At 40.5% G+C, this 72,089-nt stretch overlaps 1 protein-coding gene and 1 long non-coding RNA gene across 5 annotated transcripts; both read left to right on the top strand.

Moving 5' to 3' along the window:
* Positions 1-32,928: 32,928 nt before the first annotated feature.
* LOC133109339 (uncharacterized) lies at positions 32,929-37,817 on the top strand. The gene is made up of 2 exons (XR_009704722.1): positions 32,929-33,120; positions 36,888-37,817. It is a non-coding gene; the product is annotated as an uncharacterized LOC133109339 (long non-coding RNA).
* A 392-nt stretch (positions 37,818-38,209) lies between these two features.
* Positions 38,210-69,224, top strand: LOC133109534 (immunoglobulin-like and fibronectin type III domain-containing protein 1). Of its 4 annotated transcripts, none has more exons than XM_061218880.1 (26): positions 38,210-38,347; positions 45,153-45,253; positions 46,828-46,857; positions 47,387-47,506; positions 48,444-48,583; positions 49,123-49,222; positions 49,459-49,500; positions 51,618-51,663; positions 51,998-52,175; positions 53,191-53,304; positions 53,536-53,704; positions 53,811-54,083; positions 54,364-55,374; positions 55,423-56,523; positions 57,416-57,540; positions 60,776-60,917; positions 61,225-61,518; positions 62,322-62,615; positions 62,765-62,944; positions 63,138-63,266; positions 63,784-64,092; positions 64,260-64,345; positions 65,066-65,258; positions 66,865-67,161; positions 67,769-68,095; positions 68,184-69,224. In XM_061218880.1, the coding sequence occupies exons 2-26, from the start codon at positions 45,208-45,210 to the stop codon at positions 68,186-68,188; spliced, it is 5,751 nt and encodes a 1,916-aa protein (XP_061074864.1). In that variant the 5' UTR covers positions 38,210-38,347; positions 45,153-45,207; the 3' UTR covers positions 68,189-69,224. The 4 variants fall into 4 exon arrangements, with proteins under 4 accessions (XP_061074864.1, XP_061074865.1, XP_061074863.1 ...); XM_061218881.1 differs by having other exon boundaries at positions 54,364-55,680; positions 55,783-56,523; XM_061218879.1 differs by having other exon boundaries at positions 54,364-56,523.
* Positions 69,225-72,089: the final 2,865 nt, after the last annotated feature.

Here is a 72,089-nt window from a genome sequence, read left to right as displayed (position 1 = left end):
CCACCAGGGGTTACCCATGACATTTAAAATGATGACATTTCCTTCAGGAACATAATGTGGACTGCCTGCTTATTGTGCAGCCCAGTGAATTCGGAGAAGTTCCGAGTGCGGTAGGCGGAATGATGCGGAAGATGCGGAAAACTGCCGGAGAAGCCCTCCTTTACCATCTGGAGAGACGATATTTATCACAGGCTCAGACATCAGGATGTTTATTTAGACGAAGTGGAAGATTTATTTCTCAGCCTAAAGTGTAGCGATCGACCCCAATTTTAGTGGAGAAATTACAATGTTGTCTGTCTTCTCATAAGGTACATATCTGAGGAAGAGAACTTCAGAAATTCAGTACTTTTTTCAGTGGGGAAAAAAAAATTCTTGTTTGAAAGCTTTGATGATTGTCTTTTTATGCACCCATAGACACCTGGTTATTCATTATTCTACTACAATGTGCAATCACTGAATTACCACAATGCTCATCTAATGATTGTTCTACATACATCTGCACAGCTGAATGCCAGCTTTGGATTTCTACAACAATATCAGAACATCAGAGGAAAGAAGAAAAACCCCGCCAATTTACATCAGTTTTTTTGGGTATTTGGCAGAGGCTATTGTCCACAGCAACATGGATTCCTTTGTATTTTTTCCACAGCATGTATTTATCAGACCTGGATGAAATATGTAATTGTTTTGGATTCAAATACAGTATTCTCAAAAATAAGAAATACTCAAGCCCCACCTTCTGGTCCTCGTGATTTGCTTATTCGCAAAATTAATCAAGCACAGAAAAGTATTTGAATCCAAAACAATGACATATTTGACCCTGGTATCTCTGTGGCTGGATATTTTCACTCAAGTCAGGTTAAGAACCTGGCTCAACTACAGTGCCCCAGCGGGGGGAAAAAAAGCCAACAGGCCCAGAGATGCAAACCGTTATTTTGATTAAGCTCTTAATCTGACTATGGGCTATACCATTTGACCAAAGGTTTATCCATCAGATTGCTCAACCTATCAAAAAATGAATTGATTAATTTACGGTAGTAACATATTAGCTTAGGGCTGCCCAACCCTGTTCCTGGAGATCTAACGCCCTACATACGTAGGTTTTCACTCCAACTCTAATTTGGCACACCTGATTCTACTGACTAGCAGCTCAACAAGATCTCAAGCAGTAGAATGAGGTGTGCTTTGTTAGGGTTGGAGTGAAAACCTACAGGATGGTAGATCTCCAGGAACAGGGTTGGGCAGCCCTGTTCTAGCTGTAGAAAGATGTGTGCATTGTTAGGTTTGGAGTGAAGAGCTGCAGCAGTGCTACTCAATCCACGTCCTGTGGGCTGCAGTGTTTGCAGGTATTTGCTCATACCATGCACTACACCATCTGATTTCACTAAATATTGTACCTGCTTGGTTTAGATAATGAGCTAATTAGTGAAATCAAATGGTGTAACAGCCGGGTTTCTCCCAAGATTTATTTCCATTGGGGAGTCTTTTCATGGTTTTTCTCCCCGTAAGGGAGTTGTTTACCTCATGTGCTATCTGGGGGCTTAGGGCTGATATTTTGTATTCCCTTCTGTTACCCTGTAAAGTGTCTTTGTGGCAGCCTCCTGTGAAAAGCAAATAAAATAGAATTTAATTGAATCTCCAGGAACAGGTTTGGGCAGCCCTTTATTGGATAATAATTAATATCAAATTAAATATATTTCAGTTTTATAATGTTGTCACTTGCATCCTATATTCAGAGTGCTCTCTAGTAAACATGGGTGTTAATTGTTAAAACAGCTGGATTCAGAAATGGCATTTTCTTACCGTCATGTTTTATGACTTATTCAGTAAATTATTTTAAAATGCACTTTTCTCCTTTCCCTGCCTTTCTTCAGTAATGAATCTCTCAGCCCCAGGTGGGCTGCAATAATTTTAAGAAAAGATACTTCACCTGAAAGGCTTTATTCAATATCCATTTCCATAAATAAATGTAAAATAATGTGCTCTCTAGGTTGCTCTGGCTCACATCAATTAATTTATAATTCACATGTAAACCCATTAAAGTCAAGCAAACATATCTGTACAAAAAAAAGACATTTAGGTAAAGCTAGGGAAGAGGAGGTACTCATTCTTCATCAATCCAGGCTGGGCTGACAGCGAACCCGCTCTGGATATCTTCCCCAAACAACAGCGATGACTGCCGAGTCAGGTCACGACCAGAAAGACTTTCAATTAAAATGGCTCTTAGGGTCGGCTCTACTTCTCCTCCCAGAAGTACTGCGGTCAGCAGTTCTCCTCAGTTTTCTCGAATGCTTGCACAGTGCCACACGCCTGCTAAACTCCCTCACAGAAAATACCTACGTTCGCCTGAGAGCGGCTGTGTTTAAGTGAACTCATTCCCCGCGCATGCTAAATGCTCTAAACGTGACCAGTGGTAACATTTTACAATAATGTCACATGAATTGGCATTAACTAATGTAGTTATTAACGAACAAACTACGGAGAAGTCAATATGTACAGTTTTGTTAATGTATTTGTGCATCATTAATTCATGTTATCTACATTGGTTCATCGCAATTCTTATTGTCAGGTAAGTCAGTTAATGTATTTGTTTGTGGTTAACTAATTATAAGTCCATCCTAGGGTTTGCTAATGTATAAATATCATGTAAAAAATACGTTAGTTAACAAATGCATAATGCATTTCATGCTCAATTAATGCATTTGTCCATCATTAATTCATGTTAACAACTACATTAGTTAATGGCAATGTATATTGGAATGAAAAATGTGTATGGATTTGTTAATGGTTAACTAATTATCCTATAGTTTGCTAATGTATAGATATTCATGCAACTAATATATTAGAAGGTAAATACTACAGTAAAGTATCTTGTGCACGCAAGTTACTTTTCTCACGAGCACAAGCTACTTTATTTTATTTTATTTTTTTTTTTTACTAAATGGAGAAAAAGTGTGAGCACGAGAAACCTTTTGCACAGGGTAATTTAAGTGCTCGTGTCTATTAAATCATTTAAAATGACCCGACGTGAAAGGTTTCTAATTTCTCAAAGTCTATTACGTGTTTAAAGACTGTAAATGAGGCCCAATAGCCTATAAATACTTAATGTGGGCATAGTATTTAAACATATAATTACTTTTAAAAGTCACATGGCAGGTTATTTTATAGAATTACATGCCCTGTTGCAATACCTGAACAAGGTCATTTGCAATTTAAGAGTTGAAAAATTTAAACACAGTTACTTTTGTCATGTGCACAATTACGATTCTTTTTTGTAATGTCCCTCTACGATCTCCGTAAAATACTGTACAAAAACAAATTAACAGTTCATTTAATGCTTAATTAATGTATTTGTACTGTAATGTATCATCGATTTAAATGAACAACTTCATCAGTTGTTGCCAATTTATGTAGCCCTGTTGTAAATTCTGACCAATATTTTTATCTTTGTACTCCCTGAAATGACTGCAAGCAAGTATCAAATTCTCAATAGCGATCCTGAACATTTGTTTCATTTCAAACATGTGGAACTCAACCATGAATCTTTACGGCAGAGTTTGAGTCGGTTCTACTTCAGCACAATTCATGTAAAGAAATGAACTGAAATCCAACTAATTAATTGAAAAGCCCAGCAATATTTTATGGGGTTTTTTTCAATCCTTGAATTGAATTTCAATTAATTTTACAAATTGGCTGAATTGAAATTGAATTAACTTCAGCACTGGCTCCCGAACTCTTATCTAATGAAGTCACAATAACACATTCCTCAGCCATTCTGTGTTCTATAATCTCTATTCTATCACTGTGGAGGCCATTTCCCCTTCTTTGTCCAGTGTTTCCGTTGTCCAATGGGCTTCGCTACCAAAGGGGGCTGTGCTGTGCACTGAAAACCTCGGACTGCTGATCAAGTTTCCAACTGCCTTCGATTTACCCTCTTACTCCCCCTGGTTTTCAATGAGTGAGGGAGAGCAGAAGAATCTTTGAGCCTCTTTCCTGATGGCCAATGGGAGATCACCTCCTCCAAACTGCCCCCAACCCCCACTTCTTCTTCCACCACCACCACCCCCCAACCCCCTCCCCAGAGCCCGTCAACCCTCGCTGTCACCTCTTTGAAAGCCGGATCTGCACTTCATTGTGTTATCCGAAATGATGACGGTCAATCGTGCTGCCAGCACAGGAGGAGCAGCAAAATAAAAGTGATAAAAACACAGTTTAGGGAAAAAGAGACAGGGATTTACGGCCATGACCAAGGTCATACATCACCTGCAGAGGGAGCTGGCTGGACTGAAGTGGGGAGAGACGTGTTTTATGAATGGGAGAGCTGTGTTTGATTTGTGTCTGAGATCAGGCAAGAGTGGCAGTCATAGCAGTGTGAAAGATATCACAGCCAAGATTTCCCCAAACTCACCATCTGTTATATCTATAAACCATGGCTTGGATAAAAACTCCAATATTGGATAAAATATTGGTTTACAGCCATACATTATATTTCTGTATAGCCATGGTATAGCCTGGTATTTCTGTATATTGGTACGGTAATCTGGGTACTTTGCCTTATTACAGTTTTAAATCACTAGGCGAAAACCTTTTCAAATTGAAGCCCATATCTCACCCCTTATCACCGATCAAAACATAAGGAAACCTAACCATAGAAAAATGCTGTAACAGTTGATTCACAAAACCAATCACAAAGGTTAAATATGTGGCTAAAAAGCATTTTTTTCCAGCGAATACCTTAGTTGCAACACACAATGGTACCAGCCTCCAAAGACAATCAAAAGCCTAGATAGACTAGATACTGAAAGCTCTAAATAACTTATTGAACACACCAGACTAATTAGAAGCATGCATGAAGCTATTTGTCCCGAATATTGCTCTGAAAGCAATGTATAAAGATTTCTAAATTGGGAAACCATAGTGTATAAATACTCTGAAATAAATGCTGAAAATATGCACCTTAACCAGGTGAAAATCATTTGATTACAAATCCAAAATTGCATACTGCAGAACAAAATCAAGAAATAAAATAAAACATTATGCAACTACTTGAAATCCTTCGGAATCCAAACTTAAAAACGACCCATTATATTAATTACATCAAAGTAATACATATTTTTAATCTGTCAGTTAAGCAAGACAGATGTGGAGAGGTACTGTATATTCTGAACATGCCTTCTCACTTCTTTAATAATGCAGGGATTCCATGTTTCAGAGTGTAATGTGATTAAAAACGTTTGCTAAAATGCATTGTAGAAATACCTTTTGAATTGAGTAGTACTGTGTTAAAGCCAACCCCAGGGTGGGTTAGACTTGTGTTGCTTACACTGTAGCTCTGGTTTCGGACCGTAAGAGTAAAGGTGACTCATTAAAGACTGAGCAGAGGGGGGTGGGGGGTGGAGGTATTAAATTGTGATAACCTTTTCCTGGCTTGGGGGCAGGGGGTTTGGAGCATATGCGATAGTTAAGGGATAATTACCTCCTTCGTCTACCCCTTGTCCCTCCGAGGGGGCCTGCCGCAGAGTCGATTCCACAAAGCTAATGGAAAGAATACGCTTTAATAAAAAGAGATTTTTTTTAAAGGTATTTTTACGAGCTGGACATTTCCATCATTACTTTTGTGGCAGGATCCATTATTACACTTACTTGTTTTAATCAGAGGGCCAGGAGCCACAGGGCACAGGACAGAGCAGTGAAGAAGAGCTATGATCTCACCAGCGAGGTACACGCACACTGTTTCAGGCCGTTGCACGACAGATCAGCGCTTGACCCATGATTGTTAATGGCTATTAAGAACTTTTTATTTACATGCGGCAGGTAGAGGGTTTTCCTGCAGTAAAATGTGAGTGTCTCCATCCATTAAACTCTCTGAGATGCACAGGGTGGAGGTGGAACAAAGGTTGTAGAAATGAGGGATAGGTATAGAGGTATAGAATATCTGGACTTGGGGTGCTCTTATTTCAGTGATTAATTTATTAATAGATTCAGAATAGACTAGGAATGTAAATGAAACGTAGACATGACAATGAACAAAAACCCCATATAAGGTAGGCTGCAATAAAGAACATATGCATTTATTCTCTGTCGCAAGCAGTAGGGTGAAATTTCACAGAGATATAACACCATCACAAGGTCCTGGTGACAGTGTTAGCTTTCGCTCTATCGAAGCCCCTCCATCAGCAAAAGCAGACTCGCAGAGGCTTGAATTTTTAGCGTGCCAATATATTCACTGTGGAGTGTCGAGTCTGGCAGCACAGTCTGTTTGAATGAACAGCCATAAAAATGTGCCTCAAATCAACGGTTCTACAAGCATGGTGACACAGACAGTGAAACAAACACAAAATAGAACCCATGAAGTTAGTTCAGCACATGCCTCCAGGAAATAAAAAGAAGATGGTGAAATGGTGAAGGCTCTCTGATGGATGACCGAGACGTAGCACAGACGGTAGTTTTGAAGACAAAAAAAGTTGTAAAATACAATAAAAATTGACAGTGATGCCAGAACATTGTGAAAGTAGTAACCTGGGGAGCTAGATGTTAGAACTGCTGTAACCTGGGGAGCTAGATGTTAGAACTGCTGTAACCTGGGGAGCTAGATGTTAGAACTGCTGTTCTTCCATATTCCTATAAATGACAATCACATTCACGTAAATGATAATACAAATTTGCAGCAAATATATTTTGTAATGATACAAAATCTTAGTGTGTAGCAAAGCATTTGGAAGTTATTGAATCAATTCACGTTTTAAACAGAGTGCAATCGACCACTCGGCCGATGACAGGCTAATTATTTTTTAAATCAAAATGATTAACCATGTGAGCAGAAACAATTTCAGGCAGTTTTTTCTTCAATAAATAATGAATAAGCCTCGGTAATGATTGCTGAATTGAGACAGATTCTGGGGAATTTTTGAAATGCATCTACCCTTTGAACATGTCAAGGTAAAGTGCAAGTGATCGCCTGCTGTTGAGTAGAATTTTTACCTGATTTCACTGTGCTGGCCACGCCAAATCGCCGATGCCTTTACTGATATTCTGCCTCAGCTGGAAAAAATCCGAAAAAAAAAAGGAAATATTATTCACAGAATTATTGAATCATTTAGTGCCCAAGGTGTGGCTGTATATATCCAATTCCCAAATTTAAATTCAGTTTTCTATGGAGTATCTCCATTCAAAAGTGAATTTAGTCCAGGACTAGGCTTAATCTGCATCTGCATTTTATTGGGCATTGGATTTCTACATGGGCCCCATACACCATCTAGCAGCAAACTGGTTTGCTTGTGATGCCCCTTCTAATTGCAAATCAATCATTTTCAGGCTGATGTGGATCAATAGGATAAATGTATACGATAAGATCTGCACAGCTGTTGGGCCCTTAACCCCGCATTGCTCCAGGGGGGATTGTGCCCTGCTTAATCTAATCAACTATAAGTCTTGGATTTAAAAAAAGCAGCTAAATAACATTTATAAACAAATTGTAAATATACAGCTTACTATCTACTGAATATATTCAAGTATCATGCTTAAGGATAGAACAGGAGTGCCCGCGCTAGGACTCAAACCAGCAACCATTTACCAGCCCAGCACCCTACAGTCTACATACCCTGTCACCTACAGCAAGGATCATCAAATCACGGTTTTAACGTGTGGGAGTCAGGTGTGAAGACAGTCTACCCAATCAGTAGCACTAATTGTTCAGTTAATAACCCAGGAGAAAAGAAAACCAGGGTTAGATTTGGATTCACGTGCCAGATTTCATTATCCCTGCCACAGAGTGAGTTGGTTGGTATAATGGTGGATTTACTGTGTGCTCTGTTGCTTTGGTTTCGTTGCCCTTTAGTTATGTAAATCACTGGTCCTCAACCTCAGGCCTTCAGACACTAGGTTTTGTTACAGCCATTCTTACATAATTAAGGTTGTTAAACATGCTTTTAACTTCTTTCATAAATTTTCACTTAAACCTATTAGCACAATGGGGGTTTGGCTCATTTGCTTGGTCTTTCTACCAAATTGTTAATTTTGTTGGGCAAACTTTAACCAATTAGAAGTCTATCGATTCACCTCAGCCTTTAATTTTATCAGTTAAAAAAACACCAAAGTAATTGTATACAATATAGCAGTGTGAATAATGTATATATTTCTATGCGTAGCTACCTCTGACATAATGTGGCTTTAAGAACATAAATAATCCCTTAAAAGTAATTAAGTCAGGGAACTGCAATTGTGGCTGGAACAAAAGTCAGCAGAAACAGGAATCCTGAAGAATGGAGGTTGGAAAAAAGACATGCCCTTTGAGCTTTTTTTTTGGATAGTGCGTTTCCTTTTTCAACTGAGCTTTGCTTTATTATTTTAGCCCATTAGCCTCAATTGGGCTGCACTTTCCTATTATTCTTGCCTACATTATATCTCTCACCCTTTTCCAATCCCCCTGGCATCACCACTTATTCCCGATGATGGACATCCTGACCTTTTCAATGGGCAATTTTGGGCTTATTTGGGAATCTTTTCTTTGAAGTTTGCAAAAAAGTATCAGTATCATTGTAAGTGAGCTCGGTGAATTATTTGGTATTTTCTATTTGACATGGGAACCTTCTAAAAGTCCTGGAGCTGCATGTAGTTGCCCTTCAGTTTGGTCCAACTGGAACACGATACAACATTAGCAGCAGGAAAGGTCAACCTGGCACACCATGTACAAGTTGCTTGCCACCTTTCCAAGTGAAAAATATAGCATGGCATGTCTGGTTCCTTGACATGCTCTTAGATTAAACCAAAGGCTGAACCAAGGGCCCAGAGAAGAAAATAAAACTGATTGAAATCTGTTTTTAACCTGTGAGGTAAATGAGATTGGATTTCAATCCAAAATTATAAAGTTTAGACCTGTTCAATTTTGATAGGTGATTCAACTGAGAGCATTTATTTTTTCTTTTTATCTTAGCTGCTGCACATTTTTGACCATCCACATTTTAATTACAGTCAAGCACAGATTCACATATTTTTTTGACATGATGCAGTATATTAGTATTAACATAGAAATGTATTTCAAAATGATACATCCTGATTAAATTACCAGTATCACACCCAACTGAACAACTGGACCTAATATGGATCCGTGAGGAACACCATTTCATTTAACAAATGTGTTTAATCTATGGAGGGAAATAATGTAGAAAGCAGGTCGGAGATTGATTGGTTGTGACCTCGGCTGTACACTTTAATATCATCTCACAATCATAAAGTTTTCAACTTGGTTAAAATATATTGACATCTAAAAAGAATAACACTTTTCTCATACATTCATTTATTTCCAATCCCAGTTTTCCCACTCTAGTGTTTTCTGAATACTAAAACATTCATCATATTATGCTATGAAGTACATAATACATTTAATGTTATATTCCTTGGATAGGCTTCATCAATAGGATTTTTTTGGTGACCTAGTTTAAGTTATGATTCATTTCAAGTAAATCAGCAAAAGGTACAAGTGAGTAAGAGAAAAAAGAAATCAGAGAAAGAAGCATTGTTGTTGAGGGATAGACCTGACTTCCAATGACTATAACTAAGCACTTTTCACATTTACACAACGTATTTATATGGGAAACGCATCCTGCCAAATAGCCAGTCAAGGGAATGTGCCAATTCACTGAGCCCCAGGTCTCATCTGATCTGCGGAGAAGAAATGAAGCCTGCACGTAATGCCAGGGGCTGGATAAGAGGATGCTGAGTGTTTGTAGAAGAAGTTCAGGGCCCTTATCTTCGGTCCACACAGCGGGGGGGCAATCGAGGCCCAGAATGGTGCTTGATCAGAAAGGCAGGCCTGTGAGATTGTGGATAAACCATGCTCGTGTGGGGAGATTGGCGCCTTGGTGTCTGTGTGGGCCTCATTTTACTTCGATATCACTGCCATGTAGGTCAGGAGGCACAGACAAATTGCTTGATAATAGTCTCATCTAAAAAAAAAAAAGAAAACGGTCATCTAAAAAAATGTCATAAAACTGACATGACTACATATCACAAGGAATACAGTGCAGCATGTACAAATTCAACAGTTCAAGGGAGGAGTGTGGAGGAATCATGAATGCTTCATTTCAGTTAGTCTGTCGATTTCATAATTTCTAAATTTAGGCAGAACGTGTGACTTAAGCCTTTTTATCAATGTAACTTCATATTTACACAATGAAAAAATATTATCTTCTTCATCCCTCGTGGGTGAAGTCTTGGCCAACTTCTCCAAATGAGTTTCTGCAAATAATTATGAAGAAAAAAAAGGCTTAAGATAGAAACGTCCTTGGTAGATGCAAACAAAAAAAAGGTACAGACACCATTGTCATCACACAATTATCTTGACTAACTGAAATATAAGTATAGATCAACTAATGTAGGATTATAGGATACCTCTAGCAGAGAGGTAATCATACTAACCAGAAAATCAAGAGGTAGTCATTATAGCTGGTGTCATGTTAAACGCTGGCAGTGTTTCATTGCAGAGTCACAAACTAAAACCACTAGTGCGAATGTAATCTTTATTTTGCACTCATCATTGGTTGTGTTAATAGTTTTGTGTGTGCTAAACCAGGCACTAGGTGGGTTGATACTGGCCTGCTCCCAGCATACAGTACATCCCCAAAATGTCACTGGCACTCCCTGCTGCTTCTGATGATGCAATCATGACATTGACTTCATATTAGTCATATTATTCATTTACAGTGAAACATCACTGGCCTTCCCCGAAAGACATGGCCACATATGTGAAAAGAAATAAACTGAAATATACATGAAATTACATAGCTAGGGGGTTATTTCCTTACATATTTCCAAGTAATAACAGCTTTTATGTATCACACATGCAAGCACGCGCATAGACACACACACATTTTCCACTCAGAAATGGATTCCGACCAGTTCATGGACACACACAATGCAAACTTGATATGCACACCTACTGTATGAAGATGGTAACAAGTCAAGGAACAACAAAAGCTCTGGCCCCAATCTCATTTCAGAGAGAAAGCGAGTGCGAGGGTCCTTCAGATATCAAACAATAAGATGACGAGGCCACTTTCATATGAAGCTCATATTGCACATTCAGAGATAACAGATGGTGCATGGCAAATTTCTCAGAATAAGGGCGACAGTATTTCTATTCCAAAGAATATCATAACTTCATACTCAATAACAGAGTTCTGAATGGGAAGAGTATCAGCACGGCTCCGGTTGAAATCCTATTTCATAATCTTTGGTAAGATCAATATTGTCTGGAGATACAAAGCCACCTGTTTAATGATAAGCTATCTGCGCTGGATATTGGGGAAAAGAGAGGTATCAGGCAGCTGAAACCAGATCACAGCTTCGTTAAAGCCTGCAAGCACATCTCAATCAATTACGTCTGTTCGAACCAGCGCGGGCACACGAGTCAAATCACCCCTATGAAGGCAAAGACAGACTAAGAAGAGATTCCGAGCATAAATTTATTTTAATTGCAAACGATTCCATAAAATATTCATGCAGTGCACCTGGTGTAGTTTAGTTTTGATTGATTTTGTAGGTACAACAAATCAATTCAAACTAAACTGCATTGGGTGCAATTGTCTGAGGAAACACTATTAAAAACAGAGCTTTGAGCAGAGCACCTTTGTTCCACAGCTGATATAACCAAAAAAGAAAAAAAAGAATTACAAGGATTTGAGATTTAGAAGAAGAAGAAGATACTGTCCTTAAGAGAGAACTTGAGATTCAACAAGAGAACGGAGTGTTATTGCAGGAATTACAGTAGAATCTTATGTTATGACACATGGGAAAACCTACCCAGTTTGTAATTCAGTTGTACTTAAACATACTGGGAGACCCCAATTAAATTATGAATAGGAAACATTCAGAGCAGATGGGAAGATGCAAAGACACAAAGGCAAGCACTGGCCAACCAGCGACGGACCACTGGAAGAGTGACAGCTACAGAGCTGTGAGGTGACTGGTGGATGCAGAGGGTGACATTAGCTCAGGTCGTAAGACTATTCGTCTGGCACTCAAAGAGCAGCTGGTTCCATTCCCCGCCCTGGCTGTGTCTGTGAGCAGGACACCTAACCTCTTGATGAGCTGACTGGTGCTTATTATTATTGCCACCTTTGGCCATTGGTGTGTGTGTATGAATGAACTAATTGTAAACCGTGTTGAATAAAAGTGCAATGTCAATGCAGTCCATTTACCAGGGAGACACAGGAGACAGAGGCATGAAAAGAGCAACGCTCGTCGTATTTCATTTGTTTGTTTTTCAGCCATTGTGGAAAAAAGATAAATAAAATGAAATAAAATAAAACTAAATAAAAATCCGGCTGTAGCCTTTGGATGATGTCCCTCGACGATTACAGCACGTTCTGAATCCTGTTCTTCCTGTGAAGCACTCCAATGGCCTCAGGGCTCCCTGAGCTGTTGTTACAATGTATTATTTACAGTTTAATTATTTTAATATTTATGCTGAACCACACTCGTAACGAGAGAGTGCTGGCTCCTTCAATCCCTTAACAGTTTGAGTTCCTATGTGCTGTCAATCACAAGCTTATATGGACCAATCAGAAGGCCAGGCACACTCCACAATAATTTGATCTGGTAACAAGACCAGAGCATATTCAGCTCAGTACAAGGTACTCTTAGTGGCATAAATGTGCAGCCAGCATGCTTAGATTTGTGTGCAGGTCAGAATGTAATTATCTAGGTGCTGCCAGTTTAGCACAGAGTGAGCACATTGTAGGAACATCAAACATCAGTTTTGATACCAAAAAAAATGTTTTATAAAAAAGGGGGGAAAAATAAAAAAAAGGTTTTACCATATACTTATATCTTAATAAAATATTAGCATGTTAATATTGGGATATACATATGTATGTCATTATTAGGTGTGCATGTGCCTGTGTGCCTACGTGTCTGTCTGTGTGACTGAGTGTGTGTGTGTGTGTGTGTGTGTGTGTGTGGGTAATTCACAGTCTTTTTCTTCTGCAGTACTTTCCTGCTGCAAACACAGGTATGTCTGAAAAGACAGCCACCCCAAATGCCTAAGCACTATTAGTGCCAATACACCAGTTTCTGTGAGCATAACAGAAAACAGAAGTACTGAAAAGAAGCTGTCGTTGTTTACTGACGTCTCGGGGAGTTTGGATATTTTATCACAAAGCAACATGTTCAGCTGTGAACATGAATGTGGAAGTTCTTTCTGTTTGCAATACTGAGGCACTGATTTTAAATTTTATTTCATTCAGCCGCTTTGTTGTATTTTTAATCCTCGCACACTCGTACGCTGGACGCCTAGTTGCAGAAGCCCAAAATCAGAGCTCATCTTATTCTGAACCATTTGCTACGTCAACTGGAGAAACAACAAGCAATCCACCCCAAACAACGGAGGGGCACTGCGGGACAAAGTCTCAGGATGACACAGTGTATTGACCGCTTGCTGTTTGGGGGTTCAGGTCTGGTGTTTGCCTTTATGCTGCTCTGTAGAACAGCCATCATCAAATCACGGTCCTTGAGTGCCGAGAACTGCTGGTTTTCCAGCCTCCCTTTACCTGGAAGTGAGGTTTGAAGACAGTCTGGCCAATCAGTAGCACTAATTTCTCAGTTAATTACCTATGATGGTCTTCTGTAAAAAGCACTATACAAATAACATTTAAATTGAATTGTATTCAAAATAAATTTGCCTGAAAAAGATGACATTTCATTCTGATGTAGAACAGATGCTCTACAGCATGCCAGGTAACTGACAGATCTTCACATACAATCCATTTATACAGTTGTATAAGTGTTACTAATGAATCACCATAGGTTCAGTGCCTTGACTCAAGGGAACAATACCATAACTGGCTAATCAAACATATAATCTCTGGGTCATGTACACAGTTCCCTAACCACCCAAAATAGCGTATGACTGCATTTCCCTCGTGGGTGAAGTCTTGCCCACTGCTGATCAGTGGACAGAAATGTATGCATTGCTTATGGAGGCAATTTGGCTTTGGCAAACCTCCTCAATCTTATCCAGATAGGACCAGTGTGGGTGCAAAATTTTGTTTCAACCAAGCAGTAAGCACACCTGATTCTACCAATTAAGGAGCTCAATCTATCAATCAATTGGTTATTTTTTCTTGCTCATAACCTGGAAATCGATTGAAGTCCACCATCTTTCAGGACATTCCAACCCATTAAATGTTCCTTTCAGGAGTTAGACATAGAAGTTAAGAACTCCAGAACTTTCCTTTCTCAGGAGCAAACCCTAGCACATCCTTTGAGGAAGTATTTTTTCCTAAAGTGCGACGTATAAATGATCGACCTGTAGATCCACCTCTCCCCATCTGCCACGCATCTGCCATGTCTGGAAATGACGTGGCTTCAAACTGAAATTTGAAGGAGCAAGGACATTCCATTTGCTTAATTCACATTTTCTTGATTTCACTGTCTTTATTTTTACCTAGCCTCTCCTGATGGGTGGAGCTAGAGGCAAGAAAAGGAGAAATAAAAAGAAAAAAGAGAAGAACATTAAGGGATTGGAATGTATTTGGCAAAGACTCTAGTGGTTGATTAGTATATCAGGTGTGCTCATCTGGAACAAAATCCTGCACACAAAACTGGCCAGATTTGAATGTGGACCCCTCATTTTGGCTCATCATTATATATTACATGCACATTTGGTTAGAAGTGGTGGGTAATTTAATGAATTTGAGTTTACTTAAACCAGATTATTTCCATCCAGGCCGACATGACAAAATAGTGTTGCATTGTTGCATTGTTTCTGCAAATTACATTTGACACAATAATAATACAACAGAAAATGGATTTTGTCAACTCATACAGTTTACTGCAAAGTGTTTTACAATTTGAGACACTGTGGTGGCATAACAAAGCGATGAAGTTCAAACCTAGTATTTTTCCCAGCTGGGTTTCTCATCCCCATAAACATGTTTTTCTGGGCTTCTTTTCCAAAGCTGCTCAGTTAGTTGCCATGGAAATTGTCAGTAGAGAATATCCCCTTGTCAGTTGATGTAAAATAAGAGAAAAGATGAATCAGAATATCTTTAAAAATGAATGGATTTAAATGATGCAGGGACTCTAGATTAAGCCATAACTCAGGAGAGGGAGTGCTGTTGTACTGTATATCAGCATGGTTGGTGTTCGCTCATACACGTGTGGATCATAACAGCCATGCTGATATACAGTATGACAGCATGGCCTTGAGTGTGACATTACTTTTAAACAGCAGTTCTGCTAGCCTATAACCCTTACATCAAGTAATGATTGAGATGACCGATTATGATCGGTGTCTATTTGGCTCCGACAACATAAATAACTCCTTTAGGATTTTATTTTTATTTGTATACAGTGTATTAATGAGGATACAAACCAAGCACAGTAAAACATGACAGTAAAAAGCTCCAGTGCTGTTGTACTGCATATCAGCACTCATTGAATGTCTCATCCAATCAAATTATTAGACCAGAACTGTTGTACGGTAATGCAATATGCAGCATACTAAGAAAAGATAACACAAGAGACTGAACACCAAAGATATCTGCACACAAAAGGTGTGGAGAGCAGCTGTCTAATTATACAATCCCTTCAGGAATTCAGTGAGTATACAGAATACAATAACAGGGATTAAACATAGGTGCTTCTTTTTGGAATTTGGTTTAAATATAAATATACAGTATGAATCAGACTAAAGTTCTGACAACTGACTGCACGTTTGTAATTATACGTATATGGCCTGGGAATACAGAAAGGAATATGCGTGTCTAGAGTTCTGGACCAGGGCAATGTTAATGGGCAGCAGGACAAAGTTGTAAGTGAAGTACTTTTCCTTTCCGATCAACAGGAGCACTGGCGTCCCAGTCCTTGAGTAAGCCAGCTACTTTAATGAAATCAATTTAATTTCCTCTTGCTTTATGAAATGTACTAAAGTACAGGATTGAATAACGGTCATAAAGAGTCAGCGCAAAGAGTGGTACGTCCTCAGAAGGAAAAAAACGGAAAAAAAAGAAACTCACTTTCTGGTGTAGAGCCAGACCTGGGTCAAATACGCAGTCGTTTAGGATCCAAATACTTTTCTAGGCTTTACCGACATTGTTTTGGAACCAAATACTCTCAATAAGTGCAAACCCCACCTTCTGATTCTTTTGGTTGGCTCAATTGCACCAGGCAAGATCAATCGAGCCCAGAAAAGCAGTTGAATCCAAATAAATTATGTATTTGACCCAGGTCTGTTCTGAAGACCCTCACATGAAGTAATTCACACTCTCAGACAACTCTCAGACAACCATGGAAAATACCCATTGCCCTCCACACAGACTGTACTGTATACCTGAAGATAGGTACTGTAGGTACAACATGCAGACAGCCAGAAAGTGATTTTGCTTTATCACTGTTTTTAAATACCTGAGTTTGAGGTTAATATTGCTAGAGGTTATCCACTGCCACATACCAAAGCATTTAAAAATTAACTTGCTAAAATGTATCTGTACCACAGAACAAGTTTTCTAAACAGATGTTTTTAAGTGCAGATGATTGACTGTAATTGAATGCTTTCATAGTCCAGCATCACATCATAAAACAAACACATAACCTTGACCAAAAGAAGCTGTGTTTTTTTTTCCATTAAGGATAGAAATACAGAGGTCTTGACTGGCAGGATGTTCAGCATACTCAAATACAGTTCGGTTGGATTCTCTACATATCTGTTACATAATGGCCGTGTATTTCTGACTGCTGAAAGCCTTTAAAATAAGCAATGAATGCATTTATTAAGAACGTTTTCTGAAGTGTTAAAGACAAAGGGAAAACAAGTCTCAACAGTGCCAGCAAATATTTTAGCTTTTTACCAGACCAAATACCATTACTGGAACATACTACTGTGATGAGGAGGTGCGGAGAGCCAAGCGCGACTATGGGTGATCCTGAGTAAGCGAACACACGGAAGTGTCCGCCACCAAGACCCCGGGGGAATAGCAGAGACCGTGGTACAATAAGAGGCAGCTCAGAACAAATAAGAGCCCCAAATAATGGCTCAAAAAATAAAGCTACCCATCAAAACCAGGGCGAAGAAATAACAACAAAAAACAGAGTGCATAAACATGAGCACTCAACCCCGAACCCGGCGGAAACCCAAAATAAACGTACAACCTAGTGTAAACTACTAGGCACCGAAAATAAAACACCAGGAGTCGCAGCTCCGGAAAACTTAGAAATGAAAGTACATAACCGGGACACAGTCCCTTACCCACGGACTCACACGAGCCGAAAAATAAAAGAACACAAGCACAATACCTGACTCAACTATCAGAGTCTACCGTGTGCTATACCAGCTTGGGTGACAGAGCGTAAGTGTACACCGAAGCAAAGAACAATGGAAAATGAGGGCTTTAAACACTAATGACTGCCAGGTGAAGGTAATAAAGCACCCCCCTGGTGGCCACAGCCGGTACTCCCTCCCAACCCTGACAACTACAGGGTAATATGTTCCAGGCTGATACCTTCATGGTATCAACATGACATCAATATTGGGCCTAAGAACATAATTATATTACTTGTACTGACTACATAACTACCCAACTTCATCAAATTACTGCCAGACACTATGCATTAACAACCAAACTGTAATAATAGTTCAGCTTAATCAATGCATTTGGCCATCTATTGGAGGTACTTGACTCATGTCACATTCAGCCTGGAATATAAAACTAAAATTCAGGCTCTGGCCTTTAATAACAAAGCACATTTTACATTTCAGATTGAACTCAAGCCAGAAGCACTTTGCTAATACCGGCTCAGGAGTGCCTACATCTGTTGTGTACAATTAAAATCATATCCAACCGGTATACACAGTACTATACAGGCGTTATGAAATCCAAATAATTAAAACCCGTAATAAACAAATACGCAATCCACACAAGTTGACATAATTATCCATGTGTAGCTTTAATAATATCAGGATAATAAACAAAACTGAAATTAATACCCCACAGTCATGAAGCCAAATATGAACGCAGAAAAGAAAAGGTAAAGTTTGGAATGCAATACAAGGTGTTGTGCAATCAACAGACGTGAACAAACATTAGGAAGTGTTTTTTCCACACAGAGTGGTCACTGTGTAGAATAGCTTGCCAGGTCATTTAGTGGAGGCAGAAACTCTGGGGGTTTTCATGACCAGGCTTGATAAGGCGCTACATACTAGTTATTTAGTAACATAATTTACACTTTAGTGGTAGAAAATGGTGAGCATTGCTGGGCTGAATGATCTCTTCTCGTCATTATGTTCCTAATCCCACATTTATTCAGAGTCTGAATTCCCCATCCTGCTAGGTGGCAGTATGTAGGCATATCACAACACAGTTCATTCCCTTGATGGGCTTTAACCTGTTTGTATTTCAATTCAATTATTATTCGTCCCATGCACAGTATTTCTTTCTCAAAATCGAAACACTTTTCTCCACTTCTCCGATTGTCAGGGGTAAATCATCCGTGTGCATCTTCCTCCCCTCACACACCTACTGTGGCCTGTGTTGTGTGTGTGTGTGTGTGTGCGTGTATGTGTGTGTGCGCACATGTGTGTGTGGGTATGTGTGTGTGTGTGCATGTCTGAGTGTGAGTGCATGCGTAACTGTGTGTGTGTGTGAGTGTTTATGTATGTGTGCGTGTGTGAGCGTGTGTACCTCTGTGTGTGCACATGTGTGTGAGGGCAGTGTGGCCCAGTCTTCTCAGAGTTGTGTACAGAGACACCCTCACATAGGGAAAACATGGTGCGACTCACAGAGACACCCTCACTCACAGGGAGAACACAGTGTGACTCACAGAAACACCCTCACTCACAGGGATAACACAGTGTGACTCACAGAGACACCCTCACTCACAGGGAGAACACGGTCTGATTCACAGAGATACCCTCACAGAGGGAGAACGTGGTGTTACTCACAGAGACACCCTCACAGAGGAAGAACACAGTGTGACTCACAGAGACACCCTCACAGAAGGAGAACACAGTGTGACTCACAGTGTGACTCACAGAGACACCCTCACTCACAGGGAGAACAAAGTGTGACTCACAGAGACACCCTCACAGAAGAATAACACAGTGTGACACACAGAGACACCCTCACTCACAGAGGGAGAACACAGTGTGACTCACAGAGACACCCTCACAGAAGGAGAACACAGTGTGACTCACAGAGACACCCTCACAGAAGGAGAACAGTGTGACTCACAGACACCCTCACTCACAGAGGGAGAACACAGTGTGACTCACAGTGTGACTCACAGAGACACCCTCACTCACAGGGAGAACACCGTGTGACTCACAGAGACACCTTCACAGAGGGAGAACACTGTATGACTCAGTCATTCAGGACACGGTGTGACTCATCCTGTCAGTCAGGGTCAGCCTGCCTTTCATGCTTCCCTCCCATTGATGTTGCTCAGCGACAACCAACCAATTTCATAAGAAAACCAGCCAGACACAAGCCTCTTTCTCTCTCAAAGACACAACCTTGGCTTAACCCACAGCTGCTCTCACACACACACCAAATGAAAAACCGACGTGGCTGAGAAATTCTGGTAAAAATGTAGAACACAAACTTCAAATGATTCAAAGAGTTGTCATGCCTCTCTGGATAGTTAATTTAATCGTTAAAAACATAAACAAATTAAAATAATTAAGTGGAGTGGAACTGAAATGTGGGTCATCTGTAACTCTCTGATGTGAAAATCCCCCCAAAAATTAAGAATTCAAATCGTACATAAAAAAACAAAAAACTACTCTCAATTTGTGGCTATAGTTCAAACCAAAAACAAATATACATGGCTCTTTATGTCATTTCAATTTAGAAGGTTTCTAATCAACTGATACAGACTCATTTGAATGTAATGCTCAAATGATTCGCATGAATGACAAAATGGAGCTATGTGAGGCATAAAGGGAGCCGTATCAGCAGAAAAACCCAGAACCCTCCCAAATCTGAAACATGGCCTGAAGTACAAAGATCTATTCTGGGTTTCACTCCACATGGTTACCCTTCTAACTGCTTCAGGATACAGGCCCCGCATTTCAAACCCAGTTGTTTTCCTGGTTAGAGTCATTGTTTCGAGCCCACAGTCAGCACATAGGGATGCTGAATTGCATCTGAAGTCGGGTCCCTAAATGAAAAAGAACTCTGCCGCTGGACTTTAAAGCAAGGCCATTAACCCAAAAACTGCTGCAGAGGCTACCTCTGTTCTCTTTCTTTCTTTCTTTCTTTCTTTCTTTCTCAATCGCTCCTTCTCTCTCCCTCTCATTCTCTCTCTCTTCCTCCCTCCCTCTATCTCCCTCTCCTTCTCTCTCTCCCTTTCTCTCTCCGTCCCTCTACCTCTCCTTCTCTCTTTTTCAATCTCTCTCATTTCTCCCTGGGTGTCCTTGTAAAAGAGGAACATGTCCTCGATGAGTTAACTTCCCTTGTTAAATAAAGGATTAAAAATGAATAATTCTGTGGCCCTATATTTTCCTGCAGACATGCTTTCCAGTTAGCAAAATGTCCTCATAGGCTTGTAGGACTGAGCCTGTATCACTGGGCGAATGACAACCAAATTCAATTAAACGTCAAAGATGTTTTATTGGAAGGCTTGACTTCTTCCAAGAAATCAATTCTGAGAGGCTTGGCAGAGAGGAACTGCCATTAGCTTAAAATCAGTCCAAGGTAAGGCAAAGGCAGGAGGCCCGCTGTTCGATGCAGTCATAAGTGGCACATCTCCCAGGATGATCTTTATTATGGACGGCACATGAACTCTGGATGAATACAAGGACCTTGAGACATGAATCAGGCACTCTGAAAGCAGTGTCATTCAGACATCCTACCAAGTTCTGGCAGTTCCTTTCTGTCCCCTGTATGGGACATGAGACCGGGAGCTTAATCACAAGAGCCATATTCTAATTCTACTCTAATCAGAATATGAAACCTACACTAAAGGACATTTAAAAAAAAAGCTGATTTAATATCTGCGACATGTTTTTGTCATCCAAGACACTTGTTTTGCCAAAAAAAGTATTAATTCATTCATTATCCTAACCCGCTTATCCTGAACAGGGTCGCAGAGGGGCTGGAGCCTATCCCAGCATACATTTGCTGAAAGGTAGGAATACACCCTGGACAGGTCGCCAGTCCATCGAAGGGCACACACACCATTCACTCACACACTCATACCTACGGGCAATTTAGACTCTCCAATCAGCCTAACCTGCATGTCTTTGGACTGTGGGAGGAAACTGGAATACCCGGAGGAAACCCACGCAAACACGAGGAGAACATGCAAACTCCACACAGAGAGGCCCCAGCTGACGGGGATTCAAACCCAGGACCTCCTTGCTGTGAGGCAGCAGTGCTACCCACTGCACCATCCGTGCCGCCTTCATATAAATATATATATTCAAACATATTTTTCTGCCTGTTCTCAGGAGGATATTGCGCATGCAAACATTTTAGCTATAAAAACAAAAGCCCTCGGGATAAAAATACCTTTCTATGATTCATGCAGTACCGGTGGCTTGACCTAGCCAACGGTCAAGGCCAAATGCATTTGTGTAACTAGTCCCTGGTCTATAACATCTGAGGGGAATGGGCTACACACTCTGGAGCCTCTAAACAAAGCCGTTTTATTCCTCAGATTGATTATTTGCTTCCAGAACATGCTGTGCTGATTAGAAGTGGCCAGGTTAATATGTCTAATGACAGGCAAATTAATCAATGCAGAAGGCAACGGATCGATTGAGAGAGCAATTCCATGCGCTAGTAAACACACACAATCCACAGACTAGCTGTCGTGGTGGTGGTGGCGTGGCTTAATGGCTATGGACCTGGCCTTTCAGCTCCAAGGTTTTAAGCTTCATTTCCAGGCAGCTGTGAAACACCCTGCTATGTAAACATGTTGTGTGCAGAGAGAATATTCTGGAGAAGCTCTGGAAGTTGTTCTGGATGAGAGCATCTGCCAAAAGCTTATAACGTGTCAAATGAGTAAAATTATAATCCTCCCAAAACTATGGGGAAAAGAAGTTTCATAGAATTTTATCAAAATGAATAAAAAATTACATTTGTCTCATTTTTTTACTTTATGGATGTACGTTTGTTGTCTCATATATCCTTATCCATCTAAATATTTTGTTTCTTTTCTTTTTTCTTTTCTTTTTTTTTTACTTTTGTACATAAGGTTATGGTCTAATGTATTTCTATCCATCTAAAAACATTTTTTTTAAGTTTTTCTTTTTTCACTTTTTTCACATTTTTTCTTATCCAAATGAAGGAAAAAAAAACTTTGTGGTCACACTGTATTCTCCCCATTCTTTAACTTTGTGGACACAATATTATTTTCTCATATTCCTATCCATAAAAAAAAAAGATGCATTGTTTCATTTATTTTCTTAATTTATTTTTACTTTTCTACATAATATTATAGTCTCATATATTCCTATCCAAAATTTTAAAAATGTCTTTTAACCTTTTGCATATCATATTATAGTCTTACGTATTCCAATCCATCGCAAAAAATATGTTTCAGTTTGCTTTTATTTTTTCACTATTTGGACATAAGATCATAGTTTTATGCATTCCATTCCATCTTAATCAGAAAATGACATTACTGATTTTTTTTAAACTTTTTGTACATAGGATGATTGTATTATGTATTCGTATCCATACAATTTTTTCATTCAGGGTGAACTGCTGTTTAATCCAGTCAATAACCCTATGTAATAGTACTGTAAAACAATATATACAAGAGATCCCACTCTTTAAATTGACATAATGTGTACATAAGAAAAAGAGCACAATTTAAAAAAGTAGTTTTGAGATTTGATTATCTTTATTTCTCAATTAATGCAAATAATATTACATCAACGTATTCAAACATGAACTATAACTGAAAAGCAAGTTGTTGTGGTTACAATGACCAAACTGTACTATGGGCCTCCAAACTCGTGGGCAGATTGAATATGAGCAATTAAAGATGAGATTCAGAGCACCGTTTGAGTGCTCATAAACGGCTCACTAATAAATTATTGGCAAATATTATGTGTTCATAATATAGCAGAGAGCAAATAATACTGTTGTTGCAAAAGTGTGACCGGCCTTTTCACTGACGTGAGGAAAAACCGACGTAACACACACCAAACACCCGCATGTGGCATTTACATGCTTACTCTTGCACCGTTATTGTATGTTCATTTAATTCCTAACCTTTTATGAAGTTAACAATTTGGTTACGATTGATACAAATCTATGTTTTCGTACAACATTTTACATTTTGTAATCTGCAATCCACGCAAACATACTCACAGTTGCAGTACGAGACACGTCCGCATTCTGGTTGGGGGCGCGCAGAAGCGTGCGTCAGTTTGTCCCCTATATAGAAATGGGAACGATGCAGGAAGGAGGACAGGGTCTGTTTTCGTATTATGTTGATGTTATACACATAGACATATTTGCTTTGTTTTTATTCTGTATAATGAGCATAGATGTATGGGAATGATGCACAGATTTGCCATTGATACACATCTAACATTTGCAATCAATCAGTCAATCCAATCCAATCAATTCCATCAAATTTTCCAACATGTCACAGTGGTTTATTTCATGTTTGAGAAGAGCTGCAGGTGTATAATGTGGGCAGCTGGTTTTACTACAGAATTATTCAGCTACTTTGTTACTTGCTGTGAGGCTGGCCCACTGTGAGGCTCTGTGCAGTATTTAGTGCACCTGCGATGTGTTTGTTCTTTTCTTTTGTTTCTAGCAAATAAAATCCACCATCGCTTCTGGACTGCTGCCATGCTGCACATTTTCTCCAAATCTGCCACAATAGCGCATCCCTACCCAGTGGTGGTGCTACCAGCCCCAGAACACTGCCCCTGCATTCTGTATGCTTGTAAAACAAGCACAGGTACTGTATTTTTAACATGGATTATATTGTATGGGGGCGGCACGGATGGTGCAGTGGGTAGCACTGCCGCCTCACAGCAAGGAGGTCCTGGGTTCGAATCCCCGTCGGCCGGGGTCTCTCTGTGCGGAGTTTGCATGTTCTCCCCGTGTCTGCGTGGGTTTCCTCCGGGTACTCCGGTTTCCTCCCACAGTCCAAAGACATGCAGGTTAGGCCGATTGGAGAGTCTAAATTGCCCGTAGGCATGAGTGTGTGAGTGAATGGTGCGTGTGCCCTGAGATGGACTGGCGACCTGTCCAGGGTGTATTCCTGCCTTTCGCCCAATGTATGCTGGGATAGGCTCCAGCCCCCCTGCGACCCTGATCGGGATAAGCGGGTTCAGATAATGGATGGATGGATGGATTATATTGTATGGAAACCCCCCTGTGGGTCCCCCCCCCCCACCCCAACCCAAAAAGTACTATTCCAATAACTACAGTATGTCTCGTTTACCTACTGTAGAACCACACATCTTGGAAGTATGCTTCACTTTGCCCTTTTGGTTAGCTTTCATAATAACAGGAAAGAAATGAAATAAAAAATGTTTTTAAATTCAGAGAAACAGCAGGAAGCCAGAACGGACAGAACGCTGCTGGGCCTTCACCACACTGTCAGTGAAACTATGGGGCGGAGAGAAAGGGAGGGCAGGGGGGAAATCTGGTTGTTGGCCCAGTCTAAGATTATTTGAAACAAATGATGTGAACACCTGAGAGGCAGACATGGTCAGAAGCGCTTGGTAAATGAAAATCCACCGATATATCGGAGAAGAGAACCAATCGCCAAACCAATTCCTGTCTCTCCTAACACGTTTAGGGATTTATGTCTGCATGTTCACTCAGGCCTGACTTCTGACCTAATGATGCCTGACAGTTCTACATCACGTTCAGGTGAGATTCAGCTCATTTATCATAATCACCTTGGAGCCACAATTATTCAATATCCAACCCACCCCTGAAAAAGAATGGAAATTCTGTTACTTACCATTACAAGGATTACAATACAATAATATCTCTTGCTTGAAGAGGACAGCATTAAAAAAATAATAATAATACTACTTTGGTGCTTCAGGCATCAAGGTCATAGCCTGTGCATGGGTATGCTTCATTGTGCGTCATCTTGCACAAGAGTTCAGAGGGCTTCTTTTATCTTAACAAAAGCACTGTTCCCCTGCTCGGAATCCCGATAAAACTCAATTATGTGTGCCTGTGACTGTACACTGTAGCCCTCGTAAGAAAACACAACAGTGCCACCTGGTGGCTGATGGAGAAAGGGGGTTCAGACAGATGGCACTGGACATCACAGCATTAGATGAAAGAGATGTTTTCGCAAAAGAATGAACAACATGCCACATAAAGTATCAACATTACAGTTAATAATTTAATTCACGGTTCAGCTCTTACAGTTTGTTGGTGTTTTCATCTTACATTTTTTACTTGATATTGAACGTGTACAATATATAGGAACCATCCTGCAGGGCAGCCCTGCTCTAGCTGTTGAATGAGGTGTGCTTTGTTAGGGTTGGAGTGAAAACCTACAGGACACTAGATGTCCAGGAATAGGGTTGGGCAGCCCTGCTTTGGCTGTTGAATGAGGTGTGTTTTGTTAGGGTTGGAGTGAAAACCTACAGGACAATAGAGCTCCAGGAACAGGGGTTGGGACTGAGTTACGTGGTGACCATGGCATCTAGCAGTTATTGGTCGATGGCTCCTTTCTTGCTTTCCAGTTTGGCTCAATCACTTTCACAAGGGAATCCCTCAAGGAGAGTTAATGTTTCACGACAGTGATTTCAGACTGCCAATATAGATTCTCTGTTAAGTGAGCTCAGTGAGGACCTGGTGGTTGCTATGGTGAAAAAATGAAAATAGCTTGTTTTTTTGTGTTGGAAATAAGTGAGCAAGGATGAAACATGGCAAATAGAATATGGATTTTCACAGTTTTCTGACACAGAACGAACCTATAACAAAGCGAAGCACATTCGTCAGGGAAAGTCTTTCTCTAACAACCAAAGCACTTCTACCTGAGTCGCTACAGGCCTCGTCAAATCAGTAAGGCTACATCCTCCTGAGACCTGACAGAAAACAAGTTTAAGCATTTTATTTTTTCTGACAAAATACAATGTCTTGGATGACAAAACATATTGCAGTAGAAAATATTTTCTAAAATATTATTTCTTTTATTTTGATTTCAATGTCCCTTGTAGTGTAGGTTTCAGCATAGTAGAGTGTATGGTTCCTGAGATGACTTAAAGGGGGCAAGAATGAATAGGCAGGTCTATATTCAATGCAGTAAATACATATACTGAAGCATAGTGCTACCCGACACACAGTGATCACCAAAACATCACTTGCTAAACATTGGGGGGGGGAAATACTCCTGTATTCGTTCATTTACGCCCATCATTTAAAAGGAAATGGCAAATGACAAAACATCAAGTTCAGGCTGTACACAAGAGTTAGCTTGCTTCTCTATAAAGACTAGAGCCACAGATCACAGTCACGGGGTATCATATTTTTTCAGGGTCAGGGTATTTGAGCTGGAATGCTATCCATCTTAACAGCAGCATCGGAAAGAGATCTTGTTGATAAGAGTTTGCCCTCTAAGTGAAATATAGTTTCACATTTATGCATAGAGAGTGAGTTTGATGTGCCAAACTCTGGGGGGAATATGAGTGTCGGATCACACTTACTAATTATAAACAAGCCTTCTGTGCCTCCTGGTGATGTCAGGCTTTTGTATTCCTGAGACTAACAGTGACGCTCTCCACTTTTGCAGATCACATTGGGTAGGAGTGACTGCTGTGTGGTGCTAATGTAATTCAATGCAGATCATGCTGCGTTATACGCTGTATCAGTTGTTCTGGTTACTTCCCACAGCTACTGGAGGACTTCAGAACCCTGGACAGCAGCACTCTCAAACACAGCCAAGGCTCACCTAAGGCAGAATAGTAATCAGACGCAGCTAAACTCACCTAAGGCTGAATAGTACTCAGACACAGCTAAACTCACCTCACCTAGGTGTTGCTCCTAGCTCCTTTTTTTACTCCTAGCTCCACCCATCGGGAGAGGTTAGAAAAGGCGGCAAGGAAAAGAAGTAAAGGGAAGTGGAGAAAACATGAATTAGGCAAATGGAATTCAATAGATGTGGCAGATAGGGAGATGTGGATCCACAGGTCGATCATTTATATGTCAAAGTTAACAAAAAATACTTCCGCTAACTTCTATTCCTAGATCCTAGAAGGAACATTTAACAGGTTGAGATGTCCTTAAAGATGGCAGACTTCAATCTATTTCTGGGTCAGGAGCAAGGGAAAAAAAAAGACAAGAAAAATAAACGATTATTATCGTCATTCTGTCATTTCTGAATTGGCCAATGAAGGGCTTACACCACCCTGTAATATAGGGTGGAACATGTGCACAGATCGCCCCTTGGTGGTGACACTGAACAGGACACTACTTTTTTTGGAAGGTTTTTTGCTGCCTGCAATATTATTTTAGTTTGTATTCATTCTTGTTAAGCTGTTTACAATTAACTTAAGAAAAAAAATTTCAACCAAAAAAAAAAAACTAAGTTCACTGAGCCAGAGTGACGATCTTATACTGTATGTGCCACAATAAATATTCTTGTCAACTATTGTTTTTCACTATTCAATGATGGCAAAGTGGCTAATGCTAAAGATGCTTCTGCCCAGCCCCAGAGCTGGCACACAGAGGCACAGCAGCTGCTGCAGAGTGTGCCAGCGGGATTAGAAACCGAACGCTCGCCCGTCAGTGATGGTGTTGACCCATGCTGAGGGGAGTGTCTTCTGAGGATTGGATTTTGCTGTCATATTACATTATTTATTTAAATACATTTTCATTTATGTCTTGGTTACATCTCATTTTAATTACTACAATAGCTGCAAATGGATTTGATTTCTCAATGGTCTGCGGATTGCACAAAACTCAATACAAATCTTATCTGATTTGATTAGCATATATTATGTAGTTTAGATTGAATTACGTTATTGAATTCACTGAAAGTTCACCATGCAATGTTTAATCAGCAATCATCGATGGAAGTTATTTTATTTTAGTATTCCCAATCGCTCCTCAAACTATGGGTTGAATGGAGCTCTTGCAGAATGTTCTTCTTATACCAGATCTCTGAGAATTTCACACCTACCTCATAGCATTCCTCCTCGTCAGCATTCCCCCAGTCCATCCATAGAACTTGTACTCTGTAGCTTTCCACAAAATATACAAAATGCATGCAAGATTAACCCAGTAGATCCAGATGAACAATTATCTCAACACATCACAATAAACCTCTATTGTATTTTTTTTCTTGGTGCGTCAAATGGCACAGATGTGCTCCAGTTAAGATTAATGTGGTAAAATTCCTCTGCCGAGGAGGAGAAATGCTTCCCAAGTTTCTAACTGCCTGCTGGAGTTGATGGAGGAGGCCAGGGACTGTCCGCTGACACAGGCTGGGGTTGGGTGAATGTGAGAGCATATGTGTTGATCCCGCTCCGACAAGCATCCATGTCACGTCCGGCTGCCTTTCACCTTTTAAAATGTAGTTATTCCGGTATTATAACAGGATTGAGTGGCACTAATTGGACAGGTGCTACTAATGAATGTACTGTACGTAAGAGAGGACAAACCAACAGAGGAGTGGTGTGTTTGCAGTATGTTGGTTTAAGAAGCCAGGAATTCCCAAGCAAAGGGCGACCATTTTGGGTTCTGTGAGCTATGATACACTTTGAGTACTCTCAGCTTTATTACTGTCATTGGAAAGAGAGATAATGAGAGGGAGAGTGGGAGAGAGAGTGAGAGAGAAAGGAAGAATGAAAGGAAGAGAGAAGAGAATGAGTGGGAAAGAGAGAAAGAGGGATTGGAGGGTGAGAGAGATGGGAAATGGAGGGAAAGTGTGAAATGAGAAAAATAGGGATGGAAAAAGAGAGAGAGATGGGAGAAGGAGAGATGGAGAGATGGAAGAGGAAGAGGGAGAGGGATGGGAGAGGGAGAGGGAGAGGGAGAAGGGAAAGGGAAACGTTAGAAAGTGACCGGTCAGGGTGCAGAGGGAAAATGAGACTGGTTGAGCAAGGCTGGAAATAGCGACATCTAAGCCAGTGAATCACATGACGTGAGGGAAATACCAGCCAGGGCACCAGAGCCCTCGGCCCATCTAAGCCCATCTCCAGCTGGACCTGGACCCTGAGGAATCTGGAGTGAATCACGACTCTCTGGGTAACTGTATCAGGGACACAGCCCTCTTCAGCCTGCAGATGATCCCACAGCAAACTGGGTCACCCCAGCTGACGTGACCGTCTGCTGTCTGCTTCACGCCCTGTGTGCTAAAACTGCACCAAGGCTGCGCTGTTTACGATTATAAAAACACTTTGTCTATTAAAGGTTACTACTGCTTTGATATAACGTTACTACATAACATTACTACAGAATATACTGGCAATCTTGCAAATCATCTATTTGTGTCTGTCGAATTGGGAGGTGCTCAGTCTTCGCACTACAGCTAAATGAATCAACACAGGAAGACTTAGAGGCTTAATTAAAATTTTGCTTCATTTGTTTAGCAGATTCTGAATCTATACTTTGTCAGGTGGTTTATCAAGAACTTTAATAAGTACTGAGACATTTTGGCCAAAGACCGGGCTCCCTCTATCAGGAAATTGTCTAATTATATTGAACCCTTTTGATATGTCCACCAATCTCTACCAAACTCTACCAGCACACCAAAAATACCTCATTTATGCAATTTTTGTGAATGCAAGTTCAGAAAATATTTTTCTTTCAGCAATTGTATTACTATAATATAAATATATTTTCCCCATTTTAAGCATATATTGCAGCTCATTATCCATATTTATTTAATGTATTCATTGCTCATCTTTATCAATGTTATTAATAATTCTGGGGCCAAAATGTAACAACAAAAGCAAATATATATGAATGTGAATGGATCATTTTTACATAATTATTTTAAAGCTCACATCTTAGGTTAAATTAGATTAGGTTAAATTAAGCATCTTGATAAAAAAAAAACACTTTTTATTGTTTTTCATATTTCCACAACAGCTATAAATGCATACCATTCCAAGCAGGGCCAGGAAATTAACTTTTTTCAGGCACTGGAGGCTTGTGGATTAAAAAAAAAATCACCATCCATTTTTAACATTTTACCAGCCACATTATATATAATATAACACAACCCAGCTGTTACCTGCCAAAAGGGCTGCAAGAGGGGAAAATCACACCAGCCACAATTAAAATTGTAGCAGTATTTTGCTGGGGGGGGGGGGGGGGGATTGGTGGATTGGGGTTTCTGGATTGGTGGTTTTTTATCACTCCCAGACTGACGCTGCTGTCACAGTTCAGCCAGCAGGTGGCAGTAGCGTGCCAGACTCCTGCTGTTATTTACAGTTCAAAGGAATGCATGCTGAGCTCTGGCTTGAAGACAACAAGACGTGCTTAAAACCAACAGAGCAAGAGTGCATATCCCACTGTCACACAGGAAAGCCTGTTTTCCACCAATGCTGGTGTTATAGCACAGAAAGCATGTTATTCTGAGGTTGTTTACAGTACAGTGCTATGTGCCTTCTTAAAGAAATGTTGAATTTTTTATCAGAATGTTGTTCTTGTGTTCTTTGATGAGCTGCCATTGGAAAACAAATTCAATAAATGGCCAAACCAACTGGAAATCTGACTGTGAACTAACAGCGATGGCGATATTAATCCTGATAATGCGTCAATATCACAGCTGAGGCGTTGTTCGATACTTCCCAGATTACAGATGGAATTAGATCCGGTCATGTAAAAGGGGGTTATTTTCAATTCTATTCTTCTGCCATTTTACAACCAAACAAGGGAGCAAGTTGTGCAAAGGGGACCTGAGTAAGAGTGACTGAAATAGCAGGGTAATAAACTCTGATATATTACAATTACTGCTGGTATGTGAACCATGCACTTTATTATGGGTATCAGATGGTCGGGAGAGCTTACACCTGATTTACAACAGCCTAAGTGCTTCCTGTGACTCGACAGCTGCAAGCAATGCCTGAGAGGTGACTACATTTCCCACAGTACATTGTTGTAGGAAGCATCAAGTTCTGGTCCGGAGAGAGATCTTTTCCAAAGAAAGAAAAAAAGCTACACTGAACACACCCAACTTCATGAAACACCAATAGAACTGGGTGCATTCTGGATTTGTGCAGATGTCTAAAGACCAGAGTTTGTGAATGTACACTATACAATGTGTAGATGTCAACCATTAAGATATACTGTATAAGAACTAGAGACCGCGTCTGTGGTTCCATGGATTCCTATGGGAGCTACTTAATGGCACGAGAAGCCAGTTCATGGAGGCGGCCATGTTTGAATATGAGCCTATTTTGGCTTGTGCACTAGGTACGTAAACAAGAAGGGATGAACAGGAATTTGAAAAATCTTCTTCTGTGTGGCTCAGAAAAATGGGTCCATAGAGGGTAATTAGCTTAGTGTGAAGAAAATGTAGAATTTAAAAGTACTGTCCAAACTAATATAATTTTGCCATGGTAAAATTGTAGTTTAGAATGGACTTCAATGGGGAAATTCGCTTTTTGGCACTAGAGGCTGAATAAACTGCAATACCCCCAGTAACCACTGGAGTTTGCGAGCTTCTGAGGGAATGTCAATCCTTGTCCCTCTGATAACGACCCATTTCAACATCGTATGTGTGTACAGTATATGCATGTGTAGTGACAGGCCCATGTCGAAGTGGATAAAGGAGAGGCTCTTCAAGTGGCTGTTCACGGATCAGCACCTATCCCGCTGCTACAGATGCATTCACAGAAATCCTCCCACCTTACAGTACAGCGCTGTCATTCTATCCCCCCCACCCCAATCCTCCCCCCGCAACAACCCCAAAATAACCGCTGATTTACACGCTGTCATGGACTGCCATCTCAGCAGGTTCCTTCTCCACAGTGACCCTTGAAGGAGCGATAAATCAGGAGTGGCAGGGCGGTGACCTCATGTACTGCACGCCATTTTTAAGGAGCGAGAGAATGTGCATTTACCCATCCACCCAACCAGCCACGGGGATATCGCTTGCAGCCCCTTTATCCACGCACCTCCCAGACAGAGAAAAGAAGAGAAGAACAAGGGAACAGGCTCCCAGCGAGAGTAAAGCTGCCTCAGTCACAAACTAATGGTCACCGTCCAACCGTTCCAGGAAAACAATAACAGAGAACTGGGGCGTGACTGTGACCATTAGACCCACTGAACTTCCTTTCCTGTGGACCCCCCCCCCCCCCCCAACCCCCACACCCTCTCTCCAGCTGTTTACCCTCACTCCATGGTCCAGGAATTTTACACCCAATGTAATGTCCAGGATGCTATTTTCTTCAGTGCCACACACTGAGACTATTGCACTTCCTCAGATTTCTGGAACCTGTGGTTCTGTTTTAAGATATGCAGCTTAGTATATCAAGGGTGTTTCTTAACCTGTCAAGGTGTACGATCGCAAACGTGATTAGACACAAATGCTACTGGTGACTTCTAGAACACGGATTTAGAATTGTGAGAAAACATTCCAAAACATTACATTACAAAAAACCTTCAAAGGGGCTGAGAAATGCTTGGAGCATGTCAAGCAACTGAATGCAAACAAAGGTAGAGCCTTTCAGCAAGGCCTGGAAATCATACAAGCCCCAAGTCAGAACTGTACACAAGCAGGGTAAATATAGTTTATTATCACCCAAGATTTTGCAGGGTAGGTTTATTAATCATTCTGGGTGTTGTACAGTATCCGAGACAGGGTGCAGTGAGCTGTGGATCAAAAAGACAGCTTTGTTTGAGGAGGGTCCACTGCCCCTGCTGAGGATTTTGGGACACAAGAAAGGGGGAAGAGGATGAGTAAACAGAGGGAGGGGTGGAGGTGAAAGGGATCTGTCCGAGGCAGAGGGGTGTAAATCACACAGGGTCACACTCTGAAACGGATGGAAGCTGATATAAGGAGGCAGTTGTGGGAGTGCTAGGTGGTGGAATTTTGGAAAATGAAGACATCATGGTGGATGAGGTGTCCGAGACAGTTCTACACAGGCTGCTGTGACATCTGTAACAGAACGCATTGTGGTTATGATCAGACAAATGCCGAGTCCAGAGTCTGTCATCCAGATGAATGACCAAGGTAAGTGGGCATTGAGGGCTTATTCGCGTGCATTTTTAAGATTTAGAAGAAGAAGTGAATCTGAGAGGATCCTGGACAGGGGTGAAAGTGGCTGAGAAAGCATCTTGAAGGCGTATGCTGGCACTGGGTCACTGGAGAGAGAGAGCGAGAGAGAGAGAGAGAGAGAGAGAGAGTGTGTGTGTGTATGGGAGAGAGAGTTTGGTGTATCCCAGTGTGCAGAGGTGTTGTCAGACATTACAGACAGATAGAGAGAGAGAATGTGTAAATACAGTACAGAAGAGCTACTCAACTCTGTGTTCTGCAGACCACAGTGTCAGCAGATATTCGCTCTTACCGTGCACTACACCAGCTGATTTCGCTTATTATTTTATCTGCTTAGTTCAGATAATAAGCTAATTTGTGAAATCAGGTGGTGTAGTGCACGGTTGAAGCACACAGTGGCCCGCAGGATGTGGAGTTCAGTAGCGCTGCAGTACTGTGTGTGCATGAGTGATGTGTCAGTATGTTTGGGTGTGATTTAGAATGACATACAGCGGTAGAGAAGAAAACAAACTATCATTATACAAGACACACACACACACACACACACACACACACATTCACACATATGCCTACACACTTGTGTGTCCTCACAACCACTTGTCATTCTGTGAAAGAAAGGGGAATATACACAACTGATGCCTGCATTTTATTAATAGTAAAGGTATTGCTTTACAAATAAATAACATAAAATACTTGACTGTGAGACCTTAATGTGTATAAGTAAGCAATATATTTGCAACTTAAATCAGCAATCACCAAATGTGTTGTATTGATATAGTACCACTATTAAATTTGATATCACAGCTGAAAACTCTGAATAGCAGAGCACTGCGTACTCAGATGAACTCCAGTTATGCCCATGTTGTCGTTCAGCAATAATATTTTACAGGTATTACAATATTCTATTGCATTTATTTGACATTTATCTGACATTTTTTGTTTTCTACCTGCACTGAGAAATATTTATATTTAATGTAATTCAATCATAACACCATTAAAATATCACTATGGCGGCAAATTCTATCTAATGCAAAAACAGCAGTGTTCCACTGTTTTAAGTTTAATATGCCTCAAGTATATCATAGAGGGATTGGGTATATTTCTCATATTGTTGGGGAAATTATTAATTATTAAGTTTCATTTATATATTTACTGTAGCCAAAATGCATGCTTGTGTTTTCCCTTTAAAAAGTGTGCACAAAAGAATTCATGCTTTCCTACAAAATAGATCAGTATAGACTGATATAATCATATTCTGAACTCTATTAGAGACTGAGCTGAGGAAGTACATACAAATCTGTTACTAGTGACTCACAGAGTCAGTAAACCTGCAATGTCCTTCATTTGGCTCCAGGAGGGATTTGTGGCCCCATGAAAAGGTCTCACTTTGGGCCACAGAAAACTCGGCATTTGTCTGAAAACCCTGCACACTTGTCAGTCAGGGCCCTTGGAATCAACCTAAATTTCCCCACCATCATAAGATGGCTCTGGTCCTTCATCCTGAGTGCCGTTAACCAAGTGCACTTCTGTTGTTGTACATCCACTTTGAAAATACAACTGAGGTACCACATCTAACTTGTGAATACCAGGGGGGTAGTTCACAAAGCAGAATTACAGAGTTGGCAGGATAACCCCAAACAGCTCTTTTTACTCTAATCCATGTTCCGGATTTGGATGTGTTCCAGGTTTTACTCAGCACACATATCCAGCCAACCCCATAATCCTCCTAATTATTGATGGAGGTTATGATTGCTAACTAGCTATTAGTTGTTGCAGACATACTGTAGCTAGCTAGTTTGAATTTGTATGTTTTTGGCAGCAATGTGGTTCCTTCAGAAAAGACAGATCTTATGAATTTGGAAGGTCTGACAAAATGGTGGCTTGCTTTTGTTGGATATGTTGGCCAGAATATCCTTCATTGTTTGTCAAATAAAATGGACAGCTAAGATCATGACCTGTTAATTTTGTTCTAATTTTCTGTGTTTTGGCTCTTTATTGACAGACTCAATGATACATCTCAGTGAGATAAGATCTAAGAATGAAATGCATAAAAGATCGCAAACACATTTTATTATTAGTATTGGTGATTACTGATTTCACCAAAAACACACACTTGATGTGAGCAAATGGTGGATAAAAACTAAGGAAAAATGTTGGTTGAATCCAGGCCTCAATTTTGAATTCCAGAGGAGGAGAATAGATTCAAGTGGGTGTTATAAATTGTTGCTTTTTCACATCCATTTGCTTCAGACAAATTTAGGTCTGCAAGACCATATTGTCATCTTCACAGATTTGCAAATCTAAGTTTAATTATAAATGTTTGCCACCCAACACTTGGTTAATTGGAGAACCTGTCAAAACATTTTTTTTTCTTTATAAAGTGGCAGGAGATACCAGTTAATTTAAATGACAGTTCTGCTTAACTATATTCAAACAAGGACTATAACTTCACAATGTTCTTTTCACAATAAACAGTGAAAAATAAAACAAGAAAGAATACCACCCACATATTATTCAGTGTATCTCATACACATTACCTTATTGGTTTTGATGGTTCTTCTCCTTCTTCTTCTTCTTTATTTTGTTAAAAGCATTCACAAAACTTTTCTTAAATTCTCCTGACTTTGGTTCTTAAGAAGGGTTCCTAGGAAAAACCATATTGGGATTCATGAAACATGCAGCAATCTGCAATTTGTGCATATCCTTGGTGTCTGAAATGCGAATTGCTAATAACCTGGATGCACAAGTTCATGTGATGTGATGAGCATAAGGAAACACTATAGCAATCCCATAAAAGGCATGACTATAATTCTAATGATACACATTTTGTTGTTAGTATGTAGTCTGTAACTATGAAAATGAATTTGCATAAATAATGAAGCATTTCAACTAGAAAACTGTACTCTACATATACTGTTACCCTTTCCAAACACATGCAGATCTTTATCCAACCAAAGGACATTCAGCTGTGGAGACATTTTAAAGCAGTTTTGTGAATGAGGCCCAATAACTAAAAGTATGAACTAATTTGTTTGTGACTAAACTACTAAAGAGCATTCAAAGGAGATTCTAATATCTTGAAGTTGTCTACTGATAGCTTGTGTGCTGTCAAACTAGTGTAGCAATACCCTGCAGAAGGGTATTATGTCTGGCTGACATAATGCACAGTGCTTTTGTATGGGCCCCATGAACGGAGCTCACATTGGGCCCCACCACGCCAGGTCACCCCATCCCTGCACACATACAGCAGTGTTTTTGAGACCTCCTGTCAGCCAGGGCCCTTGGAATCACCCTAACTTACCCCCTCCTGACAGCCATCCTGCTCCACAGTTTAATCTTGCTGGCTGGGGACTCAGGTTACTCTTAGCAAGTACTTCAGTATACAGTGGCAAACTGAAATTTCATCTACTTTAGCAAGTAATACTTGCTCTGTGCTGCTTACCATACATGTCTTTGTAAATAATCCTGTTTTTCCATTTCAGCTCTTCTGTAACAACCTCAGAAGCTTACTGATCAATTGTACCCAGAAATTGTCACACAGTTAATGAGAGACACACACTCTAACCTAAACTGCAGAGTAGGACTATTAGGGTAAATAAATTAATCTTCTTTATATTTAATGAAATCAATGAACAAGCCAAACATGTCACTCTTGATGTGGGCTTTCACAAAGCAGATCATTTATGTGCCAAGTTAAAATAAATTATAATTCCATTCTTTTGCAGGCAGGTGCATCAGTTGCCGAAAGTCCTTTTATTCTGGGAATCTCTGCGCTTCTACTGGGAATATGAAACGTGAAGATCGGCATCCATAAATAAAAGTCTTTAAGCCATTACAGTATGTAAATGTCTTCTATACAATGTGGTGGGACTATGTAGAACAGTGTCCTGAGTCTAGTGTCCATAACCTCTGACAGTTGAAACCAATACTTGGGATTCCGCAAGCACTGGAATGCACACTCACAGTAAGAAAGAAAAACAAACTGTGATTTAGTGCTTTTCATTGTAAGTGGCTGCAAGCAGAATTAAAGTAAATACTATTAGCCACCCGTCAAACAAGACCAACTATTTACACATAGAGGTGAAAAGCAACTGTAATCTCTAATCTCATGTTTATATGTAGATGTAGCTCTTTATATTTTATAGTTATATGTACATGTAGCTCTTTATATGTAAAACTGATATATTAAATGCAGATATCCACAAACTGCTAGCAACTGCCACCGGTGTAGTCATGCTTTTCTTTGATTCATTAGAACCTGGTGACTAGAGGTGTTGAAAGAGCAGCCTGCAATGTTGAATCACCTCCAGATTCTGTTATATAATAGATGGGCACAGGACTATGGTTAGGTGAACTAATATAATTCTTATATTAGTTTGTAGGAATGAAAGACATCTTGTTAACTACTTATGGACTACCGGGAGTTAAATCTGCAGATGCCTTTTGTTTGTATTTTTAGATGTGAAGGCATTGTGAGAAACAGATGCAGCAATGTTAAATATGTAATTTGCCTGTGCAAACTTTGTCTGTGCCAGAAATAAAGCAGAGGGACCCTCATAATTATTGTAGAAAATACACAAACAGGAGTCACTTTAATTTGTTTTTGATTATATCTCCTTTATTAAGCAAACATGAATAAAGCAAACATGAACTTGTGTTGCACATCGTTGTGTTTTTTTCATTGTTATTGCTTTCACCCTTTGAAAAGCTCACTGTATGAAAGAGGACCCAAGTACTATACACAGACCACTGTAGCTTCAGAGCATTAGCCAGACCCTGTCCTGAAATGGTCTCATGAAATGAAATGAAAACATGCAATCGTCCACCCCACTGAAATCCATGAATGTACACGCTAAGACTACCTGTCAAAGCTAGTTAGACACTAGTTCAGGGTAACAGAGACAACCCTTCTTTTGTTATCTCTTTGTACCTCCCCCCCCACCCCCAAATAAAAACTAAAAAATAACCCCCAAGAGCAACTCCTCATGTATAATACAGAAAGTGAAGTCCTGCATTTGGCACTTGGCACTGCTGAGCCTGAGTGCAAGGGGGACTTTGCCACAGAGGGGCACGTACTTCTCCAAGGATTTATAGCAGCATGGTGTTAGAGGCACCTCTCAAATATCAGGGTGGGCGAGGGTTTGTGGAGAGGAGCAACTCTGAGAGAGCCCAGGACTCTGAGCAGGTAAGTTGCTCTTACCTTTTCTCCGTCTCACCGGAGCTCACTCTGATTCCAGTCTCAGTGTTAGAGACCTCCGAGTGTCCAAACTACGATGTCCCTCTCTTTTGTAGAGACCTGGGACACTCCATTTTCACAAACCACTCATCAAAACGGTGACAGAGAAACCAAAGCGCAGTTTTATCTTTCTATATCAAGTAATGCGGTTAAATTCATTCGGTGGGCCTTTTGTTTCAGATTTTTAAAAGATTTTTGTGTGTGTCTGTGTGTTACTTTCAAAAGTGTCTGTGCGTTTGTGTACAGGTAATTTATTTATTTATCTTGATAAATCTCACCTTCTAGGGTTGGTCTCTTCATTTGAAGAGGGGCACATGGGGTCACAGTGTCAGCAAAGCCCCCCCTAATAACAGTAAAATAAAATAAAATATTGCTACAGTTCAGTTGGGGTGATGTAATTGTACTCCCTCCATCAAGTGTTCTACACCGGTGGTTTGAAGACAAGAAATGCCCTAAAGTATACGTGTTTTAATAGGACTCTGTTACAGCCTGTCTCAGCTGTTTCACTGGTGAGGTTTTAAGATCATTTTGATGGGACATGTTCTCAGTTTCAGTCAGAGCTTGGAATTTGTGGAGGCGGATTTTATTGCTGGTCAGGTGACGTGAAGTCATCATGGTGAGGTGGTGGGGTGATGGCTAAGTTTAGTTTGAGGTGTTAACTTCCACAGAATAACAACCAAGATTTCAGAGATTCCAAAAAGAAGAGAAATGTCTCAAAGGATATAAAAAGCTCAGAACAAAAGCTAAGCATGAACAAATGCTTGATGATGCATGCAGTTGTTGAAAAGACATATTACTATTTCAATGTGTGATTATTACAGTAATTCATGCAGTGCATTAACAACTTTCAGAAGTCAGAATTACATTTCTGTTAATATCTTTTTATTAGAACTATGGTGCCATCTGTTTAGTAGTCTATAATTATTAAGCTTTTTGCACAGTATAAAATGAATGTGGTACCTAAAATTGCACAATGCAGTGTGAAATGTGTGAAAAGCTTTCTAAAGAAATGCAAATTTGAATGTATTTGCATAAAATGGCGTAACAAAGTTACATGCCAAGTAAGTTTCTCGATTCGTCACCAGACGGTTTTGCATGAGTTCAATTAAGATTATTTAAGACAAGGCAGCTACACTTGAGAACACCACAGACTGTCCCCAGATGCTATTTCAACTGTACAGAGGAGTTGGGCAAGCTCATTACGTCCCATAAAAATATTCTACTTACAGTAGGCATAGATTTGGCTGGTGGCTAATGTAGTTTTAGTCTCTGGCAGTGGTAAAGCCAACAGACGAGCCCTACTGTAAATAAGTGGTGCTGTGCTATTCGTACTGTAAATAAGCGCTGCTGTGCTATTCATACTGTACAACCGTGGTTTCCTCACCTCAGATAGATGTATATTTGAATAATCCACGGAATGGAAGGTTCCACGGAATGGAAGGATGCCAAGGATCCACTGCCAACTTTTACAAATGGGGAATCCTCAGTCTTACTCTGCACAGAGTCACCCTTCAATTACAGCAGAAAATGTTTAATGTCATCACCAGTGCTCAAAACACTTCAGATAGTTCCATATTAACTCAACACACTTGTGGACTGCATCGTCACAGATTAGCCATCCTGATTTGGCCGAAGAAACCTCTGGAACCAAACTGACAATTGTCACAGTGTTCATCCAGAAGATATGGGCTAACAAAGTTTGAACTAATTAGCATGACTCCATGAATTTGACTTGCCCTATCTCAATTATTGTAGGTTGCAGAGAAGTATTCATGTATCACTTCAAAGATCTTCACTAGCTCTATCTTTTACATACAACCCAAAATGAAAGGGTTTTCATAATTATGAAATAATTATGAGTTATAAGTGACTATAATTGACTATAATTGAAGCCTGATTTGCAAAAAAACTGAAGTAAACTGATTACATTTTCATTATAATGTTCGCACCCTTTCCCGAAAAACTTGGATACTTAAGTCATTGCTGAGATATCATTCTTTACTGTATCTGAAGTAGCATCACACATTTTGTATCACTAATTCCTTATAGTGTTGCTGTACTTTGTAGCACCCACAAATGTGTAGCTCAGAGCTATTCAAATCATGCTCCTGAATGCCAAATTGCCAGGTGAAAGAGAAAATCAGAGATCGTTTCATTGATTGTTATTGATTGACAGAAGTGTAGGCAAAGTTATGTGACATGGGAATTAAAATCCCAAGTCATCAAAAAACATTATGTGCCGATTTTGATTACTCTGACAGCGACCGAAAGCTTTATTACAGGGATCAGTATCTCACATCAAGGGCTGAGACCTGCTGGTTTGACTTCTCCCTTTACCTGGGAGTCATGTGTGAAGATAGTCTGGCCAATCAGTAGCACAAATGGCACTGATGTTGAGTTCACATGGTATTGCATATAGTGATATTTTACCAATCTGTCCACTCACCTACCCACTTACATGAACAATAAAAATTTGCACACTGCTACACCAATATATCTCTCTTTCCCTCTCATTCATTCTCTCTCATACAGATTTAGTTACATATAATGAAAGAAATGCACATTCTTAATTAAAAACCAATTCCATGAAGGGAAATAAACAAAAGCAATAATTCACAATTAACAATTGCAGTATTTTTAATAATAATTTTTAAAATGTTTTGTGAGGAATGTGCATCTAATATGCAGTTAATATTATTCTTGTCCACTTTGGGCATTTCATAATTTTATAATAACATGAAAACAATTCTTATATTATACATTATATTTATTTGCATTTCACCAGTTATAATTGCAGGCTTCTGCATCTGAACTGCTCAGATGAGATGTCTGTCTCTGCAGCCGTCTCAGGATTCTGTATCAAATGAGCGGACTTGGCTGCAGAGTGAACATCTGTGTGCGTCAATCAAAGGGGGGCCTGAGGGGGAGTGTCTATCTCCATGACAACGCCTGTGTCTTAGTATGAGAGCTGTTAGTTTTCATGACTATTGCACTGGAACTACACACACACACACAGACAGGAAAACGTCCAGTGTTAATTAAACTCCAAAAGACTAAATTTGAGTGCAAAGGGATCATATGTACTCTGTTAGAGTTGATTTAACACCAAACATTCGTCTGTGTGTTGTAATTCAAATGTGGATTTCATGAGACTTAACTGCAGGGCCAATACATTACATCATAGTGATGCAAATATTGTAGTGACCCCATAAGCCACTAAGTTTGTCAAACCAAACAGTCACAACAACAACAAAAAAAACTGAAAAAGGAAAAAATATATTAGAACAGGTTCCCTTCTTGAGGTCTTTCCCTTATGTGACCCTCAGTACAAAAATATTGGCCCAAAATGTTTATGTTAAACCATAAACCGTCTTTAAGTCCACTTTGACTGCATGAGTCAGGCCACTGAGCATGTGCGGATTCACTGACAGCAGTACACAGTGCGGCCTCTAGCACACTGCTAATGTGTAGCTATGTTATTATGCGTGGCTCCAATTTCTCACGCCGACATAAAGCAGTCCTCTTATGTAGTTCCGATCATTATTGGAAAAACAGGCTTAGAACAGCGTGTGGACACTAGGGTACAAAAGTACACAGCTACCAACTACCAGTAGACTGCTAATGTGGTGATTGGTGTGTATTACACATACAGCTTACGGTACACAACACAAAAATGTTTGCCTTAAAAAGTGCTGTAGGCACTGTGATTTGTACAGGGATTTAAAACGTTATGTTCTTCTATCAAGTAGAAAATATTAGCTTGTCTTAAGGTTCTGATTGCTTGACAAGTGATATTCTTACCCTATTGACAAAGCTTGCCAATTGCCAACTGTCTCACCTCACTTTAAATAGCAAAACATATCAAAAATAGCCTAAAATTAAGACTAATATACTCGTTGAGACTGGCTTGATTTATTTATTTTGCCATGTACAAAACATTTCCACTAAACCTCCTTGGTCGCAGGAGAGGGACATGTTTTAGCCTTAAATTCAATGACACTGGAACGAGGTCTGGAGAAGGACAGGATCAGGTTTCCAAGGAACCTATTGACCCCCCCACCCCCCCCTACCGCACGCCCACACCCCACCCAACCCCCCAACCTTGTATACCCCACAAGGCTCTTTTGGGCTTAGTGCCTTAGTCCCTCAATGGGAGCCAAGTCAGATGCCAGACTCCAAGGTCAGCTGCAACACAGAGCGTAGCTGCTGTCCGTTTGCAATATGGAATAAAAATGCCAGGGGTTAACCAATGCACACAGGAGTGTGGCCACTTTAGTAGCTAACTCATTAGTGATTTCTAACATAATTTACACATTTTTCCCTTAATGTTGTATTTAAGCACATCGATTACATGAAATAGAACACACTGACAAGTCATCAGGCAGAAATCATGAGATATATGGATTGAAACTGATTGCCATCTGCTTCATAATGAGTTCTTCAGAAGGCAAAATTAGCATAAGCCATAATACATAATCATAAATTCATATATTTTATGTCAATATAGTATTAGTAAATTGATATATGATACTTCAGAATGTTTAAACAACAAGATTGGTTTTTTGGTTTATAGTGCCCCAGCTGTTCAGATACCTCCCCTATGTGCTAACCTCCTTAGCCAGCAGTGCAGTATTACCTCCCCAATGTGCTAAATTTCTTAGCCAGCAGTGCAGTAATACCTCATCTATGTGCTAACCTTCTTAGCTAGCAGTGCAGTATTACCTCCCCTATGTGCTAACCTTCTTAGCTAGCAGTGCAGTAACACCTTATCTATGTGCTAATGTTCTTAGCTAGCAGTGCAGTAATACTTCCCCTATGCGCTAACCTTCTTAGCTAGCAGTGCAGTAACACCTCATCTATGTGCTAACCTTCTTAGCTAGCAGTGCAGTAATACCTCCCCTATGTGCTAACCTTCTAAGTTAGCAGGGCAGATGTTGCATGTACTGACCTTCTTAGCTAGGAGAGAAACCTCCTCTATGCGCTAGCATGTGAACATAATCATTCTGGTCAGCTGACCAACGGCTAAGAATTAAAACATTGTATCATCTGTTTTCAAAGAACTGACTTGGGTGCTGAATAGAGAAAGCAACTACCAAGATGGTTTAAAGCAGGGCTATCCAATCCTGTTCCTGGTGATTTACTGTCCTGTAGGTTTCCACTCCAAGCTTAACAAAGCACAACAGCTAGAGATCTCTTTGAGCTAAGTGGTAAAAGCAGGTGTTTCAAATTAGGGCTGGAATGAAAACAGAACAGGAACAGGGTTGGGAAGCTCCAGTTTAGAGACTACATGCAATCACAGAGCAACAAACAATGATGATTTGCTGATTATAAATATAGACTGAAATGCATATGACATTGATTAATTATTAGATGGATCACGGCAGTCACGTCATATCAAAAAAGACCGCATTAGAAAAGTGCATGTACACACACACACACACACACACAAACACAACGATCAATGAAACAAACTTGATGTGCTTGAGCATCTAATGCATACTCTGGGAAAGGTAATTACAGTAGTTAATTAGTTGTTTACATACTGCAACAAAATGTGTCTGTAGCCAATACACACCAAGGTAGCCAAAAGAGGGTGGCAGAATAGCTAAAAGCATTCTCATTCTACTTTTAATAATAAAGAAAATGGCATCGTCAGGCCATTACCCAATTGATTGCACACTATATCATGATTGCATTTTTAGCAATGATGAAAAGATTTTTAAAAACTCAGTACATGTTAAGAGATGTTTGTTCAGTATACAGGTTTTTTTTATGCATGTCTGTTATAAAATGTAATTTAGTTTTCCAAAAATTACATTCCGTACTCACAGCTTAGCTTTCCTCCACAGTCACGATGTCCGTCTGTGGACAGTGTGTTAACATCGAGTCATAACTATGCCTTACTTTAAATTCAACCAATCAGATGCTTGCTTCTGGGGCCAAGTTTCCCCCAAGGTCAGAATTTATCACAAAAAGCCGAAATATGTGGAGTTTTATGAGGCATGTGACCTATATCACACGTCAGGGGAACCAGTTTCAGAAGTGCCCTCTAAGTACAGAATGACACGCAGGATTCCTGCAGTTACAACCAGGCATAAATTACACAACATTTGAAATGCTAATGATCAGAAAATAGAAGTATAATGAACAATGAGAGACAAGTCTTCGAACTTAAATAACAAATAATATGTAGAAATGACACCACACACACACTTATTATCTTAATATATAAGTATTACATGTTTGGGGGGTTATCGGGAACAAAATATAGTTCCACTGAGATGTAACACTGTATAAGGGGAATGCATGTCTGGATGACAGCCACCTGGAGGAACTCTTTTACACTTTCTGTTACTGGTGTGTGATGAAAAAAAATCTACTTGCACACAAAATTCCATTGTGGAGATTCTCTGTTGGGTCTCTCTCCAATGGCACTCAGCACATAACAGAAACCATGCAGCTTTGCCGTAATGTCAAGCTTGCCACAGCACTTGTTAGCCTAACTGTTGACAGCTAATGAGCTTGACAGCAGAATATTATTTTAAGTTTATTTGGATATTATATACATCCAAATGTGTATATAAATATATACATCCAAATGTGTTTCTTGGCAGCAGTACACAGTTAAAGAGTGTATTGTTGTCTTTACTCAGTGCTAGGTGATTGTTTGACAACCTGCATTGATGTGTACAAAGCAACTTTGTAAAACTGTAGATTCTGCGCTGATATATTAATTCATTTTTCTCACTTTAAGTTCACAAGGCTGGAGAGCAGAATTCTGAATCTTCACAGAAGATAAAGATACCAGGATGTGGAAGCAAGCCAAACTGGCGGATCAGACCGCCACAGGGCAGGGTAAGAGAAAATGTAACCCATCTTCCCTCTTAATCCCTCTTAAAATGTTCAGCAGAAATGATTTGAGCAAGACAAGACATTAACAAATGCAGTTACATAGAGCATAAATAACACCTGTCAGGAGTGAATGGACTGCTGTAGATGTTTGTGTGTTGAGTGTGTGTTTTTGTTCAATACTAAAAGGCAAAGCTAAAAAAATAACAAACAGCTATAAAGAAGTAAGCAAGCACAAGAGTTTTGTCCCAGCAAAGAAGGACTACTAGACATAATTAACAGAAAGTAATTAAACTGAAACTTGAGTGATCCCACGACCCAAAACCTAAAAATCTGGTCCAATATGCACTGCTGTAAAACTGCAGCTTTCCTTGAGATGACATCCAAGTATTCTTTAATGACACAGACTAGTCATGCAACATCAGAAAAGACATGTACATTTTATATCAGTCTATTCATCAGCTTGTTATCTAAGGTTTATCTAAAGGACACCTTTGGACACCTTCTGTAGCATAAGGTACTGTGGAATCAGCATATCTAGGTTCAAACAAGATGGGATATGATAGTTTCCATATGTTTACATTTAAGCAAAATATTTTCCAAAGTGGAAAATATAATGGATAATAGTGAAAACCTGAGCAGCACAAGGAATTCGGAATGGTTTATATGGCCAGTAGACTGCTACAAGCACAATCCATCTAAGCATAAAGTAAAACCCAGTTTATACGAAGATACATTAGGTTTTATTATGAACTAGCTGTGCAACATAAGCAGTGATGAACCCCTGGAAGACCCTGGCACCTTCTCTGTATGGAGAATGTGCATAAGGGGCAATTTGACATACTAGAATATATTTGAGCAGATGCTCCAAGCTAAACTGCCATGAGAGATTAGATTGTCGTGGGAAGAACATGAAGCTTCTGAGGAACAGGATGAAGAGAAATGTGAAAAGCTCCTTTCTGAAGAGCAGCTTTGAAGATGGAGCAGGAAGAAGACAGTAAATGGACACATTCCAAGCCTAAATTTCGGCATTTTTCCCAAGTTCTTAAAGAGTTGATGCCAGTGAAGTACCATAACACTGCCCACACTGTGTAGAATAGACAACCAAATGTCTCCAAATACTACTTCTATTTTCAAGATTTATAGTTTTGATTAAATCTACATATATTGACATTGGGTAGTTGATTCTTTTGGTGAAGAACAGACGCAATACATGGTTATGAGAGTAAATTCATGAATAGCACTGAAAATATTCTACTAAAGACATTATCATAATCTACACTCAAGTTTCAACAAAAATTAAGTTGGCAAGACATGAAATCAGATACTGGAAATAATTTGGGAAGAAATATTATTTTCATTATGAAGTTAACAGTTAACTAAACAGTAGATTTTTATTTGTCACACATTCACTATCATGTGCATTAAGAAAACAACTTCACCATCCAACACTTGTGGCCATTTTGATCAAAAGCCACCTCATCAAATGTTCAGCCTCATCTGTGCTTCTGCCTTGATTATTGCTATTATGTTTCCATTCTTCCCCCTCTGTTTACCATGCTTTACCCACACCATACCAGGCACTGACGGGATGATGCAGAAGAGAAAAGGTACGTTTGGGGATGGGGGGCATCTTTTGTTTTCAATCAAAATACAGTATATGCCTGTAGGAATGGATGTAGCGATTTAAGCCCAGTTCATTGTCCATCAATAGAAGGTTGCTGTGATGGAAGATGTTCAATGGATGTCGTAGGTCGCAGTGACATTTGGTTATACGTTCAAACGTGCATTTATACGTATTGCTGTTTTTGAATTAATTTTCATGCACGTTCTGTGCTTTCAGTCAAGTGAAAGTTTGTTGTTGGACAATAAACTGGCCTTCTACTGTCGATCTTTATAGAAATTTGACAGTAGTCCTACAGTAAGTGGGATTTAAAAAAGAAAATACATTGTTTTCTTCCTCACAGTGTAGAAAAAGTATATTCACATTTGAACAGGGAGTGTAATCATCCCTTTGAAAGAAAAAAAAATGACAAAGAAAAATACATTATTATATGTAGAAGTGATTGTTCAACAGCGACCATGCAACCAATAGCACCATTTGAATTAATTGCTTTCTTAAATGTGTGACTTTATCAGGCACAAAAAGAAGATCAAAAGTCCCAGGTGTCATGATCACACAGTATGTGGACGATCTCCCAGAAGGAAAAAGCACCCCGGATTTCACCCGCAAACCCATCGCCTTGACTATTCAGGAGGGTATGTCACAATCATACAACATTCTATAATTCACTCTTTCCTACAACCTTTTCTAAAGAGCACAACACTTCACTGCCTCAAACGATCTCTGAGAAATAGCAGTTTTAATGACTATACTGGATTAATAGACTATTGATTACTGTGCGTGTGTGTATATGTGTGTGGATTTTTACGTGCGTATGTGTGTGTATTTTAATTTGCATATGTGTGGCCCATGCATTCCAATTCAATGTTATGTATTTTTTTGATACAGCAAATCTGAAACAGGCCATGAAACTTTAGCATTCTAGGCTGATACTTTATCACTGATAAAGGAAAAACAAACTGAAACAGAAGTGGACGTAGGACATTTTTTAAGCAAAGTATCAAGGAGTAGAACATAGAGAAGGAAAACCAGGAGACCACAGCGGCTAATTTTACACTCAGATGAGTGATTTATCAGTTTCAGAGCTTCTTGATCAGGATGTGTGACCACTACCGTAAATCACATGATCAGTGGAGAGAAACCAAACCCATACATACTCTATTTCTCAATATAGGTTGAGCAATACTGTATAGGTCATAGTAGGCAGCCATTTACAGTAATGACACTAAAATGTACTGCATGAATGTATAATGTCACCTATGTTTAGCTCATATGTTGATGCACTTACCAAACCATCATTTCTGCTTTGATTTTTGTTCGTTTGCAATAATTTTTGGAAAAAAAATGCCGCATTATTTATGAACGTATACTAATTATATACCAGTGTAGCATGATTTGTTGCTCATTTTGTCCCATTTTTATCTATATGACAGTACATTACTAGCTATATTTGTCCAATCAAATGGAAACAGCACCTTCATCAACAAGACTGGGAAGGAAAAAAAATGCTTCTTTACTTGTTGAAACTATCAAACAGAGAAACACAAACTGATTATTCTGCTTGGACCACAGGTAAATTGGCCATTTTCAAAGCAGTGGTGATCGGGGAGCCTGTTCCAGTTGTAACCTGGAATAGAGCCAAAGGGAATATTGATGATCCGGAGATGTATCAGATCAAATTTGACCCGGCATCTCGTGAGCACACGTTAGAGGTATGCATTCTGCAGACATCTGTGCTATGTCCTAAGAAAAAGCCATGACACAGCAAAACACAGACTGAAGCAAAAAGGCAGGAGAACCTCGGGCCAGAGGATGCTGGGCTATACCAGGTTGATGGTGCCATGTCTAAATACACTTAATAGTTTTCTTATTTTTCAACAGTTTTTATTGAAAGTAACAAATGCATTGGCAAAAAAGGATATTTAAATAAAGAGAAAAAGAAAATAATTCTAAGCCACTGTTAAATAGGTGCTTCTTTCTCAATTATTTTCATAGAAAATAGCCAATGCATGGACAGATGAGAATAAAATAAATAAATAAATACAAAAATACAGTTGGACTAAAGTATTTCACAAAGCAGGACTAAGGAGTTAAGGAGTTTTACTCAGTGCAGTCATCCTGCTAACTTTGCTAATCTTGCTTTGTGAACAGGGCCCAGGTATAATTGCCCAGCATTTGTGGTGCTTTTTGCGTACATACTCTAACTGGACAAAAAATGCAGGGATGTTGAAATTATCCAATGATTTAACAGATGCCCAAAGTATCTGCGGATCAAGCAGACACCTACAAGTGCTATGCTACGAACGAATACGGAAAGGCTGTTTGCCCTGTCGTCCTCAATATCATAGAAGGTAAGGAGCAGTGACACAAAAATATAAACAAACTATATTTTCTTAGCAAAGTCTAACCTTCTAAGTCTCAGAGTCTCACACTGACTAACACTCTTAGGCACACTCTAACTCACTCACAGCATTGACTACTGACATATTTCCCATAGCCATGATTGCACTGCTGCTAAATCTTCATCCATTTTCCATTGGAATATTTGGATTCTGTTCAGCTAATGAAAGATCTTCCTCCGTTTCAGTTGGATACAAGAAGAAGAAGGCAATGGCAGATGCACGTAAAGGTAACCATCTTTCAAATTACACAGTGGGAGCAATAATTATTTGATTTTGTAAGTTTGCCCACTTACAAAGAATGGAACTGTGTAGAATTTTAATCATAGGTACATTTTAACATTGAGAGACATCCATCCATCCATTATCTTAACCCGCTTATCCTGAACAGGGTCGCAGGGGGGCTGGAGCCTATCCCAGCATACATTGGGCGAAAGGCAGGAATAAACCCTGGACAGGTCGCCAGTCCATCGCAGGGCACACACACCATTCACTCACACACTCATACCTATGGGCAATTTAGACTCTCCAATCAGCCTAACCTGCATGTCTTTGGACTGTGGGAGGAAACCGGAGTACCCGGAGGAAACCCACGCAGACACGGGGAGAACATGCAAACTCCACACAGAGAGGCCCCGGCCGACAGGGATTCAAACCCAGGACCTCCTTGCTGTGAGGCGGCAGTGCTACCCACTGCGCCATCCGTGCCGCCCATTGAGAGACAGAATATCACAAAATAATCCACAATAACATCATATACATTTTATAAATTTAATATCATATTTTCACATGAAATAAGTATTGATCCATAGAACAATAGGACTTAATACTTGGTGGAGAAACCTTTGTTGGCAAGCACAGAGGTCAGATGTTTGTTGTAGTTTTTCACCAGGTTTGCACAGATCTTAGGAGGGATTTTGGTCCACTCCTCTTTGCAGATCCTCTCCAAATCCCTAAGGTTCCAAGGCTGTCACTTGGCAACTCGAAGCATCAGCTCCCTCCACAGATTTTCGATGGGATTTAGGTCTGGAGACTGGCTAGGCCACTCCAGGACCTTAATATGCTTCTTTCTGAGCCACTCCTTTCTTGCCTTGGCCGTATGTTTTGGGTCATTGTCATGTTGGAAGACCCATCCACGACCCATTTTCAGTGCTCTCACTGAGGGAAGGAGGTGGTCGCCCAAAATTTCCTGGTACATGGCCCCATTCATCCTCCCCTCGATATGGTGAAGTCGTCCTGTCCCCTTAGCTGAGAAACACCCCTAAAGCATAAGGTTTCCACCTCCATGCTTCACAGTGGGGATGGTGTTCTTGGGGTTGTACTCAGCATTTCTCTTCCTCCAAACACGGTGAGTCGAGTTCATGCCAAATAGCTCTATTTTGGTCTCATCTGACCACATCACCTTCTTCCAAGCCTCCTCTGGATCATCCAGGTGTTCTTTGGCAAACTTCAGACGGGCATGTACATGTGCCTTCTTCAGCAGAGGAACCTTGCACGCGCAGCAGGATTTTAATCCTTCACGGTGTAGTGTGTTACTGATGGTTCTCTTCGTGACCGTGGTCCCAACTGCCTTCAGGTCATTAACAAGCTCCTCCTGTGTAGTACTGGGCTGATCCCTGACCTTTCTCATGATCATTGATGTCCCACGAGGCGAGATCTTGCGTGGAGCCCCAGACCGAGGGAGATTGGCGGTGACTTTGTGTTTCTTCCATTTTCTAATAATTGCTCCAACAGTTGCTAACTTCTCACCAAGCTGCTTGCTTATTTTCTTGTAGCCCATCCCAGCCTTGTGCAGGTCTACAATTTTGTCCCTGATGTCCTTAGACAGCTCCTTTGTCTTGGCCATGGTGGAAACGTTGGAATCTGTTTGATTGTGTGGACAGGTGTCTTTTATACAGCTACATAATGATGTAACGAGTTCACACAGGTGTTTTGGGTAATGAGTTGAGATTAGGAGTGCTTCTTAATGGAAAACTAACTGGTCTGTGGGAGCCAGAATTATTGCTGATTGGTAGGGGATCAAATACTTATTTCATGCACAAATACGATAATAAATTTGTAAAATTTATATGATGTTGTTATTGTGGATTATTTTGTGATATTCTGTCTCTCAATGTTAAAATGTACCTATGATTAAAATTCTACACAGTTCCATTCTTTGTAAGTGGGCAAACTTACAAAATCAGCAAGGGATCAAATTGCTCCCACTGTATAGATATATATATATATAAAATTGATTTTCCTTTTGGTATTCAAGTTTTTTCCTTTTGATCAACAATGTCACTGTTTAGCAAGTGAATAAATACACATTGCATAACAGTTTAATTATTGTATATTTTTCTTGTAGCTCCATCCAAGGATCCAACTGAGTTTAGAAAAATGCTGAGGAAATGGTGAGACATCCTTGACACATGCCACAATTGTTTTTTTGTTGCTACATGTTGCAGTTGCTATTATTGTTGGTAATGATGACAGGGTATTCTAATATATCATAGGTTTGGGGGGAACGCTTGAAACTAGAATTTTCCAAGTGAAAACATCCTTGATAAAATGTAAAGGTGGGAGAGTACCACATACAGTAGGTTAGGAATGGGCTTGCAGATCTGTGGTTGTATCCTTGAATAAGCTACTTAACGGACAGTAAAAAGTCCAGCGGCATAAATGACAGCATATCCTCAGTGCTGAAAATGGCTGAAATGTGAAAGTTTTCTGTTATATTATACCCAGCACTCAACAGAAGGAAAAGAAAGATGGGGAACCAGACGAGAAGGTCTGGGAGCTCCTCATGAGTGCCGACAAGAAGGACTACGAGCGCATCTGTGCCGAGTACGGCATCACCGACTACCGCTGGATGCTCAAAAAACTGAACGAAATGAAACGGGAGAGAGAAGAGGAACAGTCAAAGGTACAGCATCTGACATGTGCAAGCAAGGTGCTGAGATAGGTCTCAGACGAGACGTCCTGTAAAAGTACATTATTGCTGCACTTCAGTCGAGGAAAGAAGGCAAGGGTGTAAATTTCATTTCAACTTTTTGTGGGAGGGGGGCATGTGATATTTTCCCAAAGTTTGCCCACTGTGTCCCCCCCAGGATGTACATCCATAAGTAAGGGTGAATCCAATATATACAGTGCTGTGCAAAAGTCTTAGGCACCTGTATAACATTCTGTACAGATAAGATTCTTTCAAAAATAATTCAATGAAAGGTCCCAAATAAACGTACTATACATTTTACATTACACTTTAGTCATTTGGCAGAATAGTTAAAAACTGAATCGAATCAATATTTTTTCATGACCACCCTTCGGCATTAAAACTGCATCACTTCTCTGAGATATAGAACTGCAGGACAGCGTTGGCTAAGACAATCAGTAGGGGGGCTCCAAGCATGTTAGAGAACTTGCCACAGTTCTTCTGCAGACTTTGGTTGGGTCCTTGCTTCTGATCTCACAGCCTTGATTTCTGACAGCCTTGATCGAGTTTTTATGTAAAAAGTAGTCAATTGCTTACAGAAATCTGTTACTTTTTAAAATTAAATACAACAATGTCTCTGTAAAATTAAATCTTTTGGAAAATGAATATTTGGAAATCTCATATCTCAATCTCATATAATCTCATAAATCTCATTATTTTATACTAACACACACACACAAAAAAAAAACTAAAAAAAATTATATATATATATATATATATATATATATATATATATATATATATATAGGGTGCCTAAGGGTGCACAGTACTGTATCTATCTATATATATATATATATATATATATATATTATAAATTAATATATAAATAAATTTTCCTTTTTCAGACTTGCTACTGTATTGTACCCCAATCAAATAATGAAATGCATTTCATTTCATAATATTCTCTTCAACGTCCTTTCTAACAATCATATACTTCTCAACCCCCCAGGTCATTCATCGACTCAGCAACCTGAGACATATTGAAGTCAAAGGGGAGGACATGGCATCGTTTGAATTCGACATGGAACTCAAAGATGCCAACAGCAGGATTTTCCTCTACAAGGTGAGGCGGCTGTGAAATACACATCTTTTTTACGACAATCATTACTGTTTCACCTGCTGGTATGAATCCCACAATTTACTTAGAGAATGTTAGTTATCCAACAACTCCAATTCCAAATAGAAGTGGTCTAACTACAAATTAGACAATGACGACAAATTATGAAATCTAAGTGATTACTTGTGATATCTGGACCTTTCCCTGAAGCGGTACTGTTAAACTCTCCTACTCTAGGATGGTATAATGACCCCTTACAGCAAAGAGGAGCATGACGACGCAAAACATAGACTGAGGCAAGTCGGCAAAAAGTACATGTTCTTCATCAAGAACCTCGGGCCAGAGGATGCTGGGCTGTACCAGGTTGATGTTGAAGGCACCAACGTGTTCTCCACCGACTTCAAGAGTAAGACCGCAGTCAAAATCTAAGTGAAGCAATACTCCTGTTAAATTCTAAATGAGTTACTTTTCATACCTATGGTCTTTCCACTTTCTCCATCCTTTGCTTTCAGTTCCAACAGTAGACTTCCTCGTCAAGATCCAGGAAGTGAAAGCAGAAGAGAGAGAGGATGCCATATTTGAGTGTGTGTTGTCCCACCCCATGCCAAACATCCTTTGGATGGGCAAAAACGCTCCACTGAAAGCAGGAGACAAGTATGACATCACAGTGTCCGAGGACAAGCTCATCCACAGGCTGGTGGTGAAGGATTGTATGCCCCTAGACGGCGGTATCTATGCAGCCGTGGCTGGCATTAAGTCCACCAATGCCTGGCTTATCGTGGAAGGTAAGATGACATCAGCGTTGACAATCACAGCACTTCCAGAATTGAAATATTGTTCCACATCCGTGCAAATGGTACACTCATGTTTTAGAGCACAAAATAGATTTTACATAACCACAATAGTCAAATTTGACAATTATGGCTTGCCTACTTTCCCACCATCTTGTAAGCACCCAAACTAAGTAAGTCTTAAACTTGCAAATTGCTTGTAACTTTCAAGAGTCAATCACTCCTCCCATAATATTCCAGTCTAATCCCTCTATGTCTTTCCTTTCAAATTTAGCTGACAAGGATCCTGAAGGACGTGGCAAGAAGAAAGCCCGGAAAACCACCCAGGCTGGGGGACAAGGAGGAGAAGACCTGGAGAAACTGGCCCAGGAGCAGCAGGAGAAACTGAAGAAGGAAATGCAGGAGAGGATGGAGGCTGCAAACAAAGCAAAAGCAGAGAAGGCAGCCATGGACGCTGCAGCAAAGGCAGCGGCAGAAGCAGCAGGAGGAAAAGGCGCCGGAGCTGGATTAGGTGGTGCAGCAGGCAAGGGAGTGGGAGGAGCAGGAGCAGGTGCTGCAGGAGAAGGAGCAGGAGGAGTGGGAGTGGGAGGTGCAGGAGGCACAGGAGCAGGAGGCATGGGAGGTACAGGAGAAGGAGGAGTAGGAGGATTTGGAGTAGGGGGTGTAGGAGTTGGAGGTACAGGAGCTGGTGGTGTAGGAGGCATGGGAGGAGTAGGAGCAGGAGGTATGGGAGGTGCAGTAGCTGGTGGTGTAGGAGCAGGAGGTATGGGAGGTGCAGGAGCTGGTGGTGTAGGAGCAGGAGGCGTGGGAGGCATGGGAGCGGGAGGTATGGGAGGTGCAGGAGCTGGTGGTGTAGGAGCAGGAGGTATGGGAGGTGCAGGAGCTGGTGGTGTAGGAGCAGGAGGTGTGGGAGGCATGGGAGTGGGAGGTATGGGAGGTGCAGGAGCTGGTAGTGTAGGAGCAGGAGGTATGGGAGGTGCAGGAGCTGGTGGTGTAGGAGCAGGAGGTGTGGGAGGCATGGGAGCGGGAGGTATGGGAGGTGCAGGAGCTGGTGGTGTAGGAGCAGGAGGTATGGGAGGTGCAGGAGCTGGTGGTGTAGGAGCAGGAGGTGTGGGAGGTACAGGAGCTGGAGGTGTAGGAGCAGGAGGTGTTGGAGGCATGGGAGGTGTTGGAGGCATGGGAGCAGGAGGTGTAGGAGCAGGAGGCATGGGAGGCACAGGAGCAGGAGGTTTTGGAGCAGGAGGTGTGGGAGGTATGGGAGGTATAGGAGCAGGGGGCATGGGAGGTGTAGGAGGTATGGGAGCAGGAGGTGTAGGAGCAGGAGGCAAGGGAGGCACAGGAGCAGGAGGTTTTGGAGCAGGAGGTGTGGGAGGTATGGGAGGTATAGGAGCAGGAGGCATGGGAGGTGTAGGAGGTATGGGAGCAGGAGGAGTAGGAGGTGTAGGAGAAGGAGGCATGGGAGTTATGGGAGCTACAGGAGCAGGAGGCATGGGAGGTGTAGGAGGTATGGGAGGCATGGGAGCGGGAGGTATGGGAGGTGCAGGGGCTGGTGGTGTAGGAGCAGGAGGTGTGGGAGGTACAGGAGTAGGAGGTATGGGAGGTACAGGAGCTGGAGGTATGGGAGGTGTAGGAGGTATGGGTGGTATGGGAGGTACAGGAGCAGGAGGCATGGGAGGTGTAGGAGGTGTGGGAGGCATGGGAGCAGGAGGCATGGGAGGTGTAGGAGCAGGAGGTATGGGAAGTGTAGGAGGTGTTGGAGGCATGGGAGCAGGAGGCATGGGAGGTGTAGGAGGTATGGGAGGTACAGGAGCAGGAGGCATGGGAGGTATGGGAACAGGAGGTGTGGGAGGTGAAGGAGGTATGGGAGGTACAGGAGCAGGAGGCATGGGAGGTATGGGAACAGGAGGTGTGGGAGGTGTAGGAGGTATGGGAGCAGGAGGCATAGGAGGTGTAGGAGCAGGAGGTATAGGAGGCACAGGAGCAGGAGGTTTTGGAGTGGGAGGTGCAGATGGTGCAGGAGGAGGTATTGGAGGAGCAGGGTGTATGGGAGTGGGGGGTGCAGGAGGGGCTGCAGGAGTGGGAGGTGCAGATGGTATAGGAGGAGCAAAAGGTGCTGCACGTACTCATGGTGGAGGAGCAGGAGGTGGAGATAAAGGAGGTGCAGGAGGTGGTGGAGCAGGAGGCACAGGCACAGAAGGTGGAAAAGGAGAGGCAGGTGGTGCAGGAGGGGCAGGTGGTGAGAAGGGAGGAGCAGGAGGTGCAGAAGGAGGAGCTGGTGGTGCAGGAGCAGGGGGCACGGGAGGTGGAGATGGCGGAGCCGGAGGTGATGGAGGAAAAGGAGGCGGAGGAGAGGGAGGAGATGGGGACGACTCCAGCAAAAAAAAAAGCGATGCGAAGAAGAAGCGCAAAGGAGCTGCTGCAGACAAAGCTGAAGGTGAGAGAGCCTGGTGCACAGGAGAGGTAAAGGGGACATTCAGTACTTCCACAACAGATCTCAGTCCGCTTCTCTCAACACAAACTTTCATCTGAGTTCTAGAAATGTCAGAAGGAACAACTGCACATGCGCTTTCATATTGATTGGATCATTGTTATTGTCACTCTCATATTTTAATCATCACTAATATTACCTCCATTATCTGCACTACACTAAGTTAGGTTGTTATTATAACAGTTATGCCCCTTGTTATTGTAAACATAGTCTTTACGATAGACAGTGTGTAGTGTAGTGTGTGTGTATCCATGGTCCGGTTCCACAAAGCAGGATTACCAATTTAGCCAGATAACTGCACTGAGTAAAACCCGGACCCTGCTTAAATCTGGAACATGGACTGCAGTAAGACACCACACTGTGGTCAAACAGCAGTGGACAATGTGCTGTCGGTCAAACATGTCAGAAGATGAAGGCCTCCAATGAGCCCAAGATGGTGGGAAGCATGCCGGAACAAGTGAAATGACCCGAGAGATAAATATACTCACCGAGCACTTTATTAGGAATATTTGTACTTTATTACTCCTTCTTATTCATGCGATTATCTAATCAGCCAGTTATGTGGCAGCAGTGCAATGCATAAAATCATGCAGATACTGGTCAGGAGATTCAGTTAATGTTCACATCAACCATCAGAATGGGGAAAAAATTTGATCGAAGTGACTTTGACCACGGAATGGTTATTGGTGCCAGGCAGGGTGGTTTGAGAATCTCAGAGAACCCCTCCTGAAATTTTCATGCGCAACAGTCTCTAGTTTACTCAGAATTGTGCGAAAAACAACTAACATCCAGTGAGCGGCTGTTCTACAGTCAACTGTATACCTGCTATACCCCCCAGACCCAGGCGTTCACTTTACCGCCGGTCTGGAAGACGCAAAGGTCATTCTTGGCGAGTCAGCAGAGCTTGTGTGTAAGCTGAGCAGTACAGCCACAAAGGGAGCCTGGTTTAAAGATGGAACAGAGGTGAGATCACACATTCCAATACAACTAGTTTCCACTGCTAGTGCAAATGTAATATTAACAGTTTTTAATAATGTTGCATGAACTGACATTACTAATGTAGTTAAATAACTACTGAGAAGTTAATCTGTCTAGCTTTGTTAATGTATTTGTAAATCATTAATTGATGTTAACAAATACATTAGCTAATTCCGATGCATATTGGAATGAAAAAAAAAAGTCATTGTACAGGTAATTGTATGTTAATGGTTAACCTATTGCTATCTGGTGTATGTAACTAATGGTGTATGTATGGTGTATGTAAATAATACATTAGTTAGTAGATAGCAAATACATTAACTCATGAAAAGTTACTTTCATGCTTGTTTAATGTATTTCTATATCATTCATTCATGTTAACTCATGGTAACCTTACTGTAAAGTGTGACCTATGTAATGTGCGGTCATTAAAGAGCCTCACCTAGCTACTGTATTTTCTACAAAACGCTTCAGAAGTACCATTGGCAAATCACGGGGTCCACAAACCCCCATGCCTATGCATAACTCAAACAGGGGCCTCAAAAGAACATTGTCTCGGACAGTCGTCCCCAACCCTGTTCCTGGAGATTTATCATGCTGTCGGTTTTCACTACAACCATTTCACGGCAGGCCTCAATCGACAGCTAGAGATCTTATTGAGCTGCTAATAAGTAGAATCAGGTATGGCAAATTAGGGTTGAAATGAAAGATCTCCAGGAACAGGTTTGGGGACTACTGGTTTAGGGCATCCAATAGTTTTGGGCAGTTTAGAAGGTTTACCAAGGCATTTTTAAAATCACCGTCAGTGTAGCCGTTTCCTAAATATGGGGCAAAACGTCTAAAAACAAACACATCCACGTTTGGCCTGAATCTCCAACCTATATTTCCCAGAAGGTAAGGGGCACTCAAACACCACCCTTGAAAGCAGAGTTTATGTACAGTCACCCATCCAGTCAATCGCAAAACCAACCGAGTCTGGCGACGGACTGAGGACACCTCCAACTCCTCCCAATAGTAATATCTAAGCAATTGAACTGTAATGCGAGTACTAGACACTCGAAGCAAAGAGCTTAGAAAAGAGAAGGAGGGAAAGGTTTCAGCAAAATTAATGGGAGGGGATGTTATCAAAATCGCTAACGTTAAATGACAAAGCTAAATGCAGCACTCTACTTCATTATTCATTATTTATTATTTATTTTGATTTTGACGAAGAAATTTCTACCTTACTTTTTTTTTCGTACCGGAATTTACAGGGAAATAATTGCGTGAGCGAGAGACAGGTTGTGGAGGACGAGCTCAAAAAGCGAAAAGCTAATCCTCTAACGGCACGGCTCCACTCTGACCCATGCGTACGCACATTAACTGGAGAAATGAGAAACTGTGCCTTTAATGCTCGTGACGGAAAACGGGAAGTGAGACAGGATTTAAAAAGGTATAAAGATTTGCCGGGAGTTGTGGCTGGGTATGGCTGCTGTAAGGACGTGCTTCGTCCCTGTTATACTTATTAAAGTGTTGTGTTGTTGAATTTTGCTATACGGGTTCTCTCCCTTCCTAAGTGCAACACAACATTTGGCGACGAGAGAAGTCGAAAATGATATACAACAGATACCACTGTGTAAAATAAATCGAAATTGATTGTTGTTGATTGTACTCTTAAAGGGTTCTGATTTTCTGCATGTTTACACTAGGACTCGGAACTATACTGTCCTCTCAGGTCCTCTTTGCACTTGTTCTTGTGTTTAATTTGCACTTTGTTGTACGGCGCTCTGGATAAGAGCGTCTGCTAAATGCCATGCAATGTAATGTAATGTAATGTAATGAAATATTACCTCTCACGTATCATATACGAAGAGTTAATTTGCAAAAATGGATAAAAGCCTCTCACAACGAATAAACAAACAGCTGTTTGATTGATGCTCCCTGGAGTGCCCAAAAATATGATTTAGGATGATAAATATAAACGGAGATGTTGTAAAATAATCCCTCAAATATGTAGACGAATTGTTAAACAATACTTCATGTTATTAAATGTATTCTCATAAATAATATGGTGAACAGTCGGACAAATTGCGCTGCACTGATGCCGTTTACAATGCGTCAGTCGGGCAGATACGAGCATAGTTTCATATATTGTTATCATATTCATATATTATGTTTTTTTCCAATGGTGCTAGACAAATAACGTGTATTATTATTATTATTATTATTATTATTATTATTATTATTATTATTATCATCGTCATCATCACATTCGTTGTGCAGAACTGTTCGTCATTTACAATCAATCAGGATAATTCCCACACCTGTAGCTTTTCAGAGGCAATCAAATGGCTGAAATCCCTTTTCTTGGCCTTCTTTTCAGCATTTGCTGTCGTCTTCGTGAAATGCATATTCATTAGGGGTGTTTCACTGCCTATTTATAGGCAACTGTGGGCGGGACATGAAGCTGGCAAAGTTGCGCCACATTTAGAGTTGATTGTGATTTATAAAGGAAAACTGGCGTGGGACGTGCGTATGCACTGTTTTATAAATAAGAATTTTTTTTGCGTACGCACGTCCTAGGTTTCATGCTTACGCAACCTTTTGACGTGAATCCTAAGCACAGTTTTATAAATGAGGCCCCAGAGCATCGTTGCTTATTCTAATGAGTGAAAACATCATAGCTCTCTCAATGTAAAGTGAGCTAGCAAAACACGACAGTAGGCTGCCAGATTTATTCATGATGGCGATGGCTGCAATGGAGCAGGTAGAATGTCAAAATGATGGCGATTGCTTACGTTGGTGGTTGCAGTGGAGCCGTGCTGTAATTTGGCAATCTAGGCTAAGTCAGAGCTGCCCTCGTATCGCTCCGGCTAGCCAAGGTAAGTTCCGTAATATTGTACGCTAACGTTACAGTATTTTTGTGGGAGTGTCATGTGATCGCCTGGATAGGTGGCGCGCATAAACCAGTCTCTGCGTTCCACGTTGGAGTTTGAGGGCCCGTTACCTTCTCGGTAACATATATGGTGGCCCCATATTTTGCAAACGGCTACATTGACGGTGATTTAAGAAATGCCTACACACATAATAAAAAAAGAAAAAAAGAAAAAGCGAGACAGTGCTCCTTAGTACAACAGCAGTGTCCTACCTTGAATGGGGAACCTTTAGGTTTCAAGACCTTGCTCATTGTTCCACACTGCCGTCCTTTGACCTGACTTTCTCTTTCTGTGCTCCTTGTCAGTTGTCCTCCTCTAAAGAGGTCACCATTTCTAAAGAGGGTGCCACTCACAAGCTGAAAATCCGTAAGGTCACTGCAGAACATTCTGGACAGTATAAATTTGAGGCGGAAGGACGTAAAACGGAAGCTATGCTTGCAGTGGAAGGTGAGAATCCATGCCATTGTAATCCACTATTCCTACAGGCTTGGAAATCACCTCCATCCAAATACATTTCTGATCGCTGAAGTGATATAGTGTACAGTATGTGCCAGTTTGTTTCCCGGACAAATCATAAATCATAAAAAAATATTTAAAATAAATGTTCAGTATACTATATCTGATAAAGAAAATACACAATACCTTAAAATGATCTATTTGCACTATTCTGGCAGTGGCATATTGCTATGAAAAAGAAACTGCATTTGCATACATGCTTTAAAGAATAACTGTCCATTTCGGTTTCCTTTCCCAGATCCACCAAGGGTTTCTGAAGCTGAAATGAAAAATTTCTTGCTGCCCATGACTGTAAAAACTGGTCAGGCCGCATCCTTCAGGGTTCAATTCCTGGGTCGGGAGCCAATAAAAGCGCAGTGGTACAAAGAGGGCGAGAAGCTATCGAGTGAGAACAATGTCAAGGTGGAGAATGATGAAGGATACACCCGGCTGATCATACGCAAACTCAACCGTAAGGACTCTGGAGAAATCAAGTTCAAGATCAAGAATGAGTTTGGTGCCGTGGAGGCCATGACTCAACTTATTGTCCTCGGTAGGTGAACCCAGCCAGAGGAGAAAGAATATAAGCGCTTTAAAACCTTAGGTTTTATGGATTTTTCTTTTCTTCGAAATTCAAAAAGTCAGTGTTGTAGACTTCCATTGCCAGTAGTGATTGTTACATCAGCATTAGAATGTTCAGTTTGAATGTTCAGTTTGAACATTCTAATCATATATTTGTGATCTTACATGTTAAACTGGGTTAAAGTAGTTAGATTGGCACAGATGTGTTTTTACTGTGGTTTATTGAATGAATGGGCTTACATTTTATCTTTCAAAATTGTGCCACAATCAGAGCAGTTCTTGGGCATATATTTTAATATTTGACATAAAGGTACTAAAATAAACAAATGCGGTGTTAGTAGCAAATTCCTTTTCCACAATTGTAGATACTGGCTACCCTTTTCACCTCAGCCTTCAACCTCAATATTAATGGCCACACTGGTCACAATTGGGGGGGATGCAGCCTTTCACTTCTGCAATTAGATACTACATACCGTACAAGTTCTCAAGCATGAGACTAATTTCTGAAAGATAACATTTCATGACTTTTATCCAAAGTGACTTACAGTTGATTTGACTAAGCAGGAGACAGTCCCCTCAATGTGGGCTTAGAGGCCTTGCTCAAGGTCCCAACAACTGTGCAGATGTTATCATGGCTACACCAGGGATTGAACCGCCAATATTGCAGGTCCCAGTCATGTACCTTAACCAGTAGGCACAAGGTGTTGTACAAGCACCCAGCCTTGCATGAGCATAACACAATGCTGTGTAATTTACCGTTTTTGTTTTTATTAGACAAGCCAACCCCACCCCAGGGCCCACTGGAAGTGATCGAATGCTCATCCGCCTGCATTGAGATCAAGTGGAGGCCCCCCAAGGACAACGGCGGTTCAAAGGTGACAAACTACCACATGGAGCGTCAGCAAGTGGGGCGCAACACCTGGAAGAAGATCGGGAATGTCCGCGCTCCCAGCTACAAGGACACAGACGTGGAACACGGGAAGAGGTACTGCTACCGTATCAAAGCCATCACAGGGGAAGGAGAAAGCGAGATGATGGTGACTGAAGATGTACAGGCGGGAACTAAAGGTTAGTCTGACCTTCAGCACCCGCCATCAAGGCTTATTTCCCAAAATCCCTCAACCATAAATTATATTTATGCTAAATATGTGCTACTTATTTGGAATGTGAAAGTTAAAACAGTCCTATTAAAACCTGCCCTCATTGTCTTGCTTTAGCATACCCTGGCCCACCAGCTGCACCCAAAGTGGTCAGTGCTTTCAAGGACTGCATTAACCTCGCATGGCTCGCCCCAACTGACACGGGAGGAACCGCCATTGTGGGCTACAACCTGGAGAAACGCAAGAAGGGCAGCAACCTGTGGAGCCTGGTGAACCCAGCCGAAGAGCCCATCAAAGGTCCCAGCTTTTTGTACAACATTAATCAATTCAGCATTACGAGCAGGGTAACACTTTACATCAAGTTGCAGCTATACCTGCATAGTTCCATTAATTTAGTAACAAGATCATTAAGGCAATAATATTATTGCTAGTATACAGTTTGACCAAGACTTTTATGAATAAATAAAAATTCCTGTTTTTTTTACCATAGAGAAAGAGTATGCAGTGAGAGACATCATTGAAGGGATGGCATATGAATTCCGAGTGTGCGCGATCAACTTTTCCGGGTCGGGAGAGCCCAGCGTTGCCTCCGAGTTTGTGTTTGCACGACAGCCCATGAGTAAGTCATTCCACGGAATAAGTAACGGAAACATTTACGACAATCATCAATATTTAGCGGACGCTTTTAGACTAAGCAGGGGACAATCCCCCCGTTGGCAGTGTGGGGTAAGGGCCTTGTTCAAGGGCCCAACAGCTCTGCAGAGTTTGTTGTGCCAACAGCGGGGCTTGAATCACCAACCTTCCGGTCATGCCACCAGGCTACAGGCTGCCCCAATCCACAATGTTCGTAGCACAGTGCAGGGATCAGCGACTAATGGTCCTCAACTACTGGTTTTCCACCCTCCCTTTACCTATGAGTCAGGTGTGAAGACATTCTGGCCAATCAGTAGCACTAATTACCCGAGAGGAAAGAAAACCAGGGCTGGATTTGCATTTGAAGGCTATAGCCACTGAAATTAATTTCTATCAATCGATCAGACCCTTTCTTTCTCTTTCTTCCTTTCTTTTAATGGTATAGCCTCTTGGCAGGAAGTGATGGCAGCAGCTACTAGTCACACCTGTATGTTTCCTTCCAGACAGCCCAGGTAAAGTTCTGCACCTGAAGGTGATAGATTCCGACTACAACACCTTGTGTCTGTCCTGGACTAAACCCAAAGAGCAGAAGGACGTCCATCATGAAGCCAGAGGTTTCTTTGTGGAGATTCGGCCAGAAGAGAACCCAGTGTGGACTCGCTGTAATACCAATGCCATGACAATGACCAGCTACACCATAAAGGGTCTGAAGCCAATGGCCATGTACTACGTCAGGGTGATCGCCACCAATGAGGGGGGAATGGGGGAGCCCCAAGAACTGGATACATTTGTCCTGGCCATGCCTCCTCCTGGTGATTATAACCCTTTCTGTTATGTTTGCTCGATCAAAGGTGTTTTTATGGTTATAAGCTGAAACTGCCCCACAATTCATTAAAGCTAGAATAGTTTAAAAATCTGTGAAAAGTCATGAGTTTTGAGTCCCGTACTTTTGTGAAAAGTAATTTTGTGTCTCTTATAGTGAGGCCCAGATTCACAGATGCGAAAATGAAGAGTTTCATGGTGGTGAGAGCAGGAAATTCTCTACGGGTCAACATCAGCTTTGAGGTACATAAAATAAATGTTAAAAAAATTGGTATTTTATGAATATTAGAAGATGAAGCAGGAGATATAGTAGCATAATGCAGTATATAACACCCAACATAAATGTTCTTCTTTTAAATAAATGTAAGGTCAGTTTCACAGGCACAGATTAAGCCTAGCCCTGGAATATATTTTTTCTCCAAGATTATCCATACAAAACTGAATTTAGTCTTCTACTGTATGCCTGTAAAACCAGACTACATATGGTAAATGATAAATGGTTGGCATTTATATAGCACCTTTATCCAAAGCCCTGTATAATTGATGCTTCTCGTTCACCCGTTCATACACACATGATGGTGTGTATGGATAAAATGTTCAATTTGTCATAATTCCAATGACTCCAGATTCTTGGTTTTTGATTTAGTTTATTGTGCTCAGTAAGGGCTGTCTTTGTGGAACCCTTCAAAAGAGTTTGTTAGTATGGGCGTGTGATTTTATCATTCGTTTTGAGACCTCGTGACACCAAGATGCAAGGAATTTCTGCCAAAAAAACATTGAAACATTAGAGTAAATCTATTGAAATAAAATGATATTTCCCAAATGTTTGAACATAACATATAGATTATCATCTGTGTTATTTATTATATGCAGCCTTTTTTTCTTCATGCAAATCATTCTGGAGCCCACTGCATGATAATATGGTGTCATTGTGAGGAATTATTATTCTGATATTTTCTCCAGGCCTCCCCCTGGCCAGACGTCAGTTGGCTGAAGGATGACACACCGGTGTCTAAGAGAGCAACCATTAGCAACACAGAAGGAACGTCCCAGCTCCTGATTCCCTCAGCAGAGCGCTCAGACACAGGCATCTACACCATCAACGTCAAGAACCTGGTGGGCCAGGAAACCTTCAGTGTTGAAATCCGAGTCACAGGTAACCTAACCTATGTTATGGCATGAAAGAAGTGATGAAGTAACAGGATCATTCAGGTTTTAATACACAACAAAAAATGTTAGATTTCAATCTATGAGACACTTGGTAAGCAGTGGTCACAGCTAATATTACTATACAGCTACTATTGGACAACAAAAACATACTGGACATAGACAATAAAACCTCTCTATCAAGAAAAAGAGATCCATCCATCCATCCATCCATTATCGTAACCCGCTTATCCTGAACAGGGTCGCAGGGGGGCTGGAGCCTATCCCAGCATACATTGGGCGAAAGGCAGGAATGCACCCTGGACAGGTCGCCAGTCCATCGCAGGGAGAAAAAGACATGCTAAACATTTTTTTTTTAATTCACCCAAAAGCGCAAAACACTGAGAGGAAACGAATGAGTTGCTCTGCACAAACAGGTTGTGCTATTACATATAAAAATGTTTGCCCAAGAGGGTATAACCAACATGCTGAGGCCTGGGAGCTTTTATGGCAACGTAGATGTGAATTATGCTGGGGCTTAACAAAGCGTCAAGGTCATACTTTACAATAAGGTTACATGAATTGGAATGAACTAATGTAGCTGATAATCATGAACTTATGACGTACAAATATGTTAATTATGCATGAAATGTGTTGTGCAAATATGTATGTATTAGTTACATGAATATTTACAGCATACATTAGCAAATCATAGGATAAAGCTATTAGTTAATCATTAAAACATTAGCTGTTTTTTTCCATCCAATATGAATCGGCATATTGTATGTATTTTTTGAACATCAATTAATGATGCACAAATGCAGTGATAAAGATGTAAGATCAATTTCTCGGTCGTTACTAGTTAATAACTGCATTAGTTCATGCAAATTCAAGCAACATTAGTAAAGTTAGCAAAGTGCTACCAACATCACGATGCAGCTGCATCGATGTCTGAATTGTTCATATTGCATTAATTTAATGTCACATTGAGGCATTATTAACTCATGTTAATGTTGAGAGTATCACTGTTTATTATTTCAATAATCTCTTGTATTGGTGGGTTTTGGGGTAATCTGTCAAATCTAATGTTCACATTCACATTGCAGCTAATTGCATCATATCTAATATGATTAGTTATTAACTGTATCATATAATTATAGATCACATTACATTGTTCAAAGTATCACTAGTGTATTGTATCATAATCAAGTTCTATCTTTACAACCCTCACTGCAAAAACCAAACAATTAATGTATTTAGGCTTATATTTATACTTGAAATCTTATTTAGATTACTTTTCTGCTAAATAAGACTAAAACTGTTCCGAATGATGAGTCAGTTGACTCAGTTCAATATTTGTCAATGGGGAAAGAAAATTAATCTTTCAAAATGTCGCTTTTCAAAATTCACTCTCAGGCAAACAGTACCTTAAAACAAGTTAATATTTTCCACAAGATTTTTTTTTGTGTTAATATAAGACTAAAACAATTAAAACCGTGTTTAGTCTTATAAGACAGACCGTTAAGACAGTATTTTCAGTGCTAGAATTCTGCTATGCAGTGCAACGTTCAAACACAGCTGGTTGGATAACAGGGTTGTTTCTGACCTGGTTCCAGATGAACCCAAGCCTCCAGGACCAGTGGAGCTTGATGAGGTTGTTCAGGGCACAGTCACACTGTCCTGGACAGAGTCTCCGGATGAGAAACGCGACGACCATCTCCACTACGCGGTATCCAAGCGCGACTCAGTCAAGCGGACCTGGCACACTGTCGCCGACCACCTCTTCAACAACAAGTTCACCGTCTGCAACATCATGCCTGGGCGAGAGTACCGCTTCAGAGTCTACGCCAAGAATGATATGGGCCTATCTGAGCCTTCTGAATCACCAGTCTGGGAAATAACCAGGAAGAAAGGTGGGTCCTTATGATTGATAGCATGGCCTGAAAGGCATAAAGAACACACATACACACACAAGAAATGCACTCATGCTACTGACTGGTGTATACGGTTAAGGGACTGTTCTAATGCACAGATGGGCACCACGGTCTGTTATGAAATCTGAAGTGGGCCGATGCTGGCTGTGTCTAGTATCAACCAGGGATGGAAAAGTTTCAGTCTGATTGGAAGGCAATGTCTCATGGTGCACCAGCAACCCCTGTTGGTCAATCAGACACCTGCATGTCCACCCTCACTATTTTCATGAAATGTCTTCCCCCAACTCACAATCTCACAATAGTTCTAATGGAAACTCTTTATGCACTCTGTCGCATTCTGTCACATTCATTTTTTAGTTAGTATTTATTATTAGTATAGTAGTCATTTATTCATTGATATATTATGACTAAGTATGAGTGAATAACATGTTTGTGATATACAGTATTCTGTGTTAATTAGCTCATAAAACTAAATGAGAAAATGAGAAAATAAGCAGAATTATATATCCAGCATTACATTCACATCTCCTTACAGAAATGACATTGGAGCTGCATTGGAAATAATTATGTGTTTTCCTTGATACAGAAAAGTTCACTTTCACCGAACGTGAATCTAAGACCGTCAACTTGGAGAGGCCGCCGAAATTCCTCACCAGTCTGAAGATGCACGCGGCTCCACAAGGCTACGAATGCTACATGAGCTGTGCTGTTCGGGGCGACCCCGCACCCCACGTCACATGGTACAGAGACAACGTCAGCCTCAACACCAACACCAACTACTACATCACCAACACCTGCGGCGTGTGCTCCATGCTAATCCTCAGAGTCGGGCCCCATGATTCAGGAGAGTACAAAGTCATCGCCGAAAACCAACTGGGGCGAGCGGAGTGCTCCACCAAACTCACCGTCAGAGGTACTGCTCTCAATTACCCAAACTCTCATAAAAATGATATAAAATGAGCATTGTGAACTAATACGCATTTTATCTGTTCTCTTTCCAGAATAAAGCAACTTCATGTTCAAGCGACAGCACTAGGTTTTGACACCGTTTTTAAATCCATTTTTTTTCTGGAATTCTTGCTTCTTTTTTTTATGTAGAGACAACTTGTTGTGTATATTTTAAAAGAAAAATATTAAATCTATTACTGGTAAACACCTTAATTTAGAAGCAGTATAAGTCAGGAAGATTTGTGTTTGGTTGCTGGCATATGAATGCTTATTTAATTTAGGGGTGATAATAAGTGAAGTGAAGTCAGATTTAAGCGCTGAGATGCTCTTTTCTGCCAAGCCAGTTGTCTATGACCCGCAAATTCACTGTAGTTTTGTTAGAACGATATATGTATGCCTGAGATGTATGTGGTTTTTCAAGTGCAATATCAGATAATTCTATAACTAATAATGGAAACAGTTAACTGAAGAGAGGAAATCACTTTAGGACTGAGATTCAATGAAACTACAAAACAACATGCAAATGGCTCCAGAAACCATAACTAATTCTCTTACCTGGCAGTCAGATATATCTGTTGAGAAGATTTGTTTTATTGTATTCATTTCAGTTTATGGGGCTAAATCTGACCATAGAAGCCTTCTAACACAGTTGTTCTGTCAAAGAGTATGTGCTTTCACATTATGTGTCTAGCTAGCCCAAAGACTAAAACAATTCTTTTTGAATATTGCTGTTGTTCTAGTTCCTGTATTCCAGTTAATTCTAGACTAGCAGCGATGCCACATCATTATCTTTAAGTATGTATTTATTTGAATTTGTTACCAGAAGGATCACCAAAATCAAATGCAAAAAGCTAATACCTGCTGTTCTGAAATTCTGTTCTTTCATTTAGCATGCAAGGCTAATATTGCAAATACTGAAATATATATCCCCATAACAGCTATTTTTTGTTGATAGGAATATTACTGTTTTTATTTTTTATTGTGTTCTCTTTTTGGCTTGTAAAGGCAGGACTAAAGTGTATACACACTATGCTGTTTAAATATAAGCAGGGATTATGCTAATAAAGACATTCATATTAGTCTTTATCAAGATATGGACAGTGTAAACTCTGCATTATGGAATGCTATAGTTTCTCCTTTTTTACTAATTTAATTTCAGTGACCATAAAGCTTTCAATAATGTGAATAAGTTCATAAGGGTTCATCCAAGTGCATTTTGGTTAGACTGAGCCTGTCTGCTTTCTAGCAGAGAATTATTAAAGAAAAGAAGAATAGGTGAAAGTTTTGCTCAACAGCAACTTCATAGATTTAGTCTATTTCCATAAAAACAAATATCAGGAACACATTAATGTTGTTATCGTTGTTCTTTACAGAAAAGGTGTGAAAGCTTGCAAGTCATTATTTATTTTTCAAGTCTTGAACTGGGAAAGAGAATGCTGATCTTTCTCCAGCATTCAGCCTTAATCTTCCTTATGGTTAAAGAAATCACACCAGAACACACATTATGTTGAAGACTAGAGTTTAGAACGGACATTATGTTTAACCATAGAATGTAGAATACACATTGTGGTCGACGCTATAGTTTAGAACACAGATTAGGGTTAAGACTAAAGTGTAGAAAAACACTTAATGTGATAAAAGAGTAGTTTAAGCATACTTGATATCAAATTAATTATACCTCTAGTATTTATAAGTATGAAATAGTATACTTCAGGTATACTCCATGCCTTCAGCATAGTTTTTTTCACATGGGACATTGGTTAATCTATGTGAACAAAATACTGACTGAATGTTTTAAGAATTAAGATGCCTTTTATGAGAAGCATAGACACTTGAAATAAACATGCTTAATTTACAGACTGTTTTATTTTTTATGCTGTTCTATAGAAAAAAACTGGGCCATGCTCATCCTTATTTTCTCAGTAATGAGCACGATCTCAGTATATTAATATTGAGACTGCTGTCCATTTTCAGACAAACCAAAAACAAACTATAAATATCTATAATAACTTGCTGCTATTCAACTTGGAAGTTGACATTCGGATGTCAGGCTAAAAGGATCTCTCAGATGATGCAGATTTAAGTGTCTCATGGGGAACTCACAAATCTGTAACAGGACATGCTTTTAAAGGATTGCTGTCCTTGGCAAGGGCATGACACCAATAAATCTGAAACGATGTGAATGCAAAGTTAGTGGGTGTCATTTTAAAATAATCTGTGCAACCCATCAATTGGTTTCCATAGCTGTCAGGTGTCATGATGAATAATGAGCTTGAAAAGAATAATATTATTTAAAAATACATATTTTAGAGTACAGTATACTCACCCACAGTGATCCGGCGGGGAATTAAATATTTTGTGCTGCTTGTGAAATTTACCGATTTCCTATTTACCAAAATTATAATCAAACCAATCAAATCCCAAAATACCTTCCGTTAGACAATGTGTGGCCTTAACTTTGATTTGTATAAACATGCATTTGGTCCTCTTTTTAATCCAAAAAAGTCTTATGAGTAGTCTTATTGAGAGCCTGAAAGGACAGTGTATTTATGGCCAGTGCCCTCGAATGTGAATCCCGTTACCTCTGCCGCCAGCCCCAACTGTGCTAATGATGGCTTCAAATTGAATTGATTTAAGAAAAACCATATTGCCAAGAAATCTTAAATAAGAAATGCAAAAAATAAATATAATGGCATTCACAATATGCTATAAACTGTATGAACCAAACTCCACATTAAGAAATTAAAAGTACATCAGTATTTACAGTGCAATAAAAGCTCTTCAGCATTATGAATGATAAAGTTACTGATTCATACAGTAAAGCTACTGCACCAATTAGTTGATTTAAAATTGTAACTTCCTGGCTATGATGCGATAGGTGGCATAGGGCAGACACATTCCAAAGAGTATTTCTGGCAATGATGTCTATATTGTTAATGAGATTTCCCCCCAGGCCCTTCCCCCATCCCCTCCCAGAAAAGAAAGCCAGAAAGAAAGAGAGAAAGGCAGAAACATTGCGAGGCTTAATTTAAAAGAAGCATGCGGATGTACAGTACCTTCATGGAGCATGTTAACGTGTTCAAGCCGGTCAGTCCTGTGTGGTGTCCACATATGCATTTTGAGCATTCGAGTTTCCCTCATTTCATCTCAGCATGGAATTTGAGTCCAAGGGTGGACTAAAACAAGCCCCCGGCCACAACCCCAGAACCTCCTCCCACAGCAATACCCCCCCCCCCCCCCCCCCCCAAATACAAGGCATCAAGGCTAACTTTGGCATTCACTGCCTTTGAACACCCAGAGACCAGCCAAGGAGAAGTCCACTCAGTACAACTGGCTTTTACTACCTCACGTAAGGATATTGTGATAGTCAAATATCAGAGCCAGTGACAAGACTGCGGGAAAGGAGCCAAGCTGAGAACACGGGGTCTATGACCAGGTAGGACTACAATACAATCAGCTCTACAATCCCAGAAGAGCTATTCCTAAACCTCTCTATTCAGTTTACAAAGTTTCTGTGGAATGTGTTACTTGTAGAAATAAGCTCCCTAATTAACTTAATTCTCAAATGAACGCATTGCATTTACATGCTCCGCTATCCTTCTATAAAGAATTAAAATGCATAGTAAGAAATTGAATGCATTAATATTCAGTGAAAATAAACCACAGTTTAAGCTGAGCCTATTTTACAGCATAAAACATCTTTCATAGATGTGCAATAATTGCATAATTGCACATTTGTCATTCTGCATATATGCATAATATGAACTAATTGTGACAAAACTAGGTGTTATGCAGAGGAGATAGTATGATAACAATGGGGGCTGAATGGTCTAAAAAAGTGCTGTGAAATCACAACCAAGTCGTATCCAAAACAAAATACTAAGGAGATACCTCATAAAATAAAGAATGTGGGAGAGACAGAGAGCTGGCTAGCAGTGTCAGCTGCATTAGATGTCAGT

This window comes from Conger conger, chromosome 14 (assembly GCF_963514075.1).
Source record: "Conger conger chromosome 14, fConCon1.1, whole genome shotgun sequence".
NCBI lineage: Eukaryota > Metazoa > Chordata > Actinopteri > Anguilliformes > Congridae > Conger > Conger conger.
The sequence above is the reverse complement of the archived record's forward strand: the minus strand, read 5'-3'. Positions and strand labels throughout refer to the sequence as shown.

Excerpts from the sequence above, each read along its gene's own strand:
- LOC133109534 (XM_061218879.1), top strand. The coding sequence starts at position 45,208 with ATGTGGAAGCAAGCCAAACTGGCGGATCAGACCGCCACAGGGCAGG. Across the intron at positions 52,176-53,190 it reads GAGAAGAGGAACAGTCAAAG|GTCATTCATCGACTCAGCAA; the intron begins GTACAGCATCTG and ends TCAACCCCCCAG. Across the intron at positions 61,519-62,321 it reads GACTCAACTTATTGTCCTCG|ACAAGCCAACCCCACCCCAG; the intron begins GTAGGTGAACCC and ends TGTTTTTATTAG.